We start from the raw sequence: 69474 nt of genomic DNA on the forward strand, positions 1-69474 counted from the left end.
GGAGCAGCCAGGGACCTGTTTGCTGTGAGAAATGTGGTGGTGGGGTTTTTGGGTTAGGGTTATTGAGGTTCCGTGCCTTTAGTGGGAAGCCCATTGAAAGGTGCTTGGAGACACAGGAGGATCCCTGACCAGGGATCCAGCCTGGTGCAGGGAATGCAGGACTCAGGGATCCAGACCCCTGTGGTGCCACCAGAGACCCTCTGCCGGCTTGGGCACCCCCATGGCACCATGACTATGGGTGATGCCGTGTCCAGCCCCAGTGCCAGGGCTCCCGGCATTAGGAGAAATACGACATCGGCAGGGAAGGGTTGTGAAAAGCCTGAGGCCACAAGAACAGAGAAAAGGAAATGACTTTTATGTGGGGTGCATGGAGGGGAGGCGCTGGGTGCCCCCGCCCTGGCACAGCGCCTGTCCCGCAGGAAGCACCCGTCACTGCTGGCACCCGGTGCCACCGTCCCGGTGTCCCATGGCTGGAGCGCCCCGGCAGCACCGAGCCACCATGTTCCAGAGGAAGCGCAGCGTCTCCTTCGGCGGCTATGGCTGGTGGGTGCCTCTTGTCCTGCCCCTCCTCACTGGGGAGCTTCTCTTTCCCTCTGGAAGGAAGCACCGTGGTGCTGTGCTGCGGTGTCCTCATGGCAGAGCCCTTCCTGCTGCCCTGCGCCAACACGTGCGGGAGTCAGGATCTTCTCCCTTGTGCCCACAGGGAAGCCCAGGCAGCTTCTCGCTGCTGAGGACCTGCTGCCAGCTCCTCTGTGCCTGGGCAGTGATGCTTGCAACCACCTTTGGCAACTTGTGGCACATGGTGGGGTCCCACCTCATCCATGGCAGGTTCCTGGCACCATCGGCACCTCCTGAGTCATCCCTGCTCCGTCTGTGCTTGGCAGAGCTGTTTGGGTCTGCTTGCTTCTTGTGTCCCTTCTCTCCCAGATGTGTTATCTATAGGGAAATAAGGAAGCAGCACTGTTCTCCCCCAGTTTTCTCCTTTCTGATGCCCTTTATGCCCGCTCCAGGTCTGTGCTGTGTGACTGTGGTCAGTGGGGACTGATGGCCAAATAGGTGATTTTGTGATGGTTTTGGCTCTCTGGTGCTGGCTCTAGAGCAGCTCTGCTGCGGTGCTGTGGGAGCTGCAGGGCTTGGGAGAAAGCTTGTGGCTGCTTAAAACCTGCTGGGGAAAGTGCTGCAGGGGGGCAGTGAGCTCGGGGGCATCCCAGGTCCTTGGAATGAAGCTCTTGCCCCACTGAAGCCAAGTGTTTTCTCCCCTGGGCTTACATGAAAATGGGAAGGAAGTCCTTGGACATCCTCCTGTACAGATAACTTCAGTGAAGGACAGGCTCATTCTGGGCACAAACGGCAGCTCTTGGCCAGCTCTGCCCCACTGCTGCCACCGGGAGCAGAGGCTCTGGGGCCCCAGCTGCAGCAGGCACATCCCGGGAGCTGCTGCCGGTGTCAGCCTCCCGCTGGGATGGAGCGGAGCCGTGACCGCCGCGCTGGGGTGTCCGGGGCCTCTGGGCTCTGCTCTGTTGTTTTCCCTCTGGCTTTGGCAGTTGCAGGGAGCAAACAAGCACAACCGGCGGCTCAGGCAGGAAACGAGGTCTGCTGGAGCGAGGGGGATGCGCTGCAGGGCACGGGCTTGCTGTGAGCATCAGCACCCGCGGCTGCACAGACAGACCAGGGTGTGCGGGGGCAGCTCCATGTGGGATCCGTGCACAGCTCCTTAGGGAGGAAGCCCCTCGCAGCCGTGCGCTGCCCGGAGAGCTTTGTGCCCAGTGGGAAAACACTTCCCCGGGTGTTTACGGGAAGGGAAGGAACCTGCTGCGGCAGGTACCTGAGTCTGCATCTTCTCATCCTGCCCCAGCCAACACACCCTTCCTGTGGGGACCGTGTGTGGGGTGGCTGGGCACACCCAGACACCGCTGCCGGTGCCTTGAGTGCTGCTTCAGCCCTTCAGCAGGGTGTGAATCAGGGTTTATTCTGCCCACCGTCTGCATCTACAGCCGGAGAGGTCCTGGGAAGAGCTGTCCTGGGCAGCAGATGTGCTGTTGTCACTGGGATGTCAGGATGCACATCACGGCCGATGTAAAGCCATGGTGACAGCCCTGGGAACTGCCACCGCTCTCCTGCCCAGCTCACTGGCCCCAGTGACTGATGTGGGTGCCCTATGCCTCTGCCCCCAGCGGTGCTGGCCGCTGCTCTCGGGGCAGCGGCAGCTGTGGGAGCCGCAGGCTGTGCTGGGGTGTGCTGGAGGAGCTGGGCTGGGTGTGGGGTGTTTCACTTCACCCCACCTTGGGAGGGGGCACGGGGCAGGGCTGGCTCTCAGCTTAGTCATCCTGCAGCTGCGGTTTCCCTGTGAGGGGCTTGCTCTGCTGTGGTTTATTTCTGTTTCTTTTTTCCTCCGCGCTCTGTGAGGCCAAACACCAGCAATGGGTTTTAGTTCCTGCGGTTCCTGGAGCTGCTCGGTGCGGATCCTGCTCTGGTGCTGATCCTGCAGGAGCTGCCCCAACAGCCGCTGTCCCCAGGGCTCTCTGCATCTGCCACCGACTCCAGCAACAGCTCTTTACCGCAGCACACTTTAGTGTTCAACTCAATTTGACGATCAACAAGGGCTGTGAACGGGCTTGTTGTATATTAAGTGACAATAGCGGGTGCCTGGGTCTATTTCAGGAGCAGGAGCGTGCCGGCTCACCCAGAACTCTTTGGGGGAATGCCTGGAATGAAGATCCCATGGCCTTGGGGTTTGGAAGGGGAATTCTGGCCCAAGAGAGGGGATGGTGTAGGCACAGGCAGGGTGGGCAGGAGATGCTGGCTCGTGCTCTGGAGTACCAGGATCTGGTTCTGTGGGTACAGCCTCTTGTGACAAGGAAGTTGGGCCTGAGAGCAGAGGGAGGTAAAGCTGCGAGTAGAGGGGAAGCAGCAATTCTGCTGCCCTGCATCGTGCTCTGTGGGCACAGGGTGAAACAAGTGGGGTTTGGGGCTGTTGTTTAGTGTTTGCTTTTTCCCATGTGGCAGAGCACAGCGTGTGCAGCGCCTGCCAAAAGACATAATTTTGTATTTTGAGACATTACTATGATTTGCATTAATTAATATTAATATTAATGTGACTGTAACCACAATGACTCCGTGGAGATAGGCACTTATTAGCAGTGCTAAATAAAGAAGTAAGTCGCTGGGGCTCCCTGCAGGGCTGGCAGCGATGGGGCTGCTCTGTGGTCCCCCCATCTGTGTGCATGTGTGTGCTCACAGCAGCTATGGGCAAGGGAAGGGGTGAGGTGCAGCCCTGCAGGGATGAGCCTGAGCTCACACAGCGAGGCTGTGAGCGGTCAGGTACAGACATCCTGCCCCTGCTGTATCCTTGCTCCCTTCTTGGGGGCACCACGGGGCTTCTCATGAAGCTGTGGGGTTGGGTTTGCCAGCAGCCCCCAGCACCCACGTTGGAGGGGGACACATCCCTCCTGCACCCGCAGTAACACCCTCCTCTGTTCTCTCCCCAGGATTGACAAGACGATGCTTGCCAGCCTGAAGATCAAGTGAGTGCCCTCATTCTTCTCTCATATAAAGTGATTACCCTGTGAGATATATGGTGCTGGGGATGGATTTGTGCATGGAGGATGCTTTCCTGTTAGCTGGGCTGTCTTTGCGGTTCCACCTCTGTGCAGTGGCACACCAGCCATATCTCCCTGTTCCTGGAGCTGTGTTTGTGTGTGTCATGCGGCTTGTTCTCCCTTCCAGTCCAAGGTGATTCAGGCACTGTGTGGTTATAGTGACTGCAGCAACACAAGTGCTGCGTGATCAGTGGGTTAACTCACAGGTTGGGGGTGGGAATCACCACCAAGCTTCTGGCTGGGAATTCGGTGGAATTGGAGTTGATTTATTCTGGTTTTGAACCCTGCAGTCTGGAGCGGGGGTGGTGTCAGTGGGCAGTGGGTGCCTGTGCTTGTTGCACTGCTCCTGCTCCCATGGCATGGCTCTGGAGAGATGAAGATGCCCTTGAGGCTCAGGAGGGTCCATGAGCCGGGGTTGTTGTGGTGCAGGCTGTCAGTGTAACCATGTGCTAGCACAGAAACGCTCCAGCTCAGCCTGCCCGGGCACGGGTGATGTGCGTGGTAACAACTCCTGTGGTTCCCTCTACAGCCATTAGTGGCAAAGTGCACAGAGAGCCTGGGGGAACCTGCTGCCCAAACGTGCCTGCAACGACCCGTGGTAAACAGCACAACAGAGCTGCTGTCCCTGGCTCGGGGCTCAGGCTCTGCTGGGCTAACAAGAGGTTTAAATCAATGGTCACTGCTTTGGGTGGATCTCAGCAAACTTCCCTTTTCCCACAGAGATGGGAAGGAGTTAAACACCCTGGGTACTTTGTGCTCTGATGTTTTCCCCAGGCCCCATGAAGCAGCCCTGCTGCAGAAACACCATTCAAGCCTCCTTTCCCAACCATGCTGGGCACTGGGTCCATGGGGCACGTTGCTGTGCTGCTGCTTAGGCAGGGGTGAGGGTCCAGGGCCGTATTTCTCTCTCCCACCCTCCTCTCCTGGCTGGAGGAGGGGGTTCACTCTGGGCATTCGATGAGCATCAACTGGAGCTGCTTTATCCCTGCCATTTGCAGCTAATGCTTTCCACAGCCTTTCCTAATGTGTCTGGTTTGTGGACAGATTGCTTCATTAAATGGTTCTGTAATTGGGGCCCAGCCAGAGCCACATTAGATGTTTGTAAAAGCTTTTAAAATATATAGAAAAATAATAATAAAAACATAGTTCTGGTTTTCTAACACCCTCTTATTACTGCTGCAGCCTTCTGCTGACATGCCAGGCGTGGGCAACTCCTTCACTGTGTAACTTGCTAACAAAAAGACAAGCTGCTTTCTGCAAGCGAAGGAGCACCTCACGAAGCCTTGTGTGTGCTGCAAGCATCAATATTGACTTGCAGGAGCCTGCCAGGAAGGGAGAAAGCAGGGTGGCAGATGTGGCCCCCAGTGTTTGGCTGCAGAGGGGTCCCTGTGTGGTCTGAGCTGGCACCTGGATTCACTGGGACACTGAGCCCCTTGATCCCCGGTGATCAGTGGGCTACGTGTCCCTGCTGGGGTCTGGAGGGAAGGGTGAAGGTTGGGTCCTCTGTGGAGTTGGTATTTGGTGAGACCGAGCGCAATGCTGGGCTGTGGGATGCTCCCTGCCTGCTGCTCTCCTCACTGGTGTAATAAACTCACACACACAGGTGGCACCAGAGCATCAAAGCGGTTTTCCCTCTGTCTGCCTCTCCTCTCTCTTTTAATTCGGGTTTCATTAGTTCCTATGGTAACCATGAATATGTCTGAGGGCCTCGGAACTGGAGAGGATGAGTGGATGCTGTGGAGTGGGAGTGTCGCGGCGAGGTGATGGATGGAGAGCCCTGGCACCGCGGGCAGGGGCTTGTGCGGTGCCGGGAGCTGCGGGGAGGCACCGGGGCCGTGCTCGGGTGGGGAAGGTGCTGTGAGGACCCAGCACCCCCGGGGCGGCCGCTGCGGAACGGCCGCGCTCGCTGCTGGAGCTCCGAAATGCGCAGGAAGCTCCGGTGAGTTTGGCTCTGCCCCGGGGGCTGCCGCGGCCCCCGGCTGGGTCTGCACCGGGAGCGGGTGTGCCCGGCCCCACCGGCTCGGGTATGGGGGCTGGACAGTGTGGGAGAGTGCTTGGAGATGACCTGGTTGCTGGTTTTGGGGGTGCATGTACCCAGGGGCTGGTGCTGCCAGGAGAGGGGCCAGGGCTGAGAGATGGAGGCTGAGGCACTTGTACACTGAATGGGATTTGGCACGTGTGGATCCAGGATTCTGGCCTGGGCCAGTCCTGTTGTGATCCCTGGTTTTCTGTTCTCATGTTCTTTATTCACTTCATGGGAAAGTGCTGGGGGCAGTTGAATCCCCCAGGCTGGCCAAAGGGCATCACATCCCAAAGCAGCCCTCCAGATCTTGGCTTGGTGCTGGCATTTGAGCCATGTGAAGTGCCTACAGAAAGCTCACAGCACCTCCGGGACTGTGGGGTGCTCCTGTGGTGCCCTCAGTGCTCCTTGGGGCACAGCTTCATGCAGGGCTTGTAAAACGTGGTGGAGTTTGAGGTCAGGTTGTGCTGCCTGGGAAGGGAAGAGCTGAGCCAGATGGCAGCTAAACCCACTTCCCAAATGGGGAGGTCACCCCAGAGGAAAGCATCAGCCTCTCATAGGATCTTTGCACATCAAACCTAGCCCCGCCAGATGAGCTCACCTGGTGAGTTTGCTTCTCATAGCCCTGTGCTGACCCCATGCAGCACAGTGAGTGCAGGGACCCCCGAGGCCCCTCCAGCCAGGTAATCCTTGTGCTGGGGATGTGGGAGGTAGGAGGGTGTGATGGGGACAAACCTGCTCTGATGGGGATGAACCTGTGGGGACCTTCCTCCTCCATTCAGACTTCTTGAGAGTGAGCAGGTCAGGAGATGTCCCATGTGGGAGGTTAACCAGTCCCTTGCATGTGATGGCTGCTCAGCCCCCTGCACTCTGGTTACTTTCTCTTTAGTGTCACCAGCGAGATCCACTGAGAAACCACTGAGTATTTAAAAGAAAAAGTCAATAGAAAGTCCCTCCTTCAGGCAGGCCTTAAAAAGTGAAAATAGCAGTGAAATACTCATATCTCTGTGGAACAGAGGAGCCTTGTACACCGATTATTGAGAGTCAGTGCGTGTACAGCTAAAATTCACATGAAAGAGCATGTGATGCTCAGCTGATGGTGGGAACAGTGATGGAGATAAAGGTGGGAAGAGAAGAGACAAAAGATTTGCTTGACCTTCAAAAAACGAGCTGTGTCCAGGCTTGAGGCTCTTTAATATTTGATGGGCCAGAGCTGAGTTAATGGGAAGATGTGGGAATGATTTAGCTTCTTGGCAGTAACTGTACTGAGTATTGCAATAATCTAGGAGGTTTGCTCTTAGGTCCTATGAGGACAAGGTCTGGAGAGCAGATTGTTTTGGAGTTAATCCCTTTGACTTTATTACCACCTTTTAAAATGGGTAATTGCATGCAAATGTATGCTTGGCAATTGCACTGTAGCTGTAGGAGCACGTGCATTGCACTGCAGAGGAAATGCGATCACGACTATGGCGAAGCAGTGACTGCAGTGAGGCAATTCCTTTGGCTTGGGTGCAGGAATGCAGGAGGAGAGCTGAGTGTGTGGGGCTGGTGTGCCCCACGGGGGCCCTGGGACCTGGAGCAAGTGTTAGAATTGATGAAAATGGATTTCAACCAATTTTAACCCAACCACTGAGTTTGGGTGGGCAAAATGGGGTAGGGGCTGGTCCTGCTCCCAGCCAAGTGCTGGGCAGTCTCTAGATGGGTCTGACGGATGGGGGTTAACTGGGCACCCAGCTGAGGCAAAGGCTATTTAATGGACATTGCCCCACCATCTTGATGCTCTCCTCTACCTAGAGGGATGCCTCACCCTCTCGAATGCTGTTGTTAGTTATACTAATTGCCATGTGGCTCATCTCACAGCAAGTTCTGAGCTTTCCTAAGCCATCTTTCTGGGTCCCTTGGCTGAAATCCCACCACGATTTCTTGTGAAATTTTGCTGGAATCTTAAACTGTCCATGATAGGTGACAGGCCAGCAGCCTGAAGTGGTTCAGTCCTTTCAAAATGATGGTGGGAACCAGGTTTGTACCTTGTTTAGTGCTTCCCCAGTGAAGCTGCTGCTCTGCCTCCTCCCCGGGAGCTCCTGGGGCACGGTGGCCTGTGGGGCTGGGCACAGCATCCCTGGCAAAATGGGTCCTTGTGCCGGAGGCAGGTCTGGTGCCAGGGTCCCTGCTGGCACGAAGCCCCTCATGGGTGCAGAGGGGCTGCAGGCCAGTGGCCAGGGACGGTGACAGCTCCCGGCTGCTGCTATCCCCGCTTCCCATCTGCTGCCTCTGAGCTGCTCCTTGAGCACTTGTGCCAGCCCTGGCCAATGCTGGGAGCGCGGGGCTGCACGGATCCAAGTCCCTGCTGTCCTCATAGCTCCCAATGACAGCTCTGCCCAGGGGAGGCTGGAGGGTGGCAAAGCAGGGGCCCCTGGGCTGCGCTGTGAGCGGCTGCGGCTGCACCAGATCCGCGTCCTTCACCGACCCGCTGGTGTTCGGGTGTTGTTCAAAACAAACCCGCTGCGCTCTGACCGGGTTTCGGTGTGTGCAGACCCAGGCGGTGCGAGTCAACCCCTGTCCTCTGGAGGAGGCGATGGGCCCGAGGGGAAGCGTTGCCAAATCCTCCTTCATTTGCCGTGTAGATGCGAGCACTCTGGGGCGGGCGGCGAGCGGCTGCGGTGCGGGACCAGCCCGGGGCCCTCCGGAGGCTCCCTGCCAGCCCAGCGCAGCCCGCGGCTCCCGGCCCTGCTTCCCTGCCTGAATCCTCTTCCCGGCTGTGCCAGCAGTGGGCACACGAGCGCTTGGCTTCTGCTGCCGCCGGTTCCCACTGTGAGCAGGTAACAGCGAGGGGAGCCGGGGCCGGGGGTGCTGCTGCTGCTGCTCCCTGGCCGCATCGGGGTGACCTCCTGCGTGCTGCTGACCCGGCTGCTGCGAGCCCGGTTCCCCAGCTCACATCGCAACAGTGGCCGTCCTCTGGGCAGTGGGGTGAGCCCTGAGCAGGGGCTGCAGGGGATGGGGCAGTGCTCGGTGCCCATCAGGGAGCAGTGGTGAGCGTTGCTACCGTCCCCACATCCCGGCATTCCCAGGCTGGAGATCTTCAGCACGAGGTGGGAGTTGTTGATTCAAAAGGAGCGATGTAAACCTCCCAGAACTGGGGCGATTGACAAAATCCGGCCAGCCCCAACGTCTCCCTGCTATCTCTGCCGGCAGGCGGGAGCTCTTCTCTCTTCCTGGAAGGGTGGTTATCGTCCCGGCCGCCCCCAGAGACACCCAGCCCCGCAGCATCCTTACAGCATGTTTCACAGCCTGCCCGGGGCAGAGGAAGCCTTCCCAGCAGCAGGAAGGTGCTGTCGGCTTTGAGGACTTGGGGTGTTACATCCATTTAACCTGGTAAGCCCTATCTATGTACAGTTTCATGGGGGGATATTGGCACAGCTCGAGTGATGCTCCTGCCCTGGGAGACTCCCCTGGTATGTGTAGATATTTGGGGTTATTTGAGGGGTTATTCCTGCAGAAGCCCTAGCTGCAGAGCTGAGGCAGCGGATTGGGATCTGGCGATGCCAACGCCGCTCTCCGGTGAAGCTGAGCTGGTGCAGCTTGTGCTCACCAGTTCCATATGTTAAAATGTTGTTGCTGTCAGCCCTCACATATTTAAAGCTAGATTATCCACAGCTACATCTGCCCAGAGGACTTAGAAACCCCACGTGGGTCTATTTTTAGCGGTGTTTCAGACCTAATAAACCCTGCTGGGTTATAGATCTTCCCTCCTGCCATATTTACAGCCTGTCAAAATAGGAGCTGTTTGCAGACAGTCGAAAGGCGGCTGCCTGGAAGAAATAACAGCCTTCTAAAAGCAAATATTGTTGTGACGGGGCCGGGGGAGCCTTAATGGCTGCAGTGACAGAGGCACCATCTGCCTTGGGTGTGTGTTCCCAAATATGTGGGTGTGCAGGGGGATGGGGTTGTAGGTCGGAGCTGAGGGTACAGCAGGGCTGCCATGGAGCTCGCCTGGGCAGGGTCCTGGCTGCTGGTGGGTGCTGGGGGTGTGGAAAAGCCTTTTCCCTGCTCAGTGTGCCTGCTGACCCCACCTTGGCAGTGGCCATGTGTCCGCTTGCCTCTGGGATGGGAGCAATTTGGGAGCACGAGCAGCCAATGAGGCCGGAGCAGGGCCGGGAGCACGGTGCTGGAGCAGGCGCTGGGCCAGAGCCTGTGCTTTGCTCCTGATGATAACATCATTAACTGCTGTGCTGCTCCTGCCGCCCATTGCTCTCTCTTTGGTCTGCAGCGCCCTGGCTCCGCAGGGGTTGGTGCTGGTGAGCCCGTGGTGCGGCAGGGATGCAGCCGCTGGCACCGTGCCGGGTGCTGGAGCTGCCTGGCAGCGCTCTCACTCCAAGGGAGGGTTTGGTGCCAGACGGTGCCTGCAGGACCGTGGTCACTGTCTGGAAATGGCCCTGCTCCATCTCTGATGGTTTATTTCCAGTGGGGCTCATGATGCTGGTTTTGTGCTTGGTCAGCAAACACCCGCGTCAGCGGTGGACCCGTGTGACGTCCAAGGACCTGGCGACCTCCAAAGCCTGGTTTAAAAACCTGTCTTATCTTAGACTCCCACCCAGAGGAGATGTGTAGAGGCTTGACAGGCACTTGAATAGGCCAGAGCTATGTAAAGATGTCCCTGTGAAGACTCAATGGTCACTCCTTTCGGACACAGTTTCTCTCGTTCCTCTTGAATGTTACCAGTGTCACACCAGGGGCTGTGACAGCTCCTTCCTCCTTCAAACAGTTTGGTGTTAAACCTCCCAGTTGGAGCTTGGTGCTCATGTGAGGGTGAACCAGGAGCTGAGGAGTGGCTCAAGAACTTCCATCAGGTCTTCACTGGAGCTCCAGAACCTAAACACAACTTTGTTAACTGAACGATTTGCTTTTCACTTCCATGTTGAGCTCCATGGCAGGGGCTGTGCTGACAGGCAGCAGAGTGAGAATGTGATGGTGGGAAGTACAGGATCAGACCAGAGGTCTGTGTCCACTTCCTGGGAGTGCTGGTGCTCAGGGGAACACTGGGAAACAGGCCATGTAAGTCATGTCCTTTCATCCAAGGTGCCAATGCCCTCATGGGCTCCCTGCAGCCCAGGCAGTGGGAAAGGAGGGTTTTCCTTTTGCCTGTGTTTATACCACTGCCCATGTGGCTGATGTGGTCACAGTGGCTGCAGGCTGGACACACAGAAGGTACTGCTGTGAGCAGGGCTCTCCCGTGCTGCTCCAGGCACGTCTCCTCCTGGAGAGGACAAGCACCCATCCGGAGACCCTGTCGTGGTGCGGGCAGTGTGTGTGTGGCACCAGTATGAAGCAGGTCTCTTGCTCCTGCTCATTGATGAAATTGTACAGTGTGAGATGATTTAGCAAGGGAGATGTTGGGCTGGGTTTCCAGATAACAACTGCATCATTTTCTTTCTATCTGAAGCAAGGAAAAAGCCATAGAGCCACAGAAACCCATTGCTGAGTGTGATTGACTTCAGCACATTCCCTATTGTATGGATGTCACTGAGATAATACCTGTGTTTTAGCTCCACAAATTATATGTCTCTTAACGCTCTCACATCAAACAAGGTGTCTGAGGGAGATGGGTAATGGAGACATCAGCATCTCCTGGGGCAGCATCTGGGAACTGCTGGTCCAGCTGCTGCTCCTGTGGCACAGGGACATGTTCCTGGATGAACCAATGACCACCCCTCACAGCAGAGCAGGGCACTGATCTCCCCCCAGGTTTCTGGAACTAGAAAGGGTTTCTCCCCACTCAGCGCAGATTGATGCAGTGGCAGATACAACCCCTCCTGTCACCAGAACACCCCAGCACTGAGGGAAATCGAGGCCCAGAGACAGCACGAGATTTTTCCATGGCTGGATGTTGGTGGTGGCTGATTGGAATAATGGCTTTGGGAATGGTGGTTGTTGTGCAGGAGGAGCTGGGGAAGGACCAGGGCTAAGAAGGGTGCTGGTGGTGCTGGCATTGTGTGGCTGATGTTGGTTTGCTGTGCATCCTGGATCTGGCTTTATTAGTGACGTTAATGATAAATGATGGCATTTAGGTCACTGATTTGTTAGTAAAATTCAGAGATCTGCTCATGCTGTAAAGACCTATTTCCTCTGCTGATTTGATCTGATTTAATTTAATGCCGAAATCTCGGAGCTCATCTCTTCAGAAAGTCTGCATTTAGAGGGAAAACCACCCCAAACTATCAAGAAGACAATTTCCATGTAATTATGCTGCTGTCACAGGCATGACTGCCTGGTTCTCTGTTTAACCATCAGAGATTATACACTCACACAAGGGAGCAAACCAGGCAGGGGCTGGTGCTGCACCAGAGGCTGACACACATTTGCCTTCTCTGCCTCTGACACACTGCCTGGCCTTTGGCCTCTCCCTTCATCTCCCTGGGCTACCATTTTCCTCTTGACTTTGGTTTATTACAGTGCCTGCTCGCCCACAATGTGCCAAGGAGCCAGGGCCAGCACTGCTCTGCTTAGCTCAGCACTGCCCTGCTCTGGTTGCTGGCACTGAAGGGGCACCAAAATCATGTGCTCAGCACCAAAACGTGATTCGTGTGTTGAAGTCCCAGGTGCATGTGATGGGAAGGTGCTTCCTAAGAGCAGCCTCCAGAGGGACACAGCTTTGATAAGAAGCTCTCATGCTTGAGCAAACAGCCACTCGTTTGCCCTCCCACCAGCACTGCTTGGTACCAAACCTCTGCTGCCTGCTTCTCTCAGTGCTCAGGGGAAGGGAAGGGACACGGGGTGACCGCAGGGTGGGCAGGTCCTGTGGCCCAGCCTTACCTTACTGGTGCTCTGCAGTGGGTCACCTTCTGGGCTACAAACAGCCATGCCGTGACCTCTGCTTGCAGGGTTTTGTGCTCAAAGTTGAATTGCAGTGTGATAATCAAGCTCATGTTGTATCACTTGCTAACACAGATCACAGCTCTGCTCTGCAGCCAGGCTGCTGCCGGCCAAGGCTTTGTAGGGGCAATACTCACTGATCTCTGCGTGGTTTTGGGGTTAGCAGGGACGTGCAGGGATGCTGCCGGTGTTCAAGGGGCTGTTTTCCACACCAGCAGGATGAGAGAGGAGGCCGCTGACCACAGCGTGTGCCACAGGGACCACAGGTACCATCCGGTTCTGCCTAAGGAGCTCAGCTGTGGTGATGGTGTTAGTGCTCTGCTTCATACATGGGCACCATAGTGGGAAAATCACTCACGTTTCACTCCAGAGGGGCTCATAAACCAGGACAATTTGCAGCATCGCTGACCATCAGACCCCGCTGCTGCCCTTGTGCGGGGCCAGCTCGTTTTTAATGGCTGGCAATACCTGCCTGAGCCTTGGCTTCCTTCTGCAGCGGGAGGTCATTCACTTGTAATGAGTTTTTGTTCTTTCCTTGTGGCTTTGATTGCTTTCCCTGCTCATTTCCTGGGAAGGCTGATGACTGTGCTGGGGAGATGACACATTGCAGGCCACGCTCGGCCCCAGGTCAGGCAAAGGGTCGATGCTCATGTGTGCTTGTGATGGGATCTGGATGAGGAACAAGCCCATTGTGTTGGCTCCCAGATAAATGTCTTTTGCCTGTATCAATCCTGTATTCCTGTGTACCTCCTGCACTGGATGGCAGGGAGCTGCAGGGTTTGGGTGCTGCGGCACAGTGGGAAAGCTGGGTCTGCTCCACACTGTGGCACACATCAACCCTCTCCTGATCACTCTGAATTGACAAGGTGCTGAGGTTGCTGGTGGTGTATTGTGCCCATCTCACCCAGTTTCAGGAGACATAAACCTTGCTGTCTTCTGTCTCTGCACAGCCTGCACCGAGCAGCTGCTTTGTGCTTTCTTGGTATTTCCTCTCTGTCTTTCTGATTGAAGCCATAAAATAAATCTCTAATCAGATTACTCAGGGCTGGATGTAACACAATCTAAAGCTCTAGTTCTTGTGATACTTCTCTTAAAACTGAATGCACTCTTATCCTCCTCCTGCAGCACCGTTTGGAATGCTCTAATCGCTTTCTCCCTAGTTTTGCAAGCTCCCAAATCCTTTTCTTCCTCTGCCAGGGAATCGGAACATGACTGCTCCTTCGCAAGGAGATGGTTGCTATTCCTGGCTTTTGGTCTATGTTGTTTCGGCTCCTTATGTCTCCCCCCCCCCCCCACCCCAGCTCGCGGTCTGAGCTCTCCCCTTGGCACTGCGGGTGCTGGTGCCCAACCACGTCCCGCTCAGGTGGGGGAAGCACCATGGGAGGCTCTGGGTAATTGCTGGGGTGATGGGGAAAGGTCCCTGGACAGAGCTGTTGGTGCCCCATTGGCCACTGTGGCTCAGCCACGCCGGGGCCGGTCTGGCCATGCCTGCAGCCTGCGTGGCACATGCCTGGCATAGCTCATGTATTTCTGGCCCTCATGAACCAGAAATACCTCTTGTGAAGGGAGGTGCAGAGGGCTCCAGGGTTCAGCACCGTGGCTCTGGCTGGAGGAGCCCTGAGTCACCAGAGCTGGGCTGGGCTGTGCCCACGGCTCAGGTGGGAGCAATGGGGCCGTGGGGTGAAACACACCCGTGAGCGGCTCAGGAAGGGCTGCTTCGTGATGGGGGGTTTGGTCTCACTGACACAAAAGCCAAAGTTGCTCCATAAATGCATGGCATCATAACAATATTAGTAGCATCACTTACTCACGGGAGGTTCTTGACCTCATCACAATCTGGTATTTTCAGATCCTTCTTTCTTAGTAGTGCCCAGAAGGAAATGCCAGGCTTTGTGTAAATGAGCCAGCCACCCCTGATCTGCTAATCACAGCGTGTGATTGTTCTGACCTGAGCAATCCCCGGTCCGGCTTCCTCGCTAGCTGCAAACCTGTCTCCTCTGAAGCAGAAATGTCAGGGTGTTTTTAAGGAGAGATTTATTTCTTCATGCAACAGGGGCAGCTGCTGGACTCAGAGGTTATTTAGTCACTGCAGTGACTGATTTAACACCGATTGTTTTCTTAAAGGGAGGATGGAGACTTGGAGGAGCCCAGCAAGGCTGGTGGGGGATGGAGGGAGCTCATGGTCTCTGGTCCAGGCTCCACCACAGAGAGGGCTGGAGCTCCCCCCAGCTGAGGCCGGGACCCTTCCATGGATGGGGAACTGACAGTGCTCCAGGGACCAACCTGCCCCTCTCTGGGACTGGTTTGATGGGATCCTCTCGGAGAGAGTCAAGGCTGGACTGGGGACCCACATCATGGCTGAGGCACTGCTGGGGCCTGGCTCTGCTACTGGGTGCAATGCAGGTTCCCATGCTCCTTGTTCGCTGTGCCCACCCTGCTCCTATTCCTCACATTGGTAATCAGAGCTGGTCACTATGTGCACCGTGAACTGTTGTCCCTTTGCAAGGGGGACCCACAGGATGTGAGAGGGGAGAGCAGCAGGGCTAGGGAAGGCAAGCAGGGGCTGAGGCTGTTCATATGCACCAGTCCTGCTGCCTCCTCTGCCTCTTGGAGCATCCCTGGTGTCCTCCCCCACGCTGTCCTAGAGCATTTATCAGGTAGCAGAACACAGGAAATAGAGGGCAGCTTCTTCACGGCCCCACCGCAGCCACCAGCCATGTCTTTGGGAGGAGGAGGTCCCTGGTTCCCCATCACCTGTGTGTCCAGTGTCTGAGCATCCTGACCCCAGGGGGACTCACAGCCCCTCACCATTGCTTGTCTTGCCCTTGTCCTGTAAATTGCAGATCAGCAGAAATTGATTTCAGGCAGGCTTGTTTGCCCTGTTTGGATGGAGGAGATGTGGCTGAGTGTGTCTGCGCAGTGATTCTCTATTTCCAAATATGAGAGAATTGAACATCTTTAAAAATCAATACAAAGCCACTTCAGCATAAACCGAGAGGAGATTAATACTTAACTTGTCTGGAAAAGGGGAAGAGAGACAGTGGAAAATGTCTCCAGGGAGAGAGACTCAATGAAATTCAAAGCTGCCTGTTTAATGCGAGAGGGAAAGGGTTTAAAATTAACCGCCCTCCCCCTCCATTAACCAGGAGCTAATGAGGTGCTGCGGAACTGCTGTGACTTGGGGTGAGAGGGGCTCTCGTTTCTTTCTTTTTTTCTTTGCTATCTGTCATTCCAAAGACTTCTGCTCTGGAGGAAGCAGCCGGTGTCGCCTGCAAGAGCAGATGTGTTGGACCAACAGAAGGCTCTGCAGCGTGAGCTGAGCACTCTCCCTTCCCACCAGGGAGGGTGACGGTGGCACCGGGGTGAACAGGAGTCTTTCCTCTCCCCACGCAGGTTCTCTCACCTACCACGTGTGGTTTGGTGTCAGCCAGTGTTGTACCAGGGAGGCAGGAAACGTGTTTTGTGATGTTTTGAGAGTGGGTTGGGCTTTTCCTCATGGGGATGTGGGATTTGGGCTGCGATCCCTGTGCTGAGGCCCTGCTGCTGCTCCAGCCTCCCTGGGGATCCATGAGATCTGTCAGAATACAGAAACACTGGTCTTGGATTGAAGTTGAGGTCTTGCCTCTCTGAAGGGCTGTTTGTGTGCTGTGTAGGTTGGTGTGAATGGTGTGGTCAGGTCCTCCTGGGCTGAATTAATGCGGCATCTTGACAAAAATAACACTGTTCATATTTTTATCTGGTTTTTAGTAGAATGCTGGAAGAGATTACGGGGATGATGGGGTTTTGTTGAATTAAAGGATACGCCTGATTAGAGATTGTGCTGAAACATTTAGATAGGAAAGGCTGGAGCTATGGTCACATTGGTCACCTTAAGCATGGTGGGGAGGGGTGGCAGCAAGAGTGGCTGCTATATGTGCTCTGTGGCTCCTGAGCAAACACATTCATTACAGGAGAGCCCCAGTGCTGTTAATGATTGACAGCCCCAGCCAAGGGTTTTCCAGGCATCTCCTTCTCCAGGGCCTTGTGAGACCATGGGGATGTTGTGTTGTGTGTGACCTGGTGGGCAAGGAATGGGAGCTGCTGCAGGGGGATGTCACACTGGGGTGGGATGCTCATTGTGGGGTAGCTGTGGTTGGTGCTATGGGTGGGTGGCCATGGTCATGTGCCCCAGACCTGTGTGCCCCCCGCCCATTTGTGTCAGGGTCCCTCCTGTGCTGCGCTGGGGGTCCTCCTATGCAGGAGGTGCACTCCCTGCTTAGGGGCCAGGCTGGTTAGAGCTCATCCAGGGTGATTATGGTGACTGCAGGGTATGGAGCTCTCCTGGGTTTGCTGTAGGTGCTGATGGTTCAGTCCTGTTCAGGGCTGGAGCTGTGCCTGCATGTTCTCCTAGATGGTTACAGCATGGGCTGTGTTCTCATCCCTCCACTGAGGAGCATGCTCAAAATGCTGTAGCTGGTCCTGTGTCTAATTCCTGTGAAAATTAAATTCACAGAGGAGGAAGGTGAGATGGGGGGGACGGACAGGGAGGCCCGGGTGTTTCATCGCCATGGCAACACAGACTTCCAGGGGAAGGTGCTGAGGTTGGGAAGTAGATCACATACAGTTTACTTAACTTAAAAATATATATGTCTTTCCTGGAACAAGCTGTGTGCTGGCTCCCTGGTGCAGGAGGCAAGCTGAAGGGCTGCTGCTGCCGTGCTGCTCCCGGGCCTGGCTCCGTGCAGCTCTGCGCTGGGAGGGATGCTCAGCTCTGGTCCATACAGCTCTGCTCTGGGGAGGGATACTCAGTCCTGGTCCATGCAACTCTGCTCCAGGGAGGGATGCTCAGTCCTGGTCCATGCAGTTCTGTTCTGGGGAGGGATGCTGAGTCCTGCTTCATGCAGCTCTGCTTCAGGGAGGGATGCTCAGTCCTGGTCCATGCAGTTCTGCTCCGGGGGAGGGGGAGAGGGATGCTGAGCTCTGGCGCAGGCGCGGCAGCCCCTGGTCTTGGATCAGCTCCGTGTTATCCCGTTCGGGGAAGGTTCGGAATGTCAGAAGAAGGCAGAGGGAAGCGGTTGCAAGGCAGGAACGGCTCCCTGCCCCCGGCCGGGTTTTGAGGGGCTGCCGTGTAACTTCCCTCCCTGAACCCCGGTGCTGGCGTGCTCAGACGCGGCTCTCCCCGCGGTCCCGGTCTGCCCGGGCGCACGGAGCGCGGTCGCGGTCCCGCACACACACACGCTGCCGCCGCCGGGGAGCGCGCAGGGCGGCGCGGGCGCGGAGGCGGGCGCGGACGCGCTGCTGCCCCCGCAGGTGCCGCGGCGAGGGCCGGAGCTCGGGCGGCGGCGGCGATGTCCGTGTCCCGGCCGGCCGGGAGGATGCCCGCCCGTCGGGCCGGCGTGCGGGCGGCCGTGGTGCTCATCGGGCTGCTGCACCGGTCCCGCAAGCAGAGCAAGGAGAAGAGGTGACGAGCGGTGCGCTCGGGGGGCTCGGCGGCTGGGGGCGGGGGTGCTTCGGGGAGAGGGCGCCGGTGTGGGATGGAGCTGGGGTCGTGTGTGTGCGGGCAGCGCTCCCCGGGGCCGGACCGCAGGCGCGGAGACCACCGGGACCGGCTACCGGGGTCTGTGCGTGTCTGACCGGGGGGTGATGGCGTGAGAGGGGGAGCAGGGGCCGCCCCCCCGCCGTCCCCAGCGGGGTGAGCCCCCACATCCACCTCGGCCCGCGGGGCACGGAGCGGGACCGCGCTCTGCCGGGGCTCCGGAACCGCTTGGACTCGGCGCAGCAGCCGGGAGCAGCTGACGGAGGGTTTCGTCTTTCATTGACTAAGCCGCGGGTTGTACTCGGCGGTCAAGTTTGCGCTGGGAGCAAAGGGCCTGCTGGCCATGGTGTGCCGCGGGCATCCGCGCCCGAGCCGCTGTGCGCTGCCCAGGTTCACCCCGCTCGGGTTTGTGCTGCACGGCCCCGGTCACGGAGTTCTCTCTCCTCTAGGACTGTGCTGCTCTGGCAACTTTGCTGTTAAAAATAGTCAGAATTGTGTGTCCAGACCTCGGCAGTGTGTGTACCGCTGAGCCGGGTGGAAGCGACGTGGGCACTGCTGCAGATGGAGGGTGTTTTGTGTGGTTTTCTGGCTGGTTTTTTGGTTCAATTTGTGATTTTGCACCACAGCCATATGAATGGGGAATTGATTACTCAGAATCTTTATTGTAACTTATCTCCCCATCCCCTTATCTGTGAGCCTAAAAGAAAATCAGAGTAAGACAATTGGGATGAAGCTGTAGCTCTTTGCCCACCCACAAGTCTGGGGCACAGAGGTCGTGCCCCCGTTTTTCATGCCCCCTTTCTCAGTGCTGCTGCCTTGGACAACAGGTGCCCTTGAGGACAGGATTTTAATGATGCTTTTATGACTTAGCCGTGGCCTTCCCCTGTAGTTCATGTGCTGCTGCTGGTTTGGGGTATTTTCTCCTCCTTTGCTGAGGTTTTGGGTGGATCATTAAAGCTGAGCAGTTAGAGCCCCTGGCCCTCTTGGCATCCAGAGGTGGGTGCTCACCTGAGCTGGGCTGTGCCACCACTGTCTGGTGGGATGTGGGTGCAGGAGCTGCCTTGGGGCTTGGCCATTCTTGTCCGTTGCCCCTCGGGTTTTGTCTTGTGTAGCCTAGACCCATCCCTGCCCCAGCTCTGCTCATAGGCCATGAGCTCAAGCTATGGGCCAGCAAGTTTCGAAGGGGCTGGTTGATTGTGGGGTGGCCAGAGTCCCTCTGACCCCCCAGTGTTCTGTTGTCTGGAGCCTCTTCTCCCACTTCCACGTGCTGGGTGTAGGGAGTGTCCGAGCACCAGTAAGGTCAGTGCTGCCAGTGGGGCCCAGATGCTCCTTCAGATATTGTCCCCCCTGGAACTCATTTGCCATGCTGCGTTTGCCCCAGAGCGTGGCAGGGAAGGAAAGGAAGAGTTTTACCAGTCACACCTAGCGAGGCTTTTCCCCAAGAGTCAGCTTTCCCCTGGGCACCAGCTTTCCATGAATGAGCTCAGCACGACACTCGAGGGCTGAGGAAAAATCTGGCTCTGAACTCTCACAGAAATCTGGCCAACGTGTGAGTCTGGGTCTGTTGGGTTTTTCCCCCCACCATCATGCTGAGCACGAGCTCTCAGTATAGCTCTTGCTGCAGGGTTTGCTCAGTGTGAGAAGAGTCACACAGACACCTCAATGGGAGAACAAGACCCTGAGGAGGGGTTTTCTCCTTCTGCTGTGGACTGAGGAGCCTTCGTGGGAGCGACTGCAAGAATTCAGGCAGCGCTTTACGGCGGTTGCTTTGCCTTATGCAAGCTGCCAGGGCCATCAAAGTGACATAATCTGCAGGAAAAGGAAGGGACTGCTGGCGGCATCGTCAAAAGGGACTCTGTTCCTCCACCTGCTCCCATTTTCTTTTTTTCCTCCTACATTCAGTCTTTGTTCTGCATTTGCAATTGAGTTTTGCTTTACACGAGCCATATGCAAGCCTGGCAGGATCGGTGGCAGCTGCAGAGTCCCTGGTGGCCTGTGTCCCTTCCTTGTTAGAACCCAGCAAAGAGCGGCACAACAGCTCACCCGCATCGTGCTCGCCTTGCCGTGCTGGGGTGATGCTCCTGTCCCGCTCCAGAGATCCAGGGTCTGGATCTGAGTGTTTTAATCTAGATCCATTTTCCTGGGTGTCCCATGTGTGATAGGATGCTACCGCAGCTGTTCTCTGGTGGGGTGCAGCCGGTGGGTGGGTGCCCCAGGGTGGGTGCACCCCTCCATTTCCTCACCAGTCTCAGCTATGGTGTAGATGGCTGGGAACAAGGGAAGTGTCTCCACTCAGTGCTGGTGGTTTATGGGTTAGTTCAGGGCTGCTCACAGGGGGTCTTCGTCCTTGAGAAAACCTTTGTGCTGCTGAAGGCAGTTTTAATCCCTGGTTGTTTCAATGGGACCTTCACCAGGGCAGCGTCCTGCATGGTTTGGGCCTCTCCCCTCCTGCCACAGGCTTGGACCATGTCCCTTTGCCCTTTGGCATTGGCGCTGTCGGGGGTTGGAGACGCTGGTTTCTGGGAGCTGTTCTCTGCAATTTGCAGCTTACTGAATCAGCTCAGGAATGGCTGCGCAGGGCTCTCAGGCTCCTGTTTGCCAGGAATTGGCTCAGACAATCTCCTGCTCTTAAGCCCAGGGGTGACTGGGCTGATGTACCCAACCGGTGTGGGAAATCACTGCTTTCTGCTCCTGCGAGTGACAGCAGACACTGAAATCTGTAAATGGTAAAATCCTCTTTCCACCATTATTTGCACATGGAGCCGTGCTTTCCCAGGCACACCAAGTAGGAAGTCCTTGGCTGGTTGGAAAGAGCACAGTGCCTGCAGAGGTGCTGGCAGAGCAGGAGCAGGTCCTCCACTGTACCCAGCACAGGCAGTGCTGCCTGTGTGAGTGCAGAACGCTCTGCACTGTTCTCTCAGTGTTTATTCTCTGTGCAGAGGGGTGATTAAAGCTGAACTAATGGCAGTGAAATGTCACCTTGCTGTGAGCAGGGCCCTGGTGCTCGCTCACGGGAGCTGCCCGTGGGGTGTGCGCAGGTGCAGGCTGGCACTTCACACTTACCGTGATTTATTGCAAATGTAGAGCAGAAAATGCTGTGCTTGTTCTCTGCTGACTCTCGGGCTCAGTGCACCAAGGGAACGCTTCGGGGCAGGGCCAGCCTGAGCCCAGGACGCGACAAGGTACATCAGCTCACTGGGGAAGATGCTCCGCAGCGGGGGCTTTGCAGCTGGGTGCCGGATGAGACCCGGCTCTGGGGGGAGCCCTGCAGCAGTGTGTGTCCTCTGCAGGCGTCCTCCCCAGCATGACTGATGATGCAGCGTGATCCTGCCTGCCTGGAGTGCCCGGGATTGGATGGAGAGCTGTTCAAAGTCAGAGTAAGGTGCTTCGCTCAGGCACTCGCTGCAGATCCCCACGTGTACAACCTCAGCCAGGTGCCCTTGTCGCTGTTGCAGAAAAAAACCACTTTTGGATGAGTTCCTTTTGCAGTGAGCAGGCGGCTGAGGGCTTCTGGCTCCAGCGGTTCCAGACCTGGGGGGGGGGGGGTCTTGGTCCCAGCATGAGAGGGTGCGGGATGGAGAGGAGCCTCTGGTGAGGGAGGTCGAGCAGCCCCAGCTCTGCTCCCACCGCTGCCAGGGACAGGGGCTTAACCTGGGTGCTGGGAGGGTGAACAGCAGTACAGAAGCAGAGTCTCCTGTGAAAATCAGATGCTGGGCACTGAATATTAAACAAGCTAAAAGGAGAGCAGCTGGCAAGGTGATGGCCATCAAGGGCAGAAAAATGATGAGGCCAAAAATAGAGGCTGTTAATTTACAGGATAATCTTTGCTGTCCTTCCCAAGGATGCAGCATCTGGACAGGCTGAACCTGTTGCTGCAAGAGTTTTGCACCTCCTTAGACCAGGTTTCATCTGCAGAATTAAGAGTAGGTATAAAGGTAACTTGCAATGCTCCGTGTTTAATTTACCCAGTGTAACATTTGGTAGAGCCAATCACACCTCATTGTGTCAGGTAATAGGTTGACTTCTCCCTTCCCCATGTGTGATTTATATGAACACACTGTGTCAATTTACAGCCTGGCTGGTAAATCAGACAAACAAAACAAGAAGGTGGGATGCATTAGGTGTTTTTCATTAAGCTTTAGGCTGGGAAAGGGAGAAGGAAGAGTGCACTTGGAGGCAGGGGTTCAGCTGAAAGAGCTGAGGGGACATGGTTATGAATTTATAGGCAATTTTGGGATGCACAGGGACGCTCTAAAGACAAGAGAAAGACTTTGTCTGCCCTCACTGTGTTGGGAACCCACCATTGACCAAGCACTCAAAATGGGGGAGGGGGCTAAGCACATCCCCATGGCTCTGGGAGGGGAATGGACCCATGCTGCAATGGCAGGGCTGATCTCATGGTCTCCATTAGGAAACCCTGCTGCTGGGCCTGCGTAACTGCATTAAGGTATTTCCTTAATTAGATTTACTAAGTATGTAGGATTCTAATTCTTTCTTTTCCTTCACTCTTAATTTGCCTAATGAGAAAAACGAAGAAACAAAATTGCAAAGACGGAGCCCCTGTTGCATCTGGAGAGGCTGCGTGTGGCCGTGCAGCACCCGAGGATGCTCTCACCCATCCTGTGTGCGTGTGCCTGCCCCTGGCCAGGGTGGGCCCAGGGTGCTGGGGCTGGGTGAGGCCCCTGGCTGCTGTGGGGCGCTGGGTGCTGCCTCCAGGCAGTGAGTGCAGTGCTGTAACCTGTATTATTGATGCTGGAACCACAAGTCCTGTGCTGCCAGGGAGAGGGTGCAGAGGGTGTTTATTGGAGTTGTGCTGCGCCAAGCCCAAGCTTCAGCTCCTCACACCATTCCTGATGTCCTTTGCTTGTGTGTCCTCTCCCCTGCTCCCCAGCTGCCCTCTCATGTGCTCATGGTCAGGCTGCTCAGGCAGCAGCTGTGTGTTCACCATCCCGGTGCAGGCCTGTGGATGTTTTGGGAAGGCTGACGTGGAGCATGCAGGGGGTTGTGCTACGGAAGGGTCGCAGCCCTTGGGATCCATCCGGTGGCACAGCACAGGCAGTGATGCTCACAGGCTGCTGACCATCGGCATCCCAGTCTCCAAGGGTCTCAGTGTCCTGTGGACACTCCTGGGGCTCTGCTGTGGTTGGGAGCTGGGTGCTGGTGCCCTGGGGGCTGTATGGTATCCCCTGGACCTGTCATCACTGCTGTGGACCCTGGGACCCTCACTACGGTTTGGGCTCCATGGACCCTTGCACCCCTGGCGCCAGGCAGGAGCGGGTCACAGTGTGGGGCAGCCTCCATGGCTCTGGGGGCACCCTCAGGAGAGGTCCCCAGGTGCTGCTCTGCCTGCGAGCACACCCGTGCACAGATAAGGACGTGCTGATCCTCCCCATGATTCATTTAGCATCCCAGGAGGGCAGTCTGCTTAGGAATCAGGCTGATGGCCCTTGACCCTGCTCTGACGGGAGACTGAATCATCCCAGTCAGTGGCTGCAGATTAACGTAACGTATTTCCAGTGCATGGAGGCTAATTACACACGGCGGCTGCTGAATGGGTTTGTTTTGCTCTCCCCGGAATTGCAGGAGCAGTTCCAGCAGTTTGGCCCCAAAGAAGCAATCAGCATGTGACAGAGGAACATGTTGTTAAGTTGTGTGAGTGATTTTGTAATACTTAGGATATGATGCTATGGCAACCTGCTACAAATCACAGATAAATCAAATTATTTGTGCATCCCTGCAACTTTAATCTTTGCAAAGTCTGATACATTTTATGCCTTTGAGGCCACTCTGCAGATTAGAGCAATCAGGCAGAGCTCACGGTTCAAAGCAGGAGAGCAGAGGATGAGTGGTTTGCTCCAGATCAGGCTGTGCTTTAGTGTCCCAGAAAGTCAAAAAGCAAACAGTGGAAATCTGTTGTCCTCAGCATTCTTTTCAGCAGTGCAGCCATGGTGAGTGATGGAGAGGAGAATGGGCAGGAGCTCCATGAACAGTACGGAAGGGCAGGGAATGAATTCTGCTATTGCCTGTACAGCGACCCACGTTGCTTTAGTTCATTTCTTGCGATGAGAAACTGGACGATGCTCAGAGCTTAAGCAAGATGAACTAACAGAAAGCAAATGCCTGTGTGCTGGCCCCAGGCTGTGGGAACTGTAGCCAGCAATTAATGGCAAGTACAGAGGATTTGGTCTGTGGGGTTCCGGGCGTCTGTGGGCCAGGTCCCTGCACGCTGTGCCAATCCCTCTGTGCCCCTCCTGGGCTGGTCCTACACCTCCAGGACAGAATCATAGGCTTGAATCCAGAATTCCCCATGACATCCAGCCGGTGTTCCCCTGGCTGTAACTGGAGTCCATTAACTTGTTCCTTGGTCGATGGATGAGAACTATCTGTCTGCAGCCTGTTCCCTTGGCCACAGGCACTGCAGCTCCCTGCTGCTGTCTCCATGTGTGCAACACACCAGCAGCAAAGGCTGAGAGCTGGCAGCCCCTCAGGTCTGATCGTGCTGTCCTGGGGACATGGCACCGCAGGCTCCAGCTGCATTGCCATGAAGTCAGTCCCACAATGACGGAGAGAGATGCCAAATTCCCAGTGTAGGCTGTGGTGTTGTGAAGGGCAGGCTGGGACCCTGCAGGGAGCATGGGGCTGCAGTACCTTCCTGCAACCGTGGTGTGCAGGGGCTACCTCCAGACTGCTGGTATGTACGTGTGTATGTGTTGGGGGAGATGGAGCCAAGGTTCAGCAGCAGCAGAAGTCTATTTATTACCAAGAGCAGGAGGAGCAGCAGCCAGCCCTTCCCAAGCTCTGTTTCTGTCCCTTGTTAGCAGGGGTGCAGACAAACAGCCACCGCTTTGGTCACAGAGATGACAGTGGGGGTTTGCACTTGCTATTGCACCAATGGTATGTAGAAAACTTGCCTGCAGTTCCCACAGCATCCCTGCTGCATTCCTGCACGGGAGGTCAGGTGTGCACCTCTGATGGGAGCTGTTTGTGTGGAGATGGCCCCATCAGGTCCAGGCTGCTGTGTGCTGTGCTGTGCCATGCTGTGCTGTGCCATCCCAGGGCAGGCTGCCATGGGGACCAGACCTGCTTACTGTGAGATAAACAGTGGGACATTTTGGCCGTGTTTCTGCAGCGCTGACCTGGCAGAGACGAGAGGAAACGAGATTAACTCAGATCTTCTGACTCCCAGGCCAGCGTCTGGCAGTCCTGCTGCGAGTGGCAGCTTGGGTGTCTGCCTGGGGAGCAGTTGGTGGGAAAGGGCTGCGCTGTTTTGATCAGGCAGTCAGTGGAGGGCTGACATTGTGTCTTCTTGAGGTCTGGGGGGATTCTGCAGGGTTTCTTGGCAGGTCCATGGCACGGGTGCTGCTCCCCCTGCCCTGGGTTCTTGCATCCTCCTGACACCTCTCACTGCCTCCTAATTTGGCCCATGCCAGGTATATGTTGGCAAAGGGGCTCTGGGTTGGGCCCTGCCAAACCTGCGTTGGGGTGTCCCTGGGTCTATGTTGGTGTCACCAAGCTGTCTGCATCCAAGCTTGGATGAGATTCATTCACCATCCAGGTTGCCAGTTGGCTGCAGGTCCTGCCTCAGCCAAGGGTTGCCCAGTGGCGGGACACTGTGGGGATGAGTGTTCATAGCAGCCCAGTCCTGCTTCCCTCCTCCACCTGCATCCCTGTCACCATACCCCAGTCCTGCAGCTGGGCTCTGGCTGGCTCCTGGGATGGAGGTGGGTGCTCAGCAGGGCAGAGGGGTCCCATCCTGCACGGGGCACGGGGCTCCTCAGGTGGCTCTTACCATCTTCTGACGCCGTTTGGTCCCTTCTCAGATTCAAGCTGCTCTTCCCGGCAGCCGTCCCCTGGCTTGGCCAAGGGAGATAAGCTCTTATCCCCGGGGCGCTGACCCGCCTGTGCCTTGGCTCTTTCAGGAAACAGGAGCTGCTCAGCAGCGCGGATGTGACCGTCCCGGAGCGGCCGCTCTCGCCCCCCCTCACCGCGCCGCCGACCATGAAGGTGAGTGAGTGCGGGGGGATGCTCACAAGCCGGCCGGGCTGCACGGGCTCGGGCTGGGTGTGTTCTGGAGCTGAGCCTGCAACGCGGTCAGGAGCCATCAGCCCCGTGCGTGTCCTTGGGCCCCATCCTGCACCGCCGCTCGCAGGATGCGGCTGTGGGCAGCGGTGCCAGGCAGGGTGCAGAGCGCCGGTGCTGTTACCCGCTAACAGCCACCATGGGGCAGCAGGCAGGAGCTGCGGGCAGCACCTGAGCCAGCGCTCACCCTGCCAGGGGCTGCTCTGCTGCTGCCCTTTGCCGTGGTGGAGGCAGCAGGGCACAGAACGTGGCTCTTTCTCTCTGCTGTGCCCATGCGAGGTCACCTCTGCAGGTTCTGCTCCTCCTGCATCTTCCCAAACCCAGTGGGAAAGGTCACGAGAACCTGGTTACACCTGGGAGCTGGTCCTGGGTGAGCTGGGGCTGGTTGGGCACCTCCGCAGCTCCCAGCTCGTGTTTGTCTCACCCAAACAGCCTCAGGTGAGTGGGCATGTGCCAAGCAGTGAGATGCAGAGCCGGGTGGTGACCCGGGGCAGAGCTTGGGAGCGAATTCAGCAAGAAAAGTCAACTTGAGACATGGAAATGAATGGGAAAATATGATGAATTAACAGAGGTTCACCAAAAGTGGCTTCTGTGAGAGCCATCTGAGATGTTTCAGTGATGCCAGTTTCCACACAAAAGCAGTTGTAGCTCTTCTCCCCTTGCAGAGTGTTCACTGCAATGCCACCTGGGAAAATACTCATTAAACTGGAGATGTGAGGATTATGAGGTAGCTGAGAATGTGGTTGAATGGTTAAGAGCAAGTGGGTTTGGGAATAGAGCACTGTTTTGGAGGAATTTATTAGTGGAGTATTTGATGGTTTGGCTGTTTAGGGTTTTGTGCATGACCTGAGCACACAAAGCATGTGGGAAGTGACATAGTTCACTGGTGACATGAGCTGTGGCATCTCGTTGGGCTACAGAGGAGGAGAGATGGATCCCAAAGGGGGTCAGAGCCTGGAATGATGGGAGGGAACAGGGATGCCTTTGCCTACATCATGTTTTAAATGGAAATTCTGCCTTTTAACACAGGCTGAGCCCAGCTCTGCAGGTGCAGAGGTGATTCCTGGTGCTGGGGTCTGCTCCTGCTCTGCTGCAGCTGCAGGTGCGGTTGGGGGTGAGACCCCAGGCACGCTGCAGGCAGGGGTATGGCTGCTCCTGGCTGGAGCCAGGGCAATGCAGGCCTGTGCATCCCAGCACGGAGCTCTGCACCCAGTCCCGCTTCCTGCCCAACCTGTTTCAGGTACTTTGCCTCCCAGGGAGCCACCCTTTGAAACAACAAAGCAGCAGCCCTGCCTCTGGCCTGGGGAAACATTAATGAAGGAGGTGTGGGACAGGCAGGGATGGCGGCCGGGGCCCATGACAAGCGTGGCCGTGGCTGCTGTACGAGGTGGTGATGCCAGGAAGATGATGGATTCCTTCCGGGGCCTGCTGGTGAGTGCTCCCGGACCCGTGGGAGGGGTGCTGGGCAGCACTGCCCCACTGAGCTCCATCCTGGCTGATCCCACTGGTGCAGGGTTTCCTTATGGGGGTATCTTTCTCTGGAAGCCTTCAAAGGGCACTTTCTGCCGCAGCTTCTGCTGAGAGGAGCTGTGTCCTCTGTGCTGATGCACCGGGATGTGACTATCCATCCCTCGTGCTGCCTGTAGCATGCTCACTGGTGAGGGTGAGGACACATGAGCTTGGAAGGAAAAGCAGCGGTGCCGTTTCAGTGGAGTGTTTTGGATTTCTGAGGTCGTTTGGACCTGCTGCTGGGCAGGTCTGTCCTGCTGAAGGTGGGGGGGGATGCACTGTCCGCTCTGGTGTTGCCTTGGGTTGTTCTGAAGAAGCAGATGGGGGGTCAGTTTGGAACCTTTCAGCCTCCTGCTGGGCAGCACAAAGGTGTAATTGTCTCTGCTATAATTACCAAAATACCTGTGGCCCAGTGAAGCTGGCTCCAAGCTGCAGAAATCCCTGCAGGGCACAGACTGCCGTCTGCTGCACCGAGCACATGAACAGGCTTCTGATGGAGCTCCTTTGGCAGGTGGATCCGGTGCCGCTGTGCGGTTTGGTTCCCTGGGTCTGGCTGCTGCCAGAGCGGCTCCTGGAAACTGTTCCAGTTGCTCAAAGAGTGTTTGTCCATCGCAGAGACTGAGCACGAACTGGAATCTAAACCAAGTTCAGAATAGGAAAAGCCTTTTAAAGGGCTTCCAGCTTCAGGCTCTTCCGGGCCTAGGGTTTGTTTTCCCTCCTGTAGGTGCAGTAGGTTAAACTGGGCACAGTTTGAAGCTGGAAGCATGGCCAGGGCTGGGGTTGAGCCTCAGCAAGTCCCCGCCTGCATCCCAGCCAGTGTCACTGGGGCAGCCATAGGCTGCTCATGCTGCAAAACCAACCTTTGCTCACCACGTTTGTTAGAAGAAAATCTCTCTGAGGTTTTCCTTTGGGTTTTGATTTTCATTTCTTCATCTCCTCCTCTGTTTGTTTTTTTCTCTCCTTTTTGTTGTTTGATAAATCCAGTCTATTCTAAGAGCTCACTAAAATTGCCCCCAAACCTTTCTCCTTGGTACCATGGCTCTTTCTGCCCCAAATCTCTCATCCCTCTTCTGCAAACTGTTTCTGGTAGCCGGCAGCATTGGAGCTGCTGATCCGGTTCCTGCTCTTCCTCCTGGACCACAGCATCACCTGCAGCACTGATGCCCCTTGGTCTTATGAGCAGGGAGCAAACATGGGTTAGAGGAGAGGTGGGAAGCATGCGGGAAGGAAGGACAGGGCGGCTGCAGCAGGGCTCCAGAGAAGTCATGGAGCAGTTTACTGGGAGTGCCTCAATGCTCACAGCTGCTGCTTGGTGAGATCATTTATTCTCCTGTACTTGAGAGCAGGAAAAGCCGGATGAGGGGTCAGGATTATCCAGCTGTGCCTGAGCCCCTGTGCCAAGTGTTGCCAAAGAAAGGGAGCCACATGCCCTCGTGCACTTGGGATGCTTGTGGGGCTGCAAAGCCCTGTGGCACTCGGCCCATCTTCCTGAGCTGCTTTGGAAGGGGAACACAGTGCAGGAGAAGTCAGGAGGAGAGGAGGGAGCTGCTGCTGCTCCCTGTGCTGCCCATGGCTGCACTGGGGGTACCTGCTGTGGGAAAGCCATGGCCCTCAGGGCAGCTCTGGGGTCCATCCCTGCCCAGCAGCAGGGCTGGAGGGGGTGCCGCAGAGCCATTGGTTATGGATGGAGTCTCTTCTTCCTGTTCCTGCTGAGGGCAGGGGTGCCAGTACGGGGTGGGGGTCTGGTGTCCCTGCCTGGACGTGCCTGGGGCTGTCTTGGCTCCTGCCTGTGCACTGAACAGGAGACTTCCTTCTTCTCTTTTCCAGTCTGCAGAATTCTTCGAAATGCTGGAAAAAATGCAGGTGAGCAGCTGTATGCATGCCAGCAATGTGGGACCCCCTGCACCTCCTGCACTGAACATGTGGGACCCCCTCTCCAGCCATACCCTGCTCTGAATTGCTGCTGAAGCCCTTGCGCTGTGAGCCCTGTGTGTCCAGGCAGGGCACGTGCTCTCAGACCCGGTCCCATTGCTCCCTGGTAAAGCCGGGATGCTGCTGCCTGTCTTTGCAAACGCCAGGCTCTGGTGCAGAGCATGGCTGGGTCTAACAGTATCTCAGTACCCTCGGGCCAGGGCAAGGCATGCTCTTGTCCCACACTGAAACACATCAGGATGTGCATAAGGAGGACAGTCAGGGGACCAGGATGTCCCCTAGCATGTGCCTTGTCCCTGCAGGAGGGATGCGGGCACGCAGTGTTCATCCCAAGTGCTGGGATGTGCAGTGCTCCTCCTGCATGATGCATGTTGTGCTTGGTGCCTGGGAAATGATGGTCTCGTGTAGATGTTTTCAGTGCAGTGCTTCTGTGCCCCAGGTTTTGTTCTGCCACATCCTGCGTTACACTGGGATCTGTCCTGGCACATCGGCATCTCTGCAGAGCCCCTTCCTTTCATGTCATTCGTGTCGGTGATTTCTGTGTAGCAAAATACCCTTGTGGTTCTGTCTGTGTTGTTGTGAACATCTTAATTATTCAATCTATTAATTTTGTTCCAAACAGGCACCAAAACTTGAAGAACAGAGGTCTGGAAGCCAAAAACACAAGGTTGGTTGAATTCTGTTTCTTGCATGGGTCTCTTCAAGTGTCCCCCCCTTATCTCAGAGCTTTAATGTGCATCACCAAAAAAAGTCACTGAAAGGACTAAAAAAGATTTAATGTTATCAAAAGCCAAGGCACAGCCTGAACTGCAAAGATGAGGGAGTGGTGCGGGTAAATCCTAATCCAGGTTTATGTCCAAGCTTGTGCATTTCAGCGGTGAGCTGTGTAAAACCTTATGCTGGGCTGCAGAGCTGAGAGCTTACATGGATAATGGAGACTCCCTGGGGAAGGGCTTGTCCTGCCCAGGGCCTTCCTGCTGACCTGGGCACAGAGGGGTCCCCACCTGTGCCCCAGGCTCCCGAGGTTGTGTCCGTCACTCATCAGGAGCATCACACTCTGTTACTGCCTGGTGCTCAGTGCACGGCTTGGGGATGGGAAGGACCAGAGCAGTCGTTGGATGTGATCTTAAGGGATGTCTGGTGAGGAACAGATGGTCAAATACGGTGTTTGGTTCCTTTTTTCAGGAAGACTACATCCCGTACCCCAGCATCGATGAGGTGGGTGCCCTGAACCGCCCTGAACGCCTTCTGGCGAATGCCTTTCCAAAACTGCTGATGACAGGGGAATTGGTGGAATCCTGTTTCCAAGGGGAGCTGCACAAAGCGTGTTCCTCCTCCCCATCTCTGCAGCTGCTGCTTTTCCTCAGTGGCACATTCCCTCTTCTGGCAGAGAGAGAAAAGCCTTCAGAGGGGCTGGATTTGCCTTGGTGCCAGGGCTGGGAGCTGCTGGGGGGGGGGACAGGGTATGGGGCAATGAGCCCTGCACCTCACATCCACACCCCAGTTCTGCCTGACCCCTCACGGGCACATCTCCTGCAGATCCTGGAGAAGGGCAGCCCATACCCACTGATCATCCTGCCCCAGTTTGGGGGGTACTGGATCGAAGACCCGGAAAACCTCGGAACGCCAACCTCATCTGACAGCAGCATCTGCGAGGAGGAGGAGGAGAACCTCAGCCCCAGCACCTATGGCTACAAGCTGGAGTGCAAAGGAGAGGCCAGAGCCTACAGGAAGCATTTCCTGGGGAAGGTGGGTGCCCAGGTGCAGGGGGCAAGTGATCAGCTGAAAATTACCCGCAAGAATAAAAGGAAAGTGTAAAATCGTGAGCAAAATGGACAAATTCTGCAGCTTCCCCCTTTAGAAGCATAGCAGGCACTGGAGGGTTGCACCCATGGCCCTCTTGCTCCCAGGCTTGTCACCCCCTTCCTCCATCTGACCAAGGCTGAGGGCATAGTGCCACAGTCCATGGGCAGAAGGATGAAGCCCTGGTCCTGGTGAGGAGGGTTGGAGGGTGTTGGGATGGAATCGAATCCTCACCCCCAGCCAGGCACGGGGCTGTGCTCGCCATGGACAGGCTGCTCCCCACTAATGCTGTTTTGATGGTTTCTGTTCTAGGATCATTTAAATTTTTATTGTACCGCCAGCAGCCTTGGGAATCTGATCCTTTCCATTAAGTGTGAGGAGGCAGATGGCACTGAATACCTAAGGATTATACTCAGGTATGCTCCTTTGGGAGCCTTTCATTTTGTTTCTGTAGCAAAGGCCAGCAGCATGCCACTGCTGCTTGAGAGGGGCTCAGGGAGGGATGGGATGGGGTGGAATGGGAAGCAGAAGCATCCTCCTTTTACTGTTTTAACACGGGAGCTGCCTGACCCCTGATAAGGAACACAAGACCTTGATCTGCTGCTAAACCTGCTGAAACCAAGTGTAAACCCCTCTGGGTTTAATCCTCTCTGGGATAATACCAGTCACATCTACCAGTGTCCCCCTGTAAGCTGACAAGACACAGCATGTCTGAACTGTTGTGTCACTTCCCTCCAAACCATGAATATTTTAAGAGCTGCAGTGATGAGAAGCTTTTCCTTACTCACCAGCCCCAATAAATCCAACAGAACACGGTTTTCCATGCAGCATCACCGTGGGGGGCTGCACTCTGCATCCCTTTGCCTTAGACTCTCCCTCATGTCTGCTCCTTGTCTGCTGCTTTGCTAGGTCCAAGGTGAAGACGTTGCATGAAAGGATCCCCCTGGCAGGATTTAGCAAGCTCCCTAGCATCCCCCAGATTGCAAAGGTAAAGTGTCAGGCTGGGCTGGGAATACTGCAGCAAAGCTCATGCCACTGTGGTGTTGGATGGCATTGGATGCTGTTGGGCAGCAATGCCTGGGCTCTCGGGACCAGGGGCACTTGGTGGCTGGTGATATGCACTGTCCCTGCTGGTTTCCCACTGGTTCTGGGCAGGTCACTGGTTGATATGTGTGGAAAGAGGTGAGGAAATGTCAGCACCTTTGACCTATGGAGACACATGGGACTTGTCTTGCTGCATCCTCAATTGGGTACCAACCATGAAGCATCCCACTGAGAGGGTGCAAAGAGGGCAGCTCTTGCAATTGGAAGCTGGATTTGGCTCCTTTCTGAGACATTCCCAGCCTTGCTGCGGCTGAACACGGGTGTCCCCTCCACACCCAGGGGTCCAGAACTGACTGCTCTTTCCCCTTGCATGCAGGCCTTCTGTGACGATGCCTCTGGGCTGAAGTTCAACCCTGTTCTATACCCCAAGGTGAGGCTGCTTACCCCAGGTCAGTCACATATTCAGCAGAGAAGGTTGGGTAGGGTTAATTCTCCCCTTTCCTCCAGGATCCAGCAGCTGCTCTGGGACTTTTTGCACATCAATGAAACAATTCACATTTTGGTTTGCCACAGGCATCCCAGATGATAGTGTCTTACGATGAGCACGAGGTCAACAACACGTTCAAGTTCGGTGTGATCTACCAGAAGTTCCGGCAGGTGAGGGATCCCTGCGCCATCCTCTCGGAGCACTTGTGTCTGTGTTTCACAAGTGGGGTTAATCCTGCTGCGTGCAGCACGCTGCATTGCTGGGTGTCCTCAATAACGCGTTTCCTACGGCTCAGATGTTTCCCCAGCTCATTGAAAAGTGATGTGACTGAGGAACCTCGGCGCGGAAGTCAGCCCACAGGCTGCTGTAGGAACAGGGGATGTGAGAATGGGTTGTAGCAGGGATGGTATTTTAATCAGATGTATGTTTAGACGGTGAAACAGTTACTTTTGTCTTGGAGGACTGTGGGCTCCAAAGACATGCTTTTGCTGGAAAGGCTGTCATTAGATGGGAATGCTGGATGGGGAGTGCAGAGGCAGCTGTGTGTCATAACTCACTGAGGATTATTCTGACAGGCACTCTAATTATCTCTGCATATTGCATTTTACTCTGGATAGGGTGATTCACGCAAGGCCGCCATTGAGGGCTCGTTGTTTTGAAATGTAGCACGCGAGGGATGGTGAAGATGTGGATTTTCCAGTGGAGAATTCATCTGCATTTTGGTGTTTCCTGAACATTATCCTGAGGGCCTTACTGCGGCTCAGAAGCTGCTCGGAGCAGTTTCACCTTTGGGTGTCTTGGTGACTGGGGGGTTGTGACCAGCCCATGGCAAGCACAATGAGGCCAGCTGGGGAGCAGCTTGTGGCTGTGTGTGGCACCCCGGGACAAGGTGCTGGTGCCACCCCCGGAGCCCCTGTGGATAGGCAGGAGGTGTCAGGGGATGGACAGGCAGGGAGAGGTGGCCCAAGCAGAAACCACCAAGCAGAGCTGTGGCAGGATGGTTCCTTTCTCTGTTACTGTGGAACTTTGCTGATAGGAAGGTTTGATTGTAAGGGTAAAATGCGGAAGGTGCACTTGTAAGGAGCCCCCCATGCTCGTGGTGTCCGTGCTTGTGTCTGTACCACCTGTAGCGTGGCAGAGGAGCAACTGGCTGCTGGAAACTGGCATAGCTGGGGCTCTCAAAAGATGCTCTCTGTGTTTTGTAGACCCAAGAGGAGGAGTTGTTTGGCAATAACGAAGAGAGCGCTGCCTTCAAGAACTTCTTAAGTTTTCTGGGAGACACCATAACACTCCAGGACTTCAAAGGGTAAGTTAAATAAAAAGACTGATTTTACAAAAACATTTAGCAAGAGACCATGTCATATGTAAAAATATCCACGGTGCAAGAACAGAAGTCACCTCCCCCCTGAGCGGGATGTATAAAGCAGAAGCAAATATAGCTCTGGCTGGCTTGACAAAGCTGGGGGAGTTAAAGAAATAGGAGCTGCCAAGAGAGAGAAAATTCTTTCTGCAGAGAAAATCCGGCTGCATTCACCACAGACGAGGGCAGCTCTGTATGAGAGTGCACCTTGTCCAGTGCTGTGGGCTCGGTTGTGGTGTGATGCCAGCCCGGTCACTGCAGAGGCCATAGCACGGGCAGAGCCCTGGCTGGTGGTGATGGCCAAGGGCAGCCCATCACCGCAGTGCTTGACACCGCTGTTGGTCAGCCTCAGCCGCTGGCCCGGTGCTGCCACGCTGCACAGGCTGTGGGGTGGTGGTGATGTGCCATTCCTGTATGTGATGCACAGTTTGTTCTCTGCTGTTTCCTCGCTACCAGACACAGACAAACGAGGCAGTTGGTTCTATTCCCTGTCCTCCAGCAGCTGCTGCTCTGTCTGTGAAGCATTCAATTAATATATCTTGGTTTCTCCCTGCCTTTCCTTCCATCTCCAGTTTTCGAGGAGGTCTGGATGTCAGCCACGGGCAGACGGGAGCAGAGTCCGTGTACACCGTGTTCAGGGACAGGGAGATAATGTTTCACGTCTCTACGAAGCTGCCTTTTACCGAGGGAGACACGCAGCAAGTAAGGGATGAGCTTCCTTGCGCCAGCCCCTGGCACTGGTGCGTGCTGCTGTGGGAGCAGCACCGCCGGGCTTTACCCACCAAATGTTCTCCTCTTCCGCATAGCTCCAGAGGAAGAGGCACATTGGCAACGACATCGTGGCAATTATCTTCCAAGAAGAGAACACGCCATTTGTCCCAGACATGATCGCCTCCAACTTCTTGCACGCCTACATCGTGGTGCAGGTGGAGAACCCCGAGGCGGAAAACACAGCGTACAAGGTGGGGGAAGCTCACACGAGCCTGGTTCTGCTCCACCAGCTGAGGCTGAGGTCAGGAGGTGGCTGCCCAGCCGTGCTGTACCAAATCATACCCACACAGCTTATGGATGTGGATACTAAACATGCATATGTACACACACGTATATTTATGTGCACACTGTTAGATAATGTGTGAGTATACATACCTGTATGAACTATGTGCATGTATAGTAGCATGCTCATTTACTAAAGATTTTTGATGCTACTCAGTATTTGCATAAGCCTCAGAACAGCTCAGACCTGTCTAACGCATCACTCAAGGGCAGGTAGCATAAACCCTGTCTCTATTCTGCTTTCTGAGAGATACACAAACGAAAACAGAATTAATAGGAAAGAAACATAAAAAGCTGGGTATGGTTGACCCCCTCACGAGCACAGGAGGAATGGCTGGGAAGGAGTTCTGGTGTGTCCCTTTGCCCTCGGGTCCTGGGCTGGGCTGGGCATCTCCCATCCCACACTGGCTGACCCCAGGAGAGGGACATCCCTGTGCTGGGGCTATATCCACTGGAATAACGCTTCTCTTGGCTCTGCAGGTGTCGGTCACGGCTCGGGAAGATGTCCCCTCCTTTGGCCCACCGCTGCCGAGCCCGCCAGTATTCCAGAAGGTAAGAGCTGGGGCAAGAAGCATATTCAAGCTGTACAAGAAGTATGTGTGTATGTGTGTATGTATGTGCATGGCTTCGGGGATGTGTATACATTTGTTTTGATTTCTGATTTATGGTAGGGTCAGGGGTTGTGCTGTGGCATAACCCATGTGCGGGTGCTGGCCAGTGCAGGAGGGCACCCTGAGCCTATGCCCTGTGTCTGGAGGGGCCGCATTGTGCTGGGAGCTCAGCTTGGGGCCAGTACCGCTCCATAGCAGCGATGGAGGCTCTCATGGCAGGGGTGTTTTCCACTGTGGTTCTGTGCCCTGCAGAGCCCCGAGTTCCGTGAGTTCCTGCTGACCAAGCTCATCAATGCTGAGAATGCTTGCTGCAAGTCCGACAAGTTCGCGAAGCTGGAGGTAATGCTGCCTGCGTGTCCCTGCTGGCAGGGCAGCTGCTGCCATTCCTGCCCGGTATCCCTGTCCCATGGGCCGGTGCCATGAGCCCATCTCGCTCCCCAGGACCGGACACGGGCTGCCTTGTTGGACAACCTCCACGATGAGCTCCATGGGCACACACAGACCATGCTGGGGCTGGGGCCTGAGGAGGACAAGCTGGAGAACGGGGGTCATGGAGGCTTTCTGGAGTCATTCAAGGTAAACCCTGTCCCTTGCAGCATTAAATGCACCCAGGGCTGGCAAGGCATGTTCTAAAGGAGGATGTGGGGATGAGGGGGACCCTCCAGAGGGGTCTTGGTCCACTGCTGTACGGCAGGTCCTGCTCGTGTCCCCTGGCTGCTGGCTGGCCCTGGGGCTTGTTGTGGTACGCAGCCTGCAGGACAGGATGGGGGGAAGGATGCCCAGGGGTGGCAGCGGGTGAGAGGTGGTTGGTGTTGTGCTTATGACAGGAGAGACAAAAGGAGGTGCTGGATTTAGAAGAGGGAAACAGTGCTGGGTGTGCTGGGGTGGATTGGGTGAGTGTAAGGGGAGAGAATGGGGAGTGGGTTGAGAAGATAAAATGATGTAAAGTCAGAGCCACTGTTGGAGAGACCCACTGGGACTGGGACAGTGGGGCAGTGGGGACTTGAGTCTTGGGGTGTGAGCACTGCCAGAGGTCTCTGGTGAGGCTGCAGCAGTGATGGGGAGCTGGGCAGGGCTGGTGTGTGTAGGTCCAGGCTGTGCCCATGGGTGGGTGTCCACCGGAGCCCCTGGGCTTGGGCACAGCATCTCTGCCCAGGTGGGCAGGGACAGGCACGTTTCCTCTGCAGTACAGGTCAATGGGCACTGGTGGGTGGCGGATGGGTCACCTCATCCTGTCCTGGGTGCAGGGGAGGGGTGAGCACCTCATGGCCACACTGCAGGGATGCTGGATGCTCAGATGTGCCCCTTAGCTATGAGACATGGGGAAATGGAGATGCTGGCAGTTGTACACCATAGCAATAACTTCAGGGGCTGAGCCCATGTTAAATGATCATTCTCTGCATGCTCTTCCTGTACGAAAGTGGACTTTGCTCTCTCGGCATTGCAGGGTGTGCTGGGGCAGGCAGGGAGCTCCATGGCCTGGGCTGGGCTGCTGGGCTGCTTGCTCGCTTATGTCCTCCATTGCATGCTTCAGAGTGAGCAGGGAGAGGAGAGGTGGTGAACCAGGGCTGGGATGGGCAAGGCCTGACCGCCGCAGCACTGGTGACCCAGCCTGCAGCCCCTTCCTGGGCTGTGCAATGGGACCGGCTGCTCAGGGCAGCAGAGCAGGGCGCTGGGTGCCCTGCAGAGCTCCACAGCCCCGGGCAGACACCACCTGCTGCAGGGCACAGCACCCACTGGAGCCCCTGGCAGCAAAGTGAGCGACTGGTCCCTTCTGCCTGCCAACACTGAGTTGTATCAATTGCTGACCCCAATAAACCCGGTCTGATGGACTTCTGCTTGGTGCTTGTTACTGGACGGGCAGGAGGGACAGCATGGGGCTGTTCTGGTGACCACGTCCCCAGCATGGGCTGGGTCTCAGTGGGAATTTGGGGCTGCAGCTCCTCCTCACCCCAGTGCAGGACCAGTAACCCCTGGTGCCAGTGCAGCAGGGACAGTGCTGGGGTCCCCCAGACACCCTTGATGGCTTGTTTCCTCTCAAACCCCTTTACGTTGAGCTGGGGTTCAGGGGCTGGAGGAGGTAGCCGTGGCACGGTGCAGAGTGCAGCCACAATTCAGAAGGAGTAGCTGCGATGAGGAACTTTGCTGCTAACTGGCACATTGGCATCACGGTCCGGTTTGGGCTCCTGTTACTATGGCGACTGCAGGAATTAAAAGATGGGTATAGATTTTTTATAACTTGTGCATTTCACTGCTGCTTTTCCTGGCGTGTGCCAGACGCTGAGAAGAACTTGTGGTCGTATTTGTAAGTGCTTGGGACAACAACTGAGAGAAGCCTTTAAAAATAGCTCAGGTTCTGTTTAAGCACCCAGTTTGGATCTGCAGAAGATCTCTGCCTCCAGTGTGTGCAGCTCTGCTTGGAACAGTGTTGAGACAAAACAGGTTATAGCAGCCCTCTTCCAGCTCGTGCTGCTGATGCTCACAGAGCCCAGCTGCTGGTTCTTCCCCAGGGCACACAGGGAGCTCCATGGGGATTGCGAGTCCATCATTCCCAGCCCCAGCCCAGCACATCTCCAGGCTCTGCTACAGAGTAGGGTTGGACTTGGTGCCCCTTCTCTGTGCCTGGGCAGGGCATGTCCAGCTGTGGGCATCCCTCAGCTGTGGAGCTCCAGCAATCCAGTTCTCCCAGACTAAACAAGGGCACAAGGCTTCGTGCTTGGCATCTCCTTCCTGTGAAAACCAGCCTGTGCCAAAAGGGACACAGATATCCCAGGGCAGCTGGGCAGAGGCTGTGGTTTGCTGCATAAGCTCAGGCTGTGTGGGAAGTGCAGCCCTTGGCCGGGGCTGGGAGGAGAACACAGATCTTTGGCCATAGGACTGAATTGCAGGAGGAGTTCTGTGCAGCAGCAGTAGTGGTGGATGCTCTGCTGCGTCCAGCAGTGGGGCTGCAGCAGGAGAAGCTCTGCCCAGGCTTGGTGACATGGCTCAGACAAGGGCAGGCTGCGGGAAAGTGTCCAGAGCCCAGGGGATGGTGCCTGATGTGAAGGGTAAGGGAAGGGGCTGCCTGACTGGGAGAAATGAAGATGGAAGGAGCAGGGAGAGTCTGTGGCTGCCGTGGGGATTGATGCTGTTTCCAGGTCTCGTACAGAGACGGATGGGCCAAACCAGCAGCAGCAGAGCTTCAGGCTGAATGTGGTTGTCAAGCATGAGCATGCTGAGAGCAGAAGTGCTGTTGTGCAGCTGGGCAGCCTCCGGCTCTGGGGAGGTTTTGGGCCAGGTTGGACAGTCCAACAGCATGCAGGAGAGGAGGCTCCGTGTTGGATCTGTCCTCGCCGGGTCCAGGGGGAATCACAGGGGGGTGTGCGCATCCCTGTTCCTGCTGAGGGGTTTGGGAGGTCGAGCAGAAGCTGAGGTTTGTGTCTGCTTCTCCAGTCCCAAAGCTGAAGTCCTTGGCTCTCACATGTGGTGTCACAGAGGCAGGGGAGGGAAATCTGTTTGCACAGTGGCTGTGGGGCTCCCAGGACCCCGTGGTGCCTTGTCCTTGGGCTGTGCAGTGCGGTGTGGCTGCTGTTACCTGCCAGGTTACTGTTGGTTTGTGCTGGTGCTTGTGGAGGACCAAGCAGGTCTCTGATGCTCCTGGGGCAGATGTGGGGCCGGGTAGGGGCTTTGGGGTCAGGGTGTTGGTGACCTGCTGTCCCCTCCGGCACAGAGAGCCATCCGGGTGCGCAGCCACTCCATGGAGACGATGGTGGGCAGCCAGAAGAAGCACCATGGCAGCGGCATCCCAGGCAGCCTCAGCGGTGGCATCGCACACAACAGCGGCGAGGTGACCAAGACCACCTTCTCGGTGAGTGTGGGTGCTGTCCCCCCGTCCCGCTGTCCCTCTGTCCGTCCCTCCCGGCCTGGCAGGGCACCGCACGTGCTGACAGCATCTGGCTGTCCCAGCATGGGCAGTGAGTGTAAGGGCGAGGAGGTCGCTGATCACAGCGTGATTTTAGCGATGCTCTGGTCAAATTGGGCTTGTTTCGTGGGAGAACTGAAGGGGAACTTCCTGGGGCTTTCAGCCCAACACACAAAGGAGATTCTGGTGTTACATGTTCTCTAGATGAGAACTGCAGGCACCATAATTCCCCATAGGATGTTCAGTTGTCTCGGCCCATAGGAAGGGGTTTTGCTCTCCAACCTGGCCTGCTCTGTGCTTTCAGCCCCCAGTTCCAGCAGCTGCAGTCAAGAACCAGTCCAGGAGCCCCATCAAGCGCCGCTCAGGGCTGTTCCCTCGCCTGCACACGGGGTCTGAGAGCCAGGCAGAGATCAGGACAAGGTGGTGAGTGTGACATCTCCCATCACTAAGGACAGAAACCCCTACTGCATCTGAAACACCAGAGAAGCTGTTGGTGAGTGCTGGGAGCCTCGCCTGGGGCGCAGCCTCCCCTTCCAGCACAAGGCAACGACGAGAGCTGCTTTTGCCGTGTTCGAGGAATTGTGTCTTGGATCCCTTCCCTCTGATTTAAATCCCGGTGGTGGTACCCGGCGAGCATCTGTCACTCCTTCAGTTTAGCGTTTGGTGTTAGGAAGTATAATTTGACCATCCTTTTTAAGTCTCTTGTGTAACTCATGCAACCTGTCTCTCTGTGCCCTCAGTGACAGTGTTTCTGGCACCCAGAAGACACCAGATTTGGGACATTCTTCCCAAGAGATGAAGTCTGAGACCTCGTCCAACCCCAGCTCCCCTGAAATATGCCCCAACAAGGACAGGTGAGGCGGGGGGAGCTGCAGTCCAGCAGACCATTGGGGGCTCTGTCAAACAAAAACCTCTCAGTTTTTACTATAAATAAGTTTGAAATTCAGGGAGGGGAAAAACCAGATTCTGGTGATTCACGAGCACAGCTCCTTTATGGGCTGGAAACAGCTGAAAAGAGCAAAGAGCAGCATTTGACAGGGGCTGCTAAATCCTCACAGCAGGGATTGAGCAGGGAGCTCAGCCTGACCCTGGGGTGTCTGCTGGTGGCTCCCACCAACTGCTTTACCCCGTGCTTTTGGAAGTGGCTGCTTACAGAAGCCCCCCATTCGTTCACCCCTATGGAGCTGCTCTGCTCCAGGGTGCACAGGAGGGGCTGTCCCCACTGTCATAGCCAGAGGACACAGCTTCCCCCCATGCCCTTCATTTCGTTTTGCCTCTCCCCAGGCCGTTTATCAAGCTGAAAGAGAACGGGAGGACGAACATCTCCCGCTCCTCCTCGAGCACCAGCAGCTTCAGCAGCACAGCAGGGGAGAGCGAGACCCTGGAGGAGTACGACAGTGTGGTAGGCACCGAACCCACTGCGGCGTGTTCAGGATTGGGACCTGCAGCTCCACATGGCCCTGAGCTTCCTGCCTGCAGACCCCTGGGTGGCCTCTGTGTTCAGGAAGTGCCTCTACCCCACTAGCATCAAGGGGTTTAACCCTGTTCCCATGTTCAGGGAGGAGGAGAGCTGGGTGGGAAACCCCATGAGCCCTGGTGTGCCCTGGACAGTGCTCAGCACACGGGGCAGGAGGGTGCTCTCCACGGGCGGGGGGTGATGGGCTCAGTGGCAGGGATGCAGCCGTGGTCTCTCCGGTGCAGGGGAGCCAGCCCTCCACAGCATCACCGTTCAAGCAGGACGTGTTCGTGTATGGTGCCTCACCCGGCAGCGAGAGCCCCAGCGCGGCGGCTGCGGCCACCCCCGTCATCATGAGCAGGAGCCCCACAGGTGGGTCATGGGCAGCACCGGCACTGCCTTCACTCCCAGAGCCCCTGGAAGCTCCAGAGATGGGGTTTGCAGCTCCGGGATGGGGTCTGTGGCTCTGGGATGGAGAATCCCTTCCCAGGCTTGCCTGAGCTGCAGGCTGCTGTTGAAGGTGATGGGGTGAAGCAGTGGACACGCTCCCCCTGGCAGGATGGACACCCCATATGGGATGCAGCACAAGCCCTTGCTCATCCCTAAACCCTGATTCTGATGGGCTGTTCTGGAGAGGTGGCTCCATGTGCTTTATTCTGCATTTCCATGGGAATTTGTTTCCCTTCTAAATGAGAGCACTGAGGTGGCTTTTGCTGTGGCTTTGTTTCCTCCCTTCTCCCTGACGGGCATGTGCAGTAGTCGTGGAAACTCACTGTCTCCAAGGACCCAGCCATGACTCACTCCTTATTTAATAAACAAGCAGCTTCCCCTGGTCCTGGCTCCATCACTCCACTGCCAACCAGCCACCAGCTCCATCCATCCCAGCCGGACCATGTGCAACAGGGTAGAGCTGGCACAAATGGCCCTTCGCAGGTGCATCCTGTGTTCATGGGCTGGGGGTGCCAGCAGCGCTCACCCCTTCCCTCAGATCCCCACAGACAGAGCGCTGCCGAGCCACCACCACCCGAATGGAATGGTGTTAGGAACATCAGAGCTGTTTGTGAAACAGCCAGGGAGGAACATTCCCACCCTGAGCAGCTCTAATTGGAACAGCACGGGGAAAGCCAGGCTGCAGAGCACGGTCTGTCTGGCTTTTTTGTGTCTCAGCACCCCACAGGTCCTCCTCCTTATTCATTAGTGATTTTCTGAACTATTAAACCAGCCCCTTCTAATGTTTAAAGTGTTTATTTTGTATTTTTCCTGCCAAGAACATGAAAATCCACCCATACATTATATGGATCAGTCATTTCTCATAGCCTTTTCACTGGCATTTCCAGTAGAAAGACTGTGAAATGTAATTAAGCCTCAATTTGTTCCATCAAAAACATTTAATGTACAGGTTTTGCCAAACATTCAGCCAAAACAGGCTCAATATTGGTAGCAGTGGCGGTGGTTTATTGAAGCTCCTGGCTGGCAGGTGTCAGTCAGCACTGTGCTTCCACAGGTATTCCTGTTCACAGCCATGGTTTTTCCTCTTTGCTTTCCCCCTCCCGCCAGCAGATATAAAGAACAGGAACTCTCCCCGCTCAAACCTCAAGTTTCGCTTTGACAAGCTCAGCCACAGCAGCTCCAGCTCGGTAGGTGCCAGTGGCTCCATTGGGATGGGGTGCAGCATGGCCGCACCCTGCCATGTCCCCTTATGTGGGGCAGAGCCTGTGCAGGGCCGGGGTGAGGGTGGGGAAGGGGTTTCATGAGTTCTCAACCCTTCCTTTGCAACTCATCTCCTGTTCTGTTCTTTCATCAGAGCCACTAGCAGGAGGAGTCGTGACCCTGCACAAGGTGAGTGTCCAGAACACACTGCTGTGCAGAGGGACCCATCTGTGGCAGGGGTGTGTGTAGCTAACACTGGCTAACTGCACTGCATATGGTTAAATATGTGACCAAGAATGATCTTAAAGCATTCCAAATGCTCTTGGAAGAGAAGAGGAGGGCAGCACTGAGTAAGAATAACTAGAGGCTGGTGACAGACAGGTCTGTGACTGCCAGTACCACGGGGTAGGAGGACAGGGTTTGCTGCTCCCCGCTCTGCGCAGGAGGATGGGGTTTGCTGCTCCCCGCTCTGTTCAGGAGGATGGGGTTTGCTGTGTTCCGCTCTGTGCAGGAGGATGGGGTTTGCTGCTCCCTGCTCTGTGCAGGAGGATGGGGTTTGCTGCTCCCCGCTCTGCGCAGGAGGATGGGGTTTGCTGCTCCCCGCTCTGCGCAGGAGGATGGGGTTTGCTGTGCACCGCTCTGTGCTCCAACACTTTTATCCTCTTTTATTCTCTTTGCAGAGAATTTCTGTTTCACCAAGGGAAAACTCCACCATCCTGTGGGAAGTGCGGGTGCTGAGCCTCTGTGCCGGGATCTGCCCCGGCAGGACCCAGCCACCTTCCCACCAGGTGAACCCCCACCATGGACGCAGCAGCTCCCCAGGCCCCCGGGCTCCCCCTCAGCTCACGACCCACACCACAACTGCTGGGCAGATGCAGCCCCTTGCTCCATATGTGCTCAGTGTCCGGCACAAGGGGAGCACGTGTGAACCGGTCCTGCGCTGAGCTGGTGACCGAGGCCATTGTGTCCTCTCTTGCCAGCTCCAGAGATGGTTTATACGTCCTCCCTGCTTTCCTCCTGCCTGAAACTGAGCACGGGCACAGGAAAAGGTTAACCAAAGCTAAAGCTGTAGTATATTTAAATACCAGCACTGGTACTCAGAGTGAATCCACCCTGCTTTACCCTATAGGTTGGGTCGCATAAAATTCCAGTGATTTGAATGGCATTAGGTTGCTCCCCCCCTTGCAGAATCTGTCCTGCTGCTTCTGAACGTGCTTTTCTTTATTTTAAAAGATGAGGATTATGGATTCTGCAAGGTGACTTCCCTGGAATGCCCTTTTCCAAAAAATACCTCTCAACATGCCAAGAAATCCTTTTGCTCTTTTATGGAACTTTGTCCAAAGTTTACTGAGGTCTGTCCATGAATTTCCCATTGCTCATAGATTTCCCTTACCAGGTTTCTGAAAGAAACACTGCAGAGATGCTCCCTGCCCTTTACCACTGTCCATGACCTTTGCAAACCCCTCCATGTAATAAGGTTCTCAATCTCAAGTGAAAGCAATTCTTTGAGTTCATGATTCCTCATGAACACAGAACTTTGGGTGCCAAAGTTACCTGTACACGGCTGGAGCTCCCAGAGGCACACGAGTATCCACAGCCACATTTAGGAGGTGCCTGCAGAGCTATACCCTAGAAGCAGCCCCAGGCCACCACTATGGCTGCTCCCCGGAGGATGCAGCTCTCTGGGGGAAGTGCTTGTAGAAGCAAACCATCACCTCCCTCCTCCCCATCACCTCTCTTCTCCCCATCACCTCCCTTCTCCCCATCACCTCCCCTGGGCCAGAGCAAAGCCAAACTGAGCCGGCTCTGCTCCCTGGGACTATCTGATAACTTTACTGGTAGGTTCTTATCGGTGCTCCCACTTGTGCACGTCATTTATCCATTTGGAAAGGAAAGACTGCAGAGGAACCAGATTAAAGGAGGAAAGGACTTAGTGGGAAGGCAGAGAACCGTTTCAGAGGCACTAAGTGGGCTGTGTAGGACTCGCAAATACCAATAACCACCAGTGGGGACACTCTCCTGCTTTCAGGAGAGAAGCACAGTGTGCTTAGCCTGGTCCCTAGCTCGCTCTAGATGTCTCAGGTTCCACATACTTTGCTGTTCAGCACTTCTGTCTGACGATGCTTTGGTAGCACTTTCAAACCCGTCCCCAGTTCTTCCTCTTAGAAGCTTTTGGTCTGGTTTTCTCACGCCGCACAGTGAAACACTGACTGGTGCAATGACTTGCTTTGAGGGTCTGTTTTGGATTTGTTTTTTGCCTTGAGAAGTTGCTTGATTCTGTAGACGTCGTCATTCGCCTGGGTGTTGATCTCCATGAGATCTTTCAGCAGAAGATGCAGTGGCTACTGTCAGCTGGGATTTCATTTTTGGTTTTGCTTGGGTTTTTTTACTTGAAACTGTGACTTTCCTTGTTGATCTGTAGAACTGTTCTAACGGGATTACAGGCAGCAGCACAGTGTGAAGCTTCAGGGAGAGAGATGCAGTGCCTGGGGCTTGTCCTTGCCTTGGCAGTGGGGCCAGGAGCTGAGGTCTGGCACTGGCTTTGCCAGTGGCTCCTGTATGATCTGGGATGCTTTCAACAGCATCCTCACTGTGGCAGCACAAACCCACTGCAGCATCCTTACAGCCCCTGGGCCATGCAGCTCGTGTCTTGGCTGGGCTGTAGCGTGGTTTCTGCCTGTGCTCCCTGCAGCCACGTGTGCGTGGTGTCCACCTTTCAGCCCATGGTGGTGCTGGGACTGACCAGTGGTTGTGTTAAACCTCGGAGGCATTTGCGCTTCCCGCAGTGGGTGAAGGTGTTCCTGTATATATATTGCAAAACGTTTTGTGCTTATCACATATATACATATATAAAAGGGATTTTATATATATATATATAATATATATATAAAAAGAGAGGATCCTTAACTGACACTAACAGTATTGGCCAGTGCATTTTCCTTTCCGATCCCCACTGTTATACACAGAACTTCTATAGGACTCGAAAGTGACTTTGCACAGGGAGCAGAAGGGGCTCTGGAATGCAGCTGGGGGTAACCAGGAGAGCCCCCAGCTGTCTTGGGGGTCTCTTCTGTTGTGGGGAGCTGCTCCCTTCCTTGCTGGGGTTTCAGTGCCCCTGTTCCTGCTGCACCCTGCCTGTACAAGGCCTGGACCAGTCCATGAGTGTGGTGAGAGGCAGAGGCAGGCTGGGTCCAGGTCCATCTGCAGTGCTGGTGCTGCAGGCAGGCAGAACCTGGCTCCCCACCACCAGCATCTCCTGTGTGAGCCCAGGGACTGGTTGGAGCTGCTGCTTCATTCAGGAAAGCTCTTGGCACGTACTTGCACCCTCTTGACACCCCACAGAGCCAAGCACAGGGTTACACCCCAGCACAACATGAAAGTGCTTTTTTTCTGAGCAAAAAGAGGGGATCTGAAGCACAAACTGTTTCTTTACAGAGCTTTGAGGGTCTTTAGGAGCGGCAGGGGAAGGGGCTGCTGGCACGGATGCGCTTGTTGACCAGGGCTGAGCTGTCTGCCTGTCTCTGGCTTGGCTGCAGGTGGTGCTGAGCACCGATAGCTGCTCTAAACCAGCAGCAGGTCAGAGCTCAGCATCTGCAGGTCACACCTCGTGCTCATGCTGCTTTGCTGCTGGCTGGAGCTGGCCGGGTCCGTCATTCCTCGTCCCAGAGCATGCTTGCATTATGTTTTAACGAATGTAGCACTGCGTGTATCCTGCAAAGGGAAATGCTGGATTTATAGCGTTAGAATGTGAAGAGAGTTTACAGAGTGAAAATATATCTTGAAGAAATGTATCTGACAGAGTTTATTTTTTATGTAGAGAGGCGGTGCTTTGTAGTTCCTGGTGGCCTATGTCTGTTGTAAATAATGTACATTTAATTTATTGCTATGGTAGCAGATTGTATTTGTTATGTATAAAACTGAAGGTTCACAAATGTATATTTTGTTGCTTAAATGTGTCTTTGCAAAATTCACAATAAATAACATATTTTGTGTGCTACGCTGTGTACGTCCATAAAGCAACAGCATTAAATGAGCTCCTTGAGGCTGTCCCCCTGGCATGGGCTGAGGCTGACCTGGGTGAGCTCCCATGAAATCTCAGCTGCAGCAGAAGAGTGTCTCCATGCAGCACGCTGTGAACTGGAACATCTCCCAGTGCTGCCACTGAATCAACAGGGCAGGACCCAGCTTCTTTATGAATGCTGGCACAGGCTGCCCACACAGGTGGAGGAAGCACCATCCCAGTATATGTTCAAGGCCAGGCTGGATGTGGTTCTGATCAACCTTGTCTAGTTGAAGATATTCCTGCTCATTGCAGGGGGTTGGACTGGATGAGCTTTGATGGTCCCTTCCAGCCCAGACTGTCTATCATCCTATGATGGTTTCCCAGTGCAATCCTGGCTCTCAGTCCACAAGATCTCCCATTCTGTGCACAGCCATGGGACATGACCCAGCTGGATGCTGGGCTGTCACCTCAGTTACTCAGGTAGGTCACAGGCTAATGCTGCACAAGTAGCATTCTTGTAACTCACTTTTCCTGTCCCCTGCTGTTCTGTGCTTTGTTCTCAACTCATTTTATGTGACAGTAACAGAGGTAATAACTTCTCCATAACTCTCATTGCAATAGGAGGTTCCACAGTGTAAGAAATCCATTTAAATCCATTGTTTCTGTATGAAAAAGCTGATGTGGGCCAGGAGCTGTGGGTGAAGCTGGTGTGTGGGTACGGTTTGTCCCTGCAGCCCTGTGCGCCGTCCTGGCTGCCTGTTCTGTGCCATGGACTCTGCCATGGATGGCTGCACCTGGGTAGCACCAGGATGTGGCTGCACCAGGACGGGTCCAGGCTCCCCTTGCTGCAGCAGCTGCACATCTTGGGCTGTTTGACCTCGGGTTCTTCCCTGTGAGGGTGCTGAGGCACTGGCACAGGGTGCCCAGAGAAGCTGTGGCTGCCCCATCCCTGGCAGTGTTCAAGGCCAGGTTGGACAGGGTTTAGTGGAAGGTGCCCTTGCCTGTGGCAGGGGGTTGGAGCTGGTATGAGCTTTAAGGTCCTTTCCAGCCCAGCCCAGTCTGGGATTCTAATTTTATTGGTTGGTGAAATAAATCTATGCATTCATTCATTCAGCACACATGCTATCAAATAACTCTGCAGTTAATGCAGACAGGGAGTGAGAACAGGCTGCTGCACCTGCTGATAGATTGAACAGAGTGTGGTGGTTCAACCACCCACCCAAATGAAGGCTTCAGAGGATTTGGGGGATAGCAATTGTGCCAAATTGTTCACTTTTATAGCTGAGATGGACCAAACCCTTACACAATGTGCTTGAGAGCACTCAGCTGCTGGGAGTCTCACCCATCAGGTACAATACAAACCTAGATTCTGCAGGTCCTTTCCAGGAGGTTGCTGGGCTCAGTCTGGCTTTGGTTTGGGGTTGTGTTTTCTGGCCACTTTAGCTGAAGAGCCCTCTTCAGTCAAGCCCTGGACCGTTTGACGCTCACTGTGATTTATTCCAGCAGTAGCTGTGATTATGAGCTGCTGTGTACACAATTTTGCAGCTCAGCTTTATTCCATGTAATTTTGAAGTTGAGATGCTCCAATCAGGATCCTCATTTTCCAGGCTCTGTCTATAGGCAGATACATGATGAGTGGCACTTTGAAACTGCTGCTTTTCTCCTTATGAACTACAAGAGGATCCAATCAAGCATGAATCCAGACATGAGAGGAAAACATAAATAATCATTACAGCATTTGTCTCCGGAGGTTTATTACTGAATTAAGGTACTTTCTTTGGACATGCAACTGTCTATAGACTTGAGTAATTTTCCTACCTGGAGGTTATCTTTCTTTCTTGGTGCTTTACAAGGCATTAGTGGCTTGCTTGGAGTTTCTCATTCATCCTGCTCCAGCTTTCCATAGCACTAAGACCACATCACCCAGCTTGCATTTGGGAAGGGATTGTGTATGTGCACAAGCTGGAGCTGAGAGAAGTGGTTTTGCTTGGAGGGCTGGAATCATGGAAAGACAACTGGGGGATTTTAATGCCCAAGCAACTTCTCTGCTTCTTGCAGGTGTGTGCTCACTGCCATGGACCCCTGATCACAGAAGAGCATAGCTTGAGTGTTGAGTTGCAGGTGCTTCTGCAGATATGAAGCAGGCTTTGGTGCTGCAAGGGTAGCACAAACCCTACTTAAATCCTTACAGGGACACTTCAGTGTGTCACAGATGCAACAGAGCAGCCCTTGCTGATTACTGCAAGTCCATAACCAAACATAAGTGTGAACTGTGGCATCCAACCCCAGTTAAGAGGTTAAGGCTGTTGGGAATCATCTTCAGAGCTTATCAGATCTGGCAGAAGAGTCTGGTACATCCATTAGGGAATCTGATAAGATCTTTTCTGTCTCTAATGAAAGTCTATACATACCAGATAATCGTGCACCCGCTGGAAAACCTCCTGTTGTAATTTGTCAAGTGAATTTTCTAACTGCTGTAGGAAAGCAGAATGAAGTCAGAAGGGTTTGGGTTTGTGCTGGAAGGTGACTTTAAAGAGCAGCCCCCTGCAGTGGGCAGGGATGTCTTTCAGTGCATCAGTGTGCTCAAACCCCATCCAACCTGGCTTTGAACACTGCCAGGGATGGGGCATCCGGGCCTCTGCCAGGTCCCAGCCCAGCCCCAAACCTGGTGGGTGCCTTTGTGCAGCTTAAGAAGCAATCAAAGCAGCTGCTGATGCAGAGCAGGTTTGATCTTAACATTTACATTTGGAACCAGGGACAAGAAATCCAATCTAGGGGTTTGTTTTAATGTCAGTGAACTCGATAAACTCTGAAAAGCTGTTCCCAGTGAGGGTGTGCAGCAGGTGTCTGTACTTATGTGGGATGTACTGGTGGGTGAGGTGTGCATCCCACAGCACGGGCTGCAGCTTGGGGCAGTCAGAGGGAACCAAAAATCACTTCAAACCTTTCCCTGGGGAAAGAGTTGGGCTGACAGAGAGGAGAAAAGCAGCCACCCCTGTTCACATTATTTACTTATGGTCCCGTTAATTCATTTAACTAGAAGGTTTGGTATTTGTAGCCAGGTTTACACCTCACTTTGTTGTCATCCTAGGGGCTGTTTCTGTCACCTGTTAGGTTCATCCCAGAACCTGTGTGGATTCCTGGCGAACACAAAGTGGAGCTGATGTGCTCCATAAAATTAGAAGGTTTTGGCACTTGTGGGTGTCCGAGGCTCGGCTCAAGGCGAGGTCTGCCTCTGCACCGGCTGATCTCAGGGCTGACTCCTCCACTTCGGGGGAGAAGTTTACAGCTGGATTCCTTGGAGCTCCTGAAGCTGAGGTTCCCTCTTCTGCCCACGAGGTGGCGCTGGAAGCGCAGGAATGGCAGCGTAACCCAGTGCTTGCTCCCAAAGTGGGGCTTCAGCTGCGGGCATCCTGTCGGGGGTTTATTCGCACCTTAAGGAAAACGAACTTTCCTCCTCAGTGAAGGGCCCTGTGCAGCCTCTGCAGAGCGTGGATTTACAAGGTGACTTGTACTGACTTGGGAGGAGGGGATTCTTGAGCTGGTCCCATCCCAAGCTCAGTTCTGTGGAATGTGGGGGTTTTCCATCCTGTACCCGCAGAGCTTTTGAACAAACTTCAAAGGCCAGTGGGAATCTGTACAGAGCATATGGAGTTGTGTGAGCTCCACAGGTGAATTAGTCTCTAATGTGGGTTGTCACAGCCCTGAAAATTCAGGATAAGCAGAGACAGAGTCTGTGCCCATCAATACCTGCTGGTGTGTTTGCACAAGCAACAGTTGAGTGGTTATTTGATGTCTCTGGCCGTGTATCAACTGTCCTATTTAAACAGTGATTTTCCCATGTATTGCACAGGGCCCCTTCTGCAGACATTGGAAATGCCAATACAGTGAGTTTAAGGAATGAAAGGGAAGGAGATAAAGAATAGATTTCTCATTACATAGTGGAATGATGAGGGTACATTGGCAATTACACTGAGCTGCAGGATTCTTCAGCTTTAATCACTGCCGTGAGGTTTTCCCTGCTGTGACACTGCACCATCACTGCTCCTAAGCAGGGCAGTTCTTGAGTGTTTGGAGCCGAGAAGAAGCAGTTGTTATGCCATTCACATCACTTCATTGGTTTAACAGGTATGGCTCCATTCCTAGAAATGGCGTGTCCATTTTTGCTGCCTCGGCTGCTTCAGGAAGCCACCAGGATACAGGGATGTACGGAGAGGTGTGACATGGGGCAGCGGAGGGGGCTTGGGAGTTGTGTGTTTGTGGATATTTCTCAGTGCTTTCCACTGGTGTTGACAGCCTGAGGACAAACGGCCTGGAAGGACAAGTGCCTATGGCCCAGCAAGCCCTTGGCAGATGGTCTCTTACCCAGATTTCCAGGGAAGCTCCCATTGGTTTGGAAATATCACTTTCAGCCGCTGCTTCCAGCTGAGTAACTGTGAGGTCTTCTCTGCAGCTGCCTCATTTCCTGCACTAGTTCTGACCAAACCCAGTACTTCCAGGGACCTCCCCACTGTATCCCTGCTGTCACCATGGAGATGATGCTCCTGATGCATTTCCCTCCCTGCAGAAGGGACATTCCTGTTCTCCTGCCTGTGGTGTTTGCACAAGCACTTTCAGCACTTGATCCATGCTGTCAAAGTGCCTTAAATGGTGCTGCTGTCACACCCCTTAGCATGTGCTATCTGAAACAATGTATTTGGACTACCTCTAAGAGCTTTAGAGCTTATTTTGGAAGGCAGGAGAAGCTGTTTGTTCAGATGTCTTCTCTCTCATCTCAATTCGCTACTCAAGTGGGTGAGGATGGGAGACAGCAAAGAAGCAAAGCTATAAAAAGAACGGGAGGAATGAGGAGGGGAAATTAAGAACACTTGTCAGGAGACTCAAACTCGCACACTCCAGCTTATCTTCTGGTGCTGGGTGGTGCTTTGCCTGTGTCCCTGCTGATGATCACTGACTGCATGGGCTGGAGTGGGCACTGTATTCCTGGCACATGGTGAGGGTTCTCTGACCTAACGCCTGGTTCACTGGTGCAAGCAGCTTCTCATTTTGGGTTTCCTGAAGGAAACCTGCCAACAGCTCAGGAATGCTGCCTGGGACGTGGAAGGAAACGCAGAGCTTTTGCTGTGGGTGTTGTGTAGGACTTCTGGTGGGAAAGCGAACAGTGACACGTATGCGGATGGCACTGTTGCGATGTCAGGTGTCTGCAGAAGAGGCGCAGCACCAGTATCCCCTCCTGGCTCTTCGGCTCTGGGCACAGGGGCCAAGCGTTCATGCCCCTCTCTGCTGCCGGGCGGCCGAGGGCGGGCATGGCATTTTTTGGAATCTGTGTTGGAAAATGCCAGTCCCTGTTTGTGCTAACAGGGAAGGAGCTGCTGTTTGAGCTGCTGTTTGAGCTGCTGTTTGAGCTGCTGGCTGTGTTTAAGTGTCCTCTGTGCTAACTCTGTTAAACAGAGCGCACTGCTGGCCCTGGCTGTGTGGCCAATTGCTATTTCCTCCTTACTGTGCAAGTCCTTAATATGAAGGCTCATTCTGTAACTGCCCATCCAGTTAATGTGCAGGACCCGGATCCAGCTTGCCATAAGCCAGGATAAAGGCTCTTTCCAGCTGGTCTAACCTGTGTGGACAGTAGGAGGGATGCAGGGGGGATGGATGTGATGTGCCTCATTCAAAAACAGGCCCTGGTGTCTCGGTGTTGTGAGGGCTCAGGCTGGATCGGGCCTGGATCCATCACACAGGAGCCACAGAGTGGCAGCAGCTCCTCGGCAGAGGAGCACCCAGCCTGCTGCTGTGCTTGGGACTCAGCCCGGCGCATGCAGGAGCACGGGATCGTGCACGAAACACGGGCATGAATCAGGTGCAGGAGCTCGGAGCGCACGTGTTTGACTGGAATGGGAAAGGCTGTGTGATGCTGGAGGTGCTGCGAGACCTCAGATCCCACCCGGTGGGAGCAGCTTCTCAGAAAGGGAATGGTTGTGATTCAGGGCAAGTTCCCAGGGAGCTGGAGCCAGCGGCTGCGCTCTCCTAACGGTGCCCAAGTTTCCTTTGCGGCCTCACCAAATGCTGTAATTTGTGGGAATTTTTGTGCAAATTTAGACACTAAGGAGTCTGGTTTGAAATCCCTCCAGTGTGGGCTTGTTCCCAGTGTTACACACAGGGATGCTTCGGTGCTTGCCAGCAGAGTGCTGCTGGAGGGGTGCCTGTGTCCCCTTGCCCCACATGGCTGTGAGCATCAGAACCCTCCACCTCTGGCCAGCTTCTGCTGGGGGGATGCAGGAGCTCAGGCCAGGTCCAAGGAGGACTCTGGTTGTGTCCCGGAGGGTCAGCTCCCTGCAGAGGGACCATATGGGCTCCTGGACCCATCCTAAGCTACAGCAACCCGCTGGTATGGGGCTTTCACTTCGGAGCCTTCTCCCTTACATTTGTCTTTGCCTGCCAATTAACTGAGCAGAAGCCCTGAATTTCCATGATGTTTCTGGCTCTATTTCCTATGTCCAATAGGAGAGGAAGGTTTGGAAAGAGAACTAATAGATCTGTCTTTCTGTGCACGCATGGTACAGAGACCTGCGAGACAAATTGTGCAGCTCTGTGAAGTGCTGAGCAGTGTGATAAATTGTGCTGCTGCTTTGTGCTCTGCCCACTAATCCATCTCGCCTTTGATTGCTCCCCATGTTATACCCCCCTCATGCAGTTTCCATCAGCCTCATTCGGTGAAGGACCCCCACACCTTGTGAGTTGCTACAGAAATTGCTTCCTTTAACCTTCCAGTGCCATTTCCCCTTTGTTACCTGAAGTCAGAAGCTGGCTGCAATTTTCAGTATAGAACTGGCTGATTTGGGATGCTCCAATCATGTCTCTAGTTGTCTTGTTTCTCTGACAAGGATGGCATTGCTTCTCTGTGCTCTGCTGTGCTGTCTGAAACCGGGGTGGAGGGGGCGAGCTTGGGCTGCATTTGGTGTGCTCTGTTCTCCCTCTGCTTTGCTTGAGGTCTTCCTGGTGGGTTTTTTTACCAACCAAATTAAATGCGTTGGGAGTAAACCACAGTTGTTCATAATGGCTGCGTAAAGACACGGTGGTGCACTGCTAACATCAGTGGGGATGTTAGAACGGATGCCAGTGTGCACAGCACTGGCTCTAAAGAGCTCTTCTGGAGGTGGGGCTGGTGCTGAAGAAACCACCACTTTTACTGACAAGAATTAATCTGTCACGGTTTGTTTGCATGGATTTTGCAAAGTAAAACCCAGCTTGTTTTCCATTTCTGCACCGTGAGATGTGCATTGATTTTTCTTCACTCCTGATTGTTCACATTACTGGATTGCTTTTAAATAGTTGACAGAGATCATTCATTTTCCTGCCCAACATATTTTACAGTGCCTTTCCTGCTCTGTGTGTGTGTATGGGGGGGTTCCACAGTTATACATCACACTGGTCATGTTCTGCAAGCTGCAGTCTGTGTAGAAACTGTTCCTCTTTGGGGCCCTTGGTCCTTTCTTTCATTTTCCCCAGCAGCTTCAGCATCTTTGTTTCAGGTTCCTGACTTGGAACTTGGAGGTGAGGCTCAAAAACTCCTCTGAGACAAGGGTTAGGCATAAATGACTGTGGATAAGCCTGTAGAGTTAGTGATGGAAGTACTGAGTGATCATCTGTGGTGTTATCATCGGAGTGTCAAGCAAGGGATGATGTGCTCCTGGAGAGTGTGAAGCATCCCTTCAACCCCATAGACACAAGGAATGAGGAAACCTGTGGGCATTGTTTCAGTGCAGAATCCACCAGGCTTTGAAACGCTGCCCTAGCCCAGGCAAACACCAGCGCCTGCTCTCCCTCCACACCAGCAGCTATTGAAGGTACCTGCCTTGAGATGCAGTGTCCTGCTCAAAACCAGACTCGTCTGAGGCACAGATGCAAGCCATTCCAGGGCTGCAGTAAAGGAGCAGATACCCGGTCTTGGTTTTGTTTGAAGATTAGTGTCAGAAAAACCCCAGCTGTCCATCAGCAAAGGCTGAATGTAACCTCAGTGGCAGTGCTGGTTTGAACATACTCACATATTGAATAGATATGTTACTTAATTTCTACATTTTACCCCTAGGGAGTGGAAGACTGTGATCTTTCATGTTTGCAGACAGTGATATTAAAGCCCAGGCCTCCTAAATAAGCTTGTCCTGCATGGAGTTTATGTCTATTGCAGCAGGAACTGCACACACTGCACAAAGCTGTTGCCCAGAAAGGTTAAAAACATCTTGTCTGTTCAGCAGGACCATGACTGAGCTAGAAATAGTTCAGATGCCGGGGGCAGGAGATGGTAGGGGAATAGCAAAAACCACCGAGTTAATTCAAAACCGACCAAGAACTTCTATTTCATTATATTGTCTGCTTCTTTTATTGGGTTTTTCTGGTCACTTTTTTATTTATCTTTTGCTTTGAGTGTAGAACAGCAAACTTTGTGGAAAAGAATATCCTGTAGCTTTTTACACTGGAAAAATAATGGGGCCTTTTAGGCTCATGTTAAGTATTATCAATATGAAGGTATCATTACTACTACCAGCAGTAGATGTGATGGTAAGAATATAGCATGGGTGAACAATGCCTCTTGTTGCTGCTCTGAGGAAAACCCATGTGATGTGAGCAGCAGGTCTGTGCCCAGGCTCTGCAGCGCTCACATGCTCAATATGTGCAGATCTGCAGCACAGGCAACCTGGAAAATCAGCGTTGGCATTTCCTGGGTCTGATTGATGCCTCAGGTGTAGCTCTAGGCAAAGAGGTCTGTTAAAATGGGACTGAAATGTGGATTCCTCAGCTTCCAGGGTGCTTGGAGTGGCAGAACAAAACTCATCAGGGAGCTTGTTATGAATGTGGGATGAGGATGGTGCTGATGAAGGCTCACAGGACTGCGGGGGAGGGTTCTGCTGCTTGGCGTTTGTAGGCATTTGTGTAACAAGTCTTCCCCAGAGACAGTACTTTGGAGACCGTGTTCCTCCGCTCTGCCTTTATCAGGTCTCCTCCTGTCAGTCCAAATGAAGTATCTAGATCTGTCTTGCAACACATCTTCACTAGAGGAATATGGATTAAGTTTATGAATAGTCCCACATGCTCTGCATGTTGTTGCTTTGGTTTTAGGGCATTTGCCAGTGGACAAATTGAATTTAGTTCAACACCACCATACTAGAAAGCACTTAAATAAAATTAATGGCTAATGCAGCATTCCTGAAGGGCGGTGGTGTGACTGTGCCATGTTTCATCCTGTCAGTGCCTGCCTGGTGCATGCTGCCTGCCTTCAGGGGATGTGAGCTGCCCTGGACACAGAGCCATGGAAATGTCACTACCCTACAGCACCCGGTGCTGTGCTGTGCTCCCCTCCCCTGGTGCAGACATCACCCCAAGGGGCTCTCTGTGCTTTCTCTGCCTGGTAAAGGCCTGGATGAAGTAATCCTATGGGAAAGGGAATAAAAGGAGTTGCTTGATCTCTCACACAGTTTTTGTTAGAGAGCCAAACACCCAGGTTTGATCCCAGCAAGCAGCCCATGTCCTCTGCCCCCCCACATTCAGGCTGCATGATCAAGGAGGCCCTTTTTCCTCCTTTAACCTCATTATGGGGTGAAGGATGTGCAGCAAGGAAAACTGCTTTCTGCTGAAGCAATTAAGGGGGAATTAAATATTCACAAGGTCCAAATGATTGGGGCATCCTGATTGCAGATCAAAACCAGCCTGCTCTGGAGATGCAGAGAAAATTCCCTCTTCACGTGGTGCTGCAGCATGACTAAGGCTGAGGTTGCCTGTAGCTACCCATGATAACTAAATGGCATTCACTTTTCCTGTTTGCTCTGCTTTCCTCTTTCCCATGATTGCTGGATTCACAGGGCTGTGCCCATGGGCACTGAGGAGATCTGGGACTTGTTTTCAGTTGTTCATTGCATTGGTATTTGTGAGAGGCAGGTACCAGCAGTGAAGAGCTGTGCGGGGCTGCAGTTGCTGTTACTGGAGCTGCTGAGCCCCGACTGGGACCAAGTGGAAATGTCTTTTGGAAGCAGATTTCCACTTGAATTCTATTGCTTTATCTGTAGCACGGTGTCTGCAGTGCTGCCTGCATTGCCCCTCGCTGATGGACAGTGATGATGCCTAAGTCAGATTTCACAACTGAGAGAAAATTAACTCTTCAGAAGAACTCATTTCCCCTGTTATTGATGTTCTGTTGGTGGCTGTGCACTAATGTTCCCTCCAGAGAAACAAAGAGCACTGACAACAATCACTGAACTTCTGTTCACATCTGAATATCTAGATAAAAGATGGCATTTCTGCATGCAAGAGGCATTATTGGTGATAGGAAACGGTTATCTGTTCTCCCCTTTGAATTACAGGGTACTTGTTAGGTTTTCCTTTTTTTCTGGCCCACTTCCCAAAGCACGATTTGGCAGATGCTGCTTGCTCATGCTTCGCTCTCCCATATCTCCTTCTGCAGAAGCATTAAAGCATTTAACTTTCACTGATTCCCATTACTCTGAACTAGAACTAACACGTCTGGATGCCTGGGTGAATGCGAGTCTTTGTGCTGATCTTTACACCTCTTTGGTTCCTGTGCTGCTCGGGAGCAGGGCATTGCTCCTCAGTGTTCCTTAGCACTGAGAACACTGAACCCACTGACCCTGATCTTGAATGTGGTTTGCAAATCCCCCCAAGCAAACAGGTTTGGAGAGATGAAGCCCAGTGAAGAGCCAGATGCAGCCTTTATGCAAAAAGTGGGATTGGATTTGAGGTGAGACTTGATTTTGTTAGATGTGATCATGAAGGTTTAGATTTTTCAAGGCACGTGAAGTGTAAATAACCTAATTCTTGTCAGGTGCTTTAAATCTCTTTGGAAACAAAACATGCACAAATCATGGTTTTAGGAGCATCCAGCCTATGGCCTGGAGCATCCATGATTGTCTCCACACAGTGCAAAGGAGCTAGACTTCTGCAAGCAGATTCTTTGCTAAATGGAAAAGCAGATGGCTCCCTCTGCAGATGGACACACTGCTGGTGGTTAAACCTGGGGCTTGCCTACTGAGGTCCATGGCCAAAGAAATCGTGTCTGTCTTCCTCAGGGATGTTAGCAGAGGGTGGAGGGGCAATACTGGCATACGTTATTTGATTTCTGCACATGGTGTGGACTTCTGAAGCATATTAATTGATAAAGAAATGATGGAGACAGTCTCATCAAAGTAGACTGTTATTAGCTGAAATGTCAAAAGTAATAAACTTCACAGGGCACATCCAGCACCTGCTGGATTAGTCTGTAATGGTTTCCCATTGACAGTCCTGAGCTGGACCTGATCCTTAGAGGAAGGTAATTTCATCCCTCCCTCCTCAATGCAGCTTCCAAACGGGCTGTTCGATGGGCATCATTCTGGTGTTTATTTCTGCAGTACCTTGAGTAGAGCAGAATGCTGCCTTGTGGAAATGCCACTTGGCTGCTCCTGGAAACCAGGCCTATTAAATGAGTCCCTCTGAATGAACAGTCAGCCTGATGTACTCCCACATCTGTGAATCAAGCCCTGCTGGTGGGATGAACTGCTGGAGCCTGTGCACAGAAAGCATGTGCATTTCCAGACAGAAAAATGGGTGTAGCTCTTCAAAGCTACAGGGAATGGAACACTCATTTTGAGCATCTGGTCTGAAAGGAAGAGTCCAGGGAGGGATTTGCTCATTTTCTCATCACAAGGGCTGTGCAAGGGGCTGCCATGGTGGGACACGGACACCGGCCCATGCTCACAGCAGCAGCACGGGCTCAGGAGTGCTGTGGGCACAGCCAGGACACCAGCGCGGTGCCGTGTCAGTGCTATCGGGGGACCAGAACCTGCCCCTGCACCAGCCCCAGTCCTGTCCTCGTGCCTGGGTTGGGGCAAGACCTGCGGAGGCTCTTCAGGGGCACCTGGGAACTTCCCTGTCTCTGGAGCTGGTGCCAATGGATGCTCACACCCCCCGGCCCAGCTGCCGCAGCCCCAGGGACCCCCACCCTGCAGAGCCCCGTGCCACTGCTGCACAGTAAGCACTGACCCTCTGTCTCGCAGCCATGCCGTCAGGCTTCGTTAATGCTCTGCATGTCTTTGAGAGCCTTGGATGGCAAGCAGACTCACACACTGCTAGTCCCGGAGGAGCTTTCCCCTTCCACAAGGGACTTGGGGTTCTGTGTAGTGAGCAGTGCTTTCCAAGGGCTTTCCTGGCTGATATTTGAGGCGAAGCAGCAACACGTTCACAAGGCACTGCTGAATCTGAAATAGGCTCCAGTTCGTTGTTGAAATGCAGCAATAGAGCAAGTGCTCCCTGCTGTACCGCTGCAGCGAGGCTGGCCTGAGCCTCTGCCTCCAGAAAGCACTCCTCAGCTCAGTGCCAGGCAGGCACAGACACAAATGACAGTGCAGTGGGAGCAGGTTCAGAGGATCCCACCTCATTTCCCCCAGGCAAAACCAAGATGGGGGCAGAGAATTCACCTTTTCCGTAGGCATGTGTTGTACCTTGCCTTGTGCCTCTGAGTTGGGCCTTGATCCCTTCTGTAGCTCAGGGGAGTCTGGGGCAGTTCAGCGATGCTCCCAAACAATGGTTATGCAGATTCCGTGAATGTACCAGGATTTGTACCACTTGTTGTGCTGCCATGGGAGCCAGTGCGTTCTGGTGTGTGAGCAGCTGCGGAACAGAACCCAAAGATGCTTTGCAGGAATAGAAATGTCTTCAGAGGTTCACTCTCTGATACCCTGACTGGTGGCTGACGGAGCACGTGCTGCGTGGAAGCCAAATAACCCTCCCGGAATTCTTCCTATTTAAATAATTGCTAGGGCAGAGGAATGCTGCAGACAGCTGTGCTCATCCCATAAGCATATTCTCCCTCCTTTTGGAGCCTCAGCTTCCAACTTCTGCCAGAGCCTGTCAGCTGCAGGAGTAGTGGAACATATTTCCATTGCAGAAATGAAGCGATTACTGTTGAATAAATATGTTGTGCATAGACCTGAACTATCCAGTGAGTGTTGCATATGCAAAAGGGAAAAAAAGTGACAGTGTTTCACACTGAACTGAGCTGAAGAGACAGTTCATCTGCCTAACATGATGGTGGTGGAGCTGCCTTGTGTTAGCAGCCTAGCAACACTGAGCTTAATGAAAAAGAGCCCCTGGCTCAGTTCAGCTCTGAATGGCATCATCCTGCATCACAGGGCACCCGCCCTGGCTGGGAAGTGGCTGTCAAACGTCATGGGGCGAGGGGGATGTGCCCACAGAGATTCCCCTGCAAACCCCTCATGAGGGGCTGTGGAACCCCCATGGGGAAGTGCCCACATCCCCCCAGCTGAGGAGATGCTTCTCAACCAGCTCCTTGTACCCCCAAATTGAAGTCAGAGAAGCAGCCCCAGAATCGCTGCGGGACTCAAGGCGATGGCTTTGGCTGGAGTCTGTATTCAGAGATGCTCCAGTCTGGCTGCTCGGTCTGATTCCCACCCTGGCCACGGACTTAGTCTGACAGCACTTATTTCTCACAAACATCAGTTGCCTTTTTCGCTGTTTCTTTATTATTTTGGCCATGGGCTTTGCTGGGATGCAGTCTGATCTTGACTAATTTACAGGCAGGCATCCTTTCAGTCTCAGCCCTGTGGGAGCACGTACGGGTCTCCAACAGGTTTGCATTGCCTGGCTGGTTTAAAGCACGACCTGAAGGAAAGCCTCATTTGGGGAGGGCTGGTAATCCTGCCTGTGTGACTGGTGGCACAGGGCTGAAGGTGAGGAGGTGCAGTGCCCCAGGGCCGGCAGGGCTTGGGGTGCAGGGCTGGGACTGCCCAGTGCTGCTGGGCTTTGGTTTGCTTCTGGGGAAAGCTGGGTGAGGGAATGAGCCCTTGAGCCCATGGACCAGCCTGGTGCTAGGCAGGGAGGTGTGGAGAGGTGAAGCAGAGCAGCCCCCAGCCTGTGCCTGTGGAGGGACAGTGCGGGAGGATGGGGAGGTCCATGAGAACTGTGTTTGTCCTGGCTGTAGGGGTTGGTACTCACCTGACAAAGTCAAACCCTCTGGCAGCCCCATTTGTTTCTGTGAGACATTTCTGGCTGGAGTGGATGAGCAATGGGCACCTCCATCCATGAACCTGGTGCTTTGGCGAGCTGCCACCAGCCCCTGCTGCCACCATCCCCTGCTGTCACCAGCCCCTGCTGCCACCATCCCCTGCTGTCACCAGCCCTTGCTGCCACCAGCCCCTGCTGCCACCATCCCCTGCTGTCACCAGCCCTTGCTGCCACCAGCCCCTGCTGCCACCATCCCCTGCTGTCACCGCTCTGTTTGCTCCTGCTCAGCACATGGAAGGGGAATGTCTCTCAGAAGCTCCCTGCTTCACTCGTCTGTGGAAACAGACTGAGCCCTGTTGGCAAGGTGCTGTTCACCAAGAGACACAGGGCAAGGTGTTTGGCTCATCCAGGCCAGTGGCAGCAGACGCTCTAAAACTGGTGTGTGGAGGCTGCCCTCCTAATGAATGCAAAGCAGGAGCGATCAATCAGCGCCTGGAGAGCAGTCAGCATGCTGCTCCCTGCATCTGCACATGCAAATTGAATGAACAATAATGAGTGTTATCTAATTAGCTCACACAGCTGCAATGTTACAGCCCCGTATAGGACATACCTGGTTAAATTTTGTGTTACGTGTAATAGAGTGTCTAAGTTAAGATGATTGAGATTCACCATGTGCAGGCCCAGTACAGCAGGTACGTAGATTCTTAGTGGTAAATGCCCTGTCCCCAGCAGATAGCTGCTAGATTAACTAAGACAAGGATCTCATTAGTGGTAGATCATTAAAGTGCAGTCACCCCATGCAGCACAGGGGGTCTGTGGGTGCTTTGGCCTTTGGAAGGAACTGGGACCTTGCCATCAGGGGCTGGTTCTCAGTGAGCTTTCTCCTATGGCTGCTTTCCAGGGGCTTTGTGATTTCATTTGGAGAGTCTTGGGGATGACAGGAAAGAGCCCTGTCTCCTGCTGCTGTGTGGTGGGAGCTGTCTCTGGAGTGGTGTCTGCATTGGATGCATGCACTGAGCATCTGCAGGGCTGAGGAGTTTGAGTCACTTGTGGCTCAGCCTTGACTGCGCTCATAGCGATGGGTTTACATGAAGAGGCTGGAGCATCCCCCTTTAGGCTCCTAGCAAGAATCAGGTACGTTCCAGCAGGCAGGTCAGCCCCCCTCTCCTGACTGCACTGAAACCTGAATGTGCTGCCCAGTAATCGGCAGTGACACTGCAGGGGATGGCACTTAAATATTGATGCTTTAGCAGCTTATGGTTTTAATACATTTTAAATTATGCACATTTTCACTGGACTCAGGCTCATCATGGAATTAGTCTTTTCCAGCTGTGCAATGGGGTTTTCAGGAGCTCTGTATTGATTTCTGCCTCAACCTTGGAATTCATGTGACTGGATGTGCCAGTGCCTTGGCAAGGTAAACAAATCCACAGGCCTCCACTGGAGCACTGCTGGTTGGTAGCCATAAATGTGTAATGTGCAGCTCAGTACCCCCGCAATTAGATCTTCTTAACAATCATTAGTTTCATCCCTCACTGCTTTAATAAACCTCTTGGTAGCAGGCCAGTGCAATTACACTTGTGCTTGGGAAATCATGAAACAGGGAGAAAGCTGTGTGTTGCCACAAATAAGTGAAAAATTCAAGTGGCCTCAGTTTGCAGCACATTGGGACTCATCTGTTGTCTCTCTGAGGCTGAGATTTCAGTGTTGCAAACAATATCAAGGGAATCTGTATTTATTTTGCATGTTTCTGCATTCTTCTCCCTGATGCTAAGGCAGCATCAGTGGCTGGATCTGGCTTGGGCTCTGCAGACCCTGCCCAGCACTATGCTGTGAGATCCTTAGTGAGTTAACTCTGGTTCCTACATCTTCTGTTGAAAGATCCCTGGCCAATGATCCTCTTGAACTCCTTAGAAGGGAGGGTGACTCTTGTGAGATAGAGACTGAATTATGTGTAACTGAGCGACCGAGAGCTGCAGGCACTCATCACTAAAGCCCAGGACTGGGACTTCAGGTGCTGGCTTTCCATTTCTCCCTCTTTTCTGCTGCCCTGGAGGGATCATGGAGCATCCCCAGGGACTGGAGCTCTGCTCTCGTGCATCTCTGCCTGTTGGGATATGCCCAGCACGATGCCTGGGAAGGAGCTAGGGAACTCCTCAGTGCCCCTTCTGCCCTGGCTGCTATACAGGGTGAGGGCTTTTCCTCTGTGTGAAGCCTTTGTACTCTAAAACCATGGAAAGTGATGCCATCCCTTATCCAGAGGACAAGCCCTCCCATGTCACTGGGGTTTTCTTTAGGTTTGGTGAATGGGCTCTGTCATTCAGCAAGACTTGTGCAAGGTGCAGTGAGAAGATGTATTTGCACCAAGTATGACTATTGCATAGGCTCTCCCTACAAGAAATCATTAATAAAAAGTCCATTCATTCTTCTCCAGGCAGTTCTTATGCCATCATGCACAAGATCTATTTTTCAAGTGAGATGATAGGTTTCTAGGATGCAACATGGGTTTTACAGTAGAGCCGCTGGCATTAGTGAGAGGAGAATGGTAAAATAAGCCATAAAAATAACAGATGGGAGGCAGATGTAATAAAATGGAAGCACAGGCAAATTATAAAACCATTCCAATTGTTCATGCAGATAAAACAAGGAAACAAAAACACATCTGAAACCTCAAGGACTGGGTGTCTGCTGGGAAAAAGGTTTGATTTTGTTGTTCGCTCGTGTTGTTTGCAGGGGAGGCGTTAAGTGCCAAAGACCTGCAGCAGCAGCAGTGATTTCTGGTGCTGGGGGGCCATCTGCTGCGATGCCATCATTTGTTGCTGAGGATCATTTTCGGTGTGGAGGCTTAAAGATGGTGTGTTTTTCTCAAACCCACTCTGCAAATGTTCATGTTCCTCTTGTGCCAGTGCAATTCCTTTAGTGCAATAATAGAATATCAGCTAAATAATTTCAGAAACATGAAGGGGAAAAGACCCTACAAAACCCCAAAGGGCAGCTGAATATGGAAGTGGAGACACAGAAGGATGCTGGGATCCTGTGGGGCAATCCTGGGTGTTTGATGGGATGGCAGCCAGGGATAAGGTGCATGGGGGTAAGGGGCAGAGCCCAGTGAGGGCATGGTATTGCATCTGGGAGGGGTCTGATCCACACTCATCATCCACTGTTGGTGTTAGTGATGCAAGGCCCTGGGCTTGCCCTTGCTCCTCCTCTCCAGCACATGCTGCTCCTCAGTGCCTTGGGCTTCCAGAAGCAGGGAAGCAGCTCTGTGGAAGCATGTCGTGGGCCATAGGCAGGCACTGTGTTGTAGCCACATTTTTCTGCATTTCACTCCAGAGAACCTTAAGCAGAGAAGCCACTGCCTCTCTGCAGTGTTGGGAGGGAAGGAGATTTGTCTGTTGCTTGGTTTCTTGGGTTTGGGGGTACTGGGATTACAGGGCTAAAACTGCATCAGAAACCCCTCATTTTCTCTGGCTCTTAGAACATCCCAGTGTATTTTACATTTAAATAGGAACGAGGCCTCCTTGAAACAATTTATTCCGGTTGGCTTTGCACATTGATGATTAAAGAACACGGTTCATTTTTTTTGTCTCATTCTGAGCAGTGTCTCATTAGATTTGCTTTTTATTGCTTTTCATATCCATCATGATTTGTGTCAGCAGAATGGGTCTATAGATGGACAGCTTATTATCAGCTCTAAGTGAAGCAACAGAACACAAGAATGGTTGCTTAAAAAAAAGGAAAAGGTAATTAATGCTGGGTGCCAGAATATCAATGAAGCTTGACATTTCCACTTTGTTAATCTAAATTAACCCTTGTAGTTAATGTTACCGTGTGCAGGAGGGGATGCTGAGCCTCTGCCTGCATCTCCCCTGGTGCTGTGTACCCCAGCACAGCATGGGGATGCCCAGCGAGGCTTCCACTGTAGGGTGGTGGTAAAGGTGTGATAAGGATGTGCAGCGCTCCTACATCCCAACCTGAGCAGCTGAACCTGAGCTACAGTGGGTGGTTTTGGTCAGTTGGGAATTCATACAACTGATTTTGGAGTGTGCTTTGCCGTCCCCTCCTTCATTTCCTCTTCCTAATGTGGTATGTCTGCAGAGTAATTAGGCTCAGTTATTTGATGTATAAAGTGGGAGTGGGAGGGAGGGTCAGGGAGGACACATTAATATGAATTGGGAATCCTTAAGTGAAAAGAGGGCTGGAGGGAGCCATGATAACTCTTTACCAATACTTAGAGGGACATAATAAAGAGGACAGGGACCAATTACTCTCATTAGTTGCTTGCGAGCTGAACAAGAAGTAATGTCTTGTGCTGGAAAAGGGAAACCGGATGGTGATGGAGATGTTCAAGGAGTAACACTGTGAAAGGAGCTGCCCTGGGAAGGTTTTGGTCCTGGTGCTCCATGCATGGGAAGGGCTTCTTAGAATATCCCAGGTACAGGTACATTAGTCCAGGGAGGGGGCTCAGTGCCCAAATTACCCAAACCCACCATGCATCTGTAGTTGTCAAATAGCTTGACAACACGGTTGTGTCTGTCCAGTGCCTGTCCAGTCCTCCAGCAGCAGCCAGCAGAACCCATTGATTGTCTGATAAGCAACTGATAGCCTTGTCTCCTCTGTGTGGGGTTTCTTTTGCCATAATATAGAGCTTTTAAATAGAAATTAAACCTGCTGAGCATCACTACATGAGGGTCTGAGCAAACAGGCCCTGACTGAGGAACTTTGTTGTGCTCAGACAAGTGAAGAACAAACACCTGGCCAGGCCCCATATAACTCACCAGTACATTACAGGTAATCAGTGCTGGCTTTGTGTATGCCTGGTGATTCCTATTCAACTATGGGCATTTTTCTTGTATACAAGATGTTCTTGTATGCATACTCATTATTTGAGGTGCCACTTTAGGGCTGTTTGAGGCTCCTTCTGATCGTGTACTTCTCATTGCAATAGATGTGAAAATGAGAAGAGCTTGGGAGAAATCTGAGTGAGTTACAGGGAGTGTATTAGCATTTAGTGAGCTGGGCACAAGAATCACACAAGGAATTAAAAGGAGGGTGATATTCTGAGGTGATAAAACATTAAAACATGAAACTTGCATTTGGGTCTGGGCCAGCCTCAATTCTTCCTTTTCAGGCTGTAGCTTATGAAAAGCTTGAGCTCATGCCAGTACCAAGTGAAGTCTTTGGGCTATTGCAAAAGGGAGAAGGGAGAGTGAATCAAATGGGTTAGAGATGAACAAAGTATGCTGCAAAGGCAGGAGTAAATAACATATCCCAAATGCAGTGCAATACCAAACCGCAGGAGGGGATTTTGGGCTGATTCTTCTGTTCTCTGTGTGTGTCTGGTTCAGAGGTAAGGAACAGTCTATGCCCTTATACAGGCAGTGCAAGCTGCAGCTGCTCCCCACATCCCAACCAGCTCTGCCCTCTCACAGGCATGAATTGCACAGTCCTGAATGCGCAGACCAGGAGGAAACGGGACTGCGGGAGCACCGCACAGCGCGGTGCGCGCTCCCGCTGCCCCATCCCATCCCCGGTGCCTTGGGGATGCGCAGAGCCCGGCTGGGCGCTCGCTCCCGCGGCAGCTCCGGCCCCTGCGGCTTGGTTTGAACCCATTGAGCTCCACACGCCGCTGCCCTGGGCCGGAGGCTGCTTTGTTGCTGGGTTATTCTCATTCTCTCTGTGGCTGTTACTGAAATACAGATTCATTACATCCATTCAGTGCACGGGGACGATAAAGCCCGAAGAGGAAAGGCAGGAGAGCACCGTTTAAGAAATAAATGCAGAGTTCTGACGCCTCTGTCTGCCTGAAAGAGATTTTTATGCAGTTTTCGGCATTTACAAATCCTTTGTGAAAAGGTCACCCTGTGCTCGGAGTCGCATTAACACAGGAGAATGGCCCAGGAAATGTCATGTCTCTTTACTCGGCTGTTTGCACAGAGCAGTGACACAGCTTCAGCAGCAGACAAGGGGGGGGGGGGGGTCCCAGAGCCATGGGGGGGGGTATGGACCCGTCACTGTCACCTTGGGACAAGGGTAGTGATGGCCGGGGAGACCTGCACGCGCATCTGTGCTGACGTCCCTGACCACAGCCCTGGCCCCGAGACCCCCCCAGCTCCATTCCTTCCCCACATCCCATGCCGGTGGCTGTGCACCGGCTGCTGGAGGAAGCAATTCCCGTGTTGTTAAGGGAATCTCATGACTGCTTTTTGAAGTCCAACTCGTTTAAAACACTCGGGACCATCAGTGCCAAGGAGCAAACACTATGGGAAAGGCATCGATTCCTCCATGATTTATCTTCTTTTATGTTAAATGATGGCCCTGGCTGCCCCCTTACCTGAGCAGAAGTGTCGGGCTCCTTTAGAAACAATATCTTGCTAATTGTACAGAGTCATTCTGCTGCATAAAGCATCTTATTTCATAATGATGTGAGTGGTGCAGTGTAATGAATGCCTGCCTGGGGAAATTAAAGTAATCAATTGCTAAGGCCAACACATTTTAGAACAAGTACAGAAAAAACTGTAGATAAGGGCTTTTAAGCCACAGGGTGGAAAATACACACATAATTCTTTGACCAGTTTTAAAATATGAACAAATGCAATTTCTTCATCAGCTATGGAAATAAAACCCTAGGCTCTGCAAGTGGGGACCTCCACCTTCTGCTGGAAAGTGCCTATTGCAAGAACCCACAGAAGCTATTTCTAGCAGACATCCTGGCCCCATGGCAGAGCTTAGATATTTTATATCTATCTATCAATTTATCTATCTATCTATCTATCTATATATATATATATCTATCTATCCATTTATCTATCTCTATCTCACACTTCCCTTAGATATTAAGCAGGAGGGAATGTTGCCACTTGCTCATTCATGAGGTTTAATTAATGTTTGCAAAACACTCCGAGATGAAAACGTGCTCCAGAAGTGCTCTGTGTTCATCGCAGCCACCGCACCGGGCACTGAGGTGGAGCTTGGTTAAATGACTCTGAAGCACCAGGAGCAATGGGTGTTCCAGCCCCGGCACTTTGGCTCTTTCTAATGGGCATTTGTGGTGCTATTCTGTAAAATGAGTCTGCTGTTACCATGCTGGGCAACTTGAGCCCAGCACACACTGTAATGAAGGCATGGGACACCCATAAAAGACCATGCCACGGGTAAAACAGGGAGTGCATCATGTTTATCACTTGTTACATCAAACTGAATTGCACCAGTGATCTGATGCTGAAAGCCAGCTGGAAATGAGAAGGAAACTGCAGCTGTATGGGAATTCTTAAGTATAATTCACAGCAGCATCCCTGACCCACTGCTCCTGCCTTCCTTTGGGGAATTTATAGGGTACCCACACAAACGTCTGGTTAATTTGCTCAAGAGGCACTGCATAAACTCCTCCTAAGCTGAGACACTTCACCACCCTCTAGGCAAGGACAGGACCGCCTACAGTGCTTGAGAGGTAGGAATTGCTCAGGCTCTTCAGCCTTTCTTTTGTAAAACTCAATCCCAGCCCAAACCTTCATCTTAACCTAATTCAACCCAAGGGCAGCCATTCTCACACCAGCTCCTTGCCCCCCCCCTCCCCCCCCCACCAGCTCTACGAGCACCAAAACTGTTTCAGATCTGCAACAAATGAAAGTTTTCAGTCCTTGTGTTCCTAACACCAGCGGACTCCAGTCCCTGTGTATAAAGCACAGCCCCTCAGGTGTGGATGCTCTGGTCCCAGCAGTGGTGCTCCCTCCAACCCCCTGCAGTGCTCCTGTGCCCCCCACATTCCGTGTTCTCCCCTTCACAAAGTCACTTTGTCATTCACTCTCAGTGACAGGTCACCAGGATCCAAGCACCGGGCTGCAGCAGTGATTTATTGCTGCTGGACCTGCACAGCTCTATAAAAAGAGCCATTTCTGCTTTTCTGGCCAGCACTGACAATTACAGATAGCTGGCCATTTTTCTTGGGCCTTTAGCTTGCAGCTTTTTCATTCCCAGCAGCTCTAAGACATTACCACAATGCAGGTGGGCTCCTAGGGCTTGAGAGAAAGCTGCTTTTCTTCATCCAGCATCCCCCCATGCAGAGGGGGGAAAATCCCAGCAGTAGCTGGCTCCTTTCCTGGCTGCAGGGACACATCTATTCCTAAGCACTGCTGTAAGTGATTTGTGCTCTGCTTGCTCGTGTACAGGTAGGAAGGACAGGAGGGCTTTGGTCACTGCCTCAGGTGACTGTCCATGTCCCTCAAATAAGAAGCCAACAGGCAGCTGCAGGTTGGGCTCATGGTAATAAGCCCTAGGGACTATTGCTCTCACACACAGTGGTTGTGAGAGCCCAGGCCATGCTGCCAGCACCCATCCTCGAGCTGCACAACAGGGCAGACAGCACAGCAACAAACACAACATATGTGCATCTCTGGGAAATCACTAAGAAAACGTTTGCTCCTCACCTGCAACTTAACTTTCTATTTCAATCTTTAATCTACAGCTTTTAGTTATGTTTGTGGCCAGCTCAGAACCCAGAAATAGCTGAACTTTTCAGACATAAAGATAAAATATTCACAAGCAGAGATTAGAGGTTTAGGGATTCATTCTCAATTCT

General features: G+C 53.5%; 1 protein-coding gene across 3 annotated transcripts; it reads left to right on the forward strand.

The window, feature by feature from the left end:
- Nucleotides 1-17828: 17828 nt before the first annotated feature.
- RAP1GAP2 (RAP1 GTPase activating protein 2) lies at nucleotides 17829-46886 on the forward strand. Of its 3 annotated transcripts, XM_034068928.1 has the most exons (24): nucleotides 17829-17929; nucleotides 25924-26008; nucleotides 29420-29455; nucleotides 30147-30191; nucleotides 30710-30742; nucleotides 31064-31273; nucleotides 31640-31743; nucleotides 32237-32315; nucleotides 32748-32801; nucleotides 32945-33028; nucleotides 34064-34164; nucleotides 34791-34920; nucleotides 35025-35180; nucleotides 35752-35823; nucleotides 36135-36221; nucleotides 36324-36458; nucleotides 39592-39729; nucleotides 40088-40206; nucleotides 40524-40637; nucleotides 41068-41185; nucleotides 41485-41611; nucleotides 42797-42876; nucleotides 43044-43078; nucleotides 43570-46886. In XM_034068928.1, exons 1-23 carry the CDS (start codon nucleotides 17844-17846, stop codon nucleotides 43050-43052), a joined length of 2202 nt encoding a protein of 733 aa, XP_033924819.1. In that variant the 5' UTR covers nucleotides 17829-17843; the 3' UTR covers nucleotides 43053-43078; nucleotides 43570-46886. The 3 variants fall into 3 exon arrangements, with proteins under 3 accessions (XP_033924819.1, XP_033924817.1, XP_033924818.1); XM_034068926.1 differs by lacking the exons at nucleotides 17829-17929; nucleotides 25924-26008 and adding an exon at nucleotides 27418-27514; XM_034068927.1 differs by lacking the exons at nucleotides 17829-17929; nucleotides 25924-26008 and adding an exon at nucleotides 27418-27514 and having other exon boundaries at nucleotides 42800-42876.
- The last annotated feature ends 22588 nt before the right edge of the window (nucleotides 46887-69474 follow it).

The sequence above is a fragment of the Melopsittacus undulatus genome, chromosome 13, assembly GCF_012275295.1.
Source record: "Melopsittacus undulatus isolate bMelUnd1 chromosome 13, bMelUnd1.mat.Z, whole genome shotgun sequence".
Taxonomy (NCBI): Eukaryota; Metazoa; Chordata; class Aves; order Psittaciformes; family Psittaculidae; genus Melopsittacus; species Melopsittacus undulatus.

What these genes read in the sequence shown, in the direction of transcription:
- RAP1GAP2 (XM_034068928.1), top strand. Translation starts at nt 17,844, where the DNA reads ATGCCCGCCCGTCGGGCCGGCGTGCGGGCGGCCGTGGTGCTCATCGGG. An exon ending in AAGCAGAGCAAGGAGAAGAG is followed by an intron (nt 17,930 to 25,923) that starts GTGACGAGCGGT and finishes TGGCTCTTTCAG; the next exon opens with GAAACAGGAGCTGCTCAGCA. An exon ending in GCTTTCTGGAGTCATTCAAG is followed by an intron (nt 36,459 to 39,591) that starts GTAAACCCTGTC and finishes CCTCCGGCACAG; the next exon opens with AGAGCCATCCGGGTGCGCAG.